At 32.1% G+C, this 65,095-nt stretch overlaps 1 protein-coding gene and 1 long non-coding RNA gene across 4 annotated transcripts; one reads left to right on the top strand and one right to left on the bottom strand.

Annotated features, from left to right (window-relative positions):
* Positions 1-4,759: 4,759 nt before the first annotated feature.
* Positions 4,760-25,260, bottom strand: LOC143244186 (CD63 antigen-like). The gene is made up of 7 exons (XM_076488421.1): positions 25,102-25,260; positions 18,112-18,300; positions 13,939-14,013; positions 12,221-12,304; positions 10,569-10,703; positions 7,659-7,742; positions 4,760-6,944 (listed from the first exon to the last, which is right to left on the bottom strand). Exons 1-7 carry the CDS (start codon positions 25,162-25,164, stop codon positions 6,891-6,893), a joined length of 684 nt encoding a protein of 227 aa, XP_076344536.1. The 5' UTR covers positions 25,165-25,260; the 3' UTR covers positions 4,760-6,890.
* Positions 25,261-29,395: 4,135 nt separating this feature from the next.
* Positions 29,396-34,511, top strand: LOC143244372 (uncharacterized). Of its 3 annotated transcripts, none has more exons than XR_013025079.1 (3): positions 29,396-29,503; positions 33,248-33,385; positions 33,580-34,511. It is a non-coding gene; the product is annotated as an uncharacterized LOC143244372 (long non-coding RNA). The 3 variants fall into 3 exon arrangements; XR_013025090.1 differs by lacking the exon at positions 29,396-29,503 and adding an exon at positions 31,252-31,504 and having other exon boundaries at positions 33,583-34,511; XR_013025045.1 differs by lacking the exon at positions 29,396-29,503 and adding an exon at positions 31,257-31,504.
* Positions 34,512-65,095: the final 30,584 nt, after the last annotated feature.

Genomic DNA, 65,095 nt, shown 5'->3' with positions numbered 1-65,095 from the left:
GATAAACTCAAGGAAGATTACTTTTGTAAACAAATACTGATAAACTCAAGGAAGATTACTTTTGTAAACAAATACTGATAAACTCAAGGAAGATTACTTTTGTAAACAAATACTGATAAACTCAAGGAAGATTACTTTTGTAAACAAATACTGATAAACTCAAGGAAGATTACTTTTGTAAACAAATACTGATAAACTCAAGGAAGATTACTTTTGTAAACAAATACTGATAAACTCAAGGAAGATTACTTTTGTAAACAAATACTGATAAACTCAAGGAAGATTACTTTTGTAAACAAATACTGATAAACTCAAGGAAGATTACTTTTGTGAACAAATACTGATAAACTCAAGGAAGATTACTTTTAAACTCAAGAAACAAATACTGATAAACTCAAGGAAGATTACTTTTGTAAACAAATACTGATAAACTCAAGGAAGATTACTTTTGTAAACAAATACTGATAAACTCAAGGAAGATTACTTTTGTAAACAAATACTGTAAACTCAAGGAAGATACTTTTGTAAACAAATACTGATAAACTCAAGGAAGATAACTTTTGTAAACAAATACTGATAAACTCAAGGAAGATTACTTTTGTAAACAAATACTGATAAACTCAAGGAAGATTACTTTTGTAAACAAATACTGATAAACTCAAGGAAGATTACTTTTGTAAACAAATACTGATAAACTCAAGGAAGATTACTTTTGTAAACAAATACTGATAAACTCAAGGAAGATTACTTTTGTAAACAAATACTGATAAACTCAAGGAAGATTACTTTTGTAAACAAATACTGATAAACTCAAGGAAGATTACTTTTGTAAACAAATACTGATAAACTCAAGGAAGATTACTTTTGTAAACAAATACTGATAAACTCAAGGAAGATTACTTTTGTAAACAAATACTGATAAACTCAAGGAAGATTACTTTTGTAAACAAATACTGATAAACTCAAGGAAGATTACTTTTGTAAACAAATACTGATAAACTCAAGGAAGATTACTTTTGTAAACAAATACTGATAAACTCAAGGAAGATTACTTTTGTAAACAAATACTGATAAACTCAAGGAAGATTACTTTTGTAAACAAATACTGATAAACTCAAGGAAGATTACTTTTGTAAACAAATACTGATAAACTCAAGGAAGATTACTTTTGTAAACAAATACTGATAAACTCAAGGAAGATTACTTTTGTAAACAAATACTGATAAACTCAAGGAAGATTACTTTTGTAAACAAATACTGATAAACTCAAGGAAGATTACTTTTGTAAACAAATACTGATAAACTCAAGGAAGATTACTTTTGTAAACAAATACTGATAAACTCAAGGAAGATTACTTTTGTAAACAAATACTGATAAACTCAAGGAAGATTACTTTTGTAAACAAATACTGTAAACAAATACTGATAAACTCAAGGAAGATTACTTTTGTAAACAAATACTGATAAACTCAAGGAAGATTACTTTTGTAAACAAATACTGATAAACTCAAGGAAGATAACTTTTGTGGAACTACTGATAAACTCAAGGAAGATTACTTTTGTAAACAAATACTGATAAACTCAAGGAAGATTACTTTTTTTGTAAACAAATACTGATAAACTCAAGGAAGATTACTTTTGTAAACAAATACTGATAAACTCAAGGAAGATTACTTTTGTAACAACAAATACTGATAAACTCAAGGAAGATTACTTTTGTAAACAAATACTGATAAACTCAAGGAAGATTACTTTTGTAAACAAATACTGATAAACTCAAGGAAGATTACTTTTGTAAACAAATACTGATAAACTCAAGGAAGATTACTTTTGTAAACAAATACTGTAAACAAATACTGATAAACTCAAGGAAGATTACTTTTGTAAACAAATACTGATAAACTCAAGGAAGATTACTTTTGTAAACAAATACTGATAAACTCAAGGAAGATTACTTTTGTAAACAAATACTGATAAACTCAAGGAAGATTACTTTGTAAACAAATACTGATAAACTCAAGGAAGATTACTTTTGTAAACAAATACTGATAAACTCAAGGAAGATTACTTTTGTAAACAAATACTGATAAACTCAAGGAAGATTACTTTTGTAAACAAATACTGATAAACTCAAGGAAGATTACTTTTGTAAACAAATACTGATAAACTCAAGGAAGATTACTTTTGTAAACAAATACTGATAAACTCAAGGAAGATTACTTTTGTAAACAAATACTGATAAACTCAAGGAAGATTACTTTTGTAAACAAATACTGATAAACTCAAGGAAGATTACTTTTGTAAACAAATACTGAACAAATAAACTCAAGGAAGATAACTTTTGTAAACAAATACTGATAAACTCAAGGAAGATTACTTTTGTAAACAAATACTGATAAACTCAAGGAAGATAACTTTTGTAAACAAATACTGATAAACTCAAGGAAGATTACTTTTTTGTAAACAAATACTGATAAACTCAAGGAAGATTACTTTTGTAAACAAATACTGATAAACTCAAGGAAGATTACTTTTGTAAACAAATACTGATAAACTCAAGGAAGATTACTTTTGTAAACAAATACTGATAAACTCAAGGAAGATTACTTTTGTAAACAAATACTGATAAACTCAAGGAAGATTACTTTTGTAAACAAATACTGATAAACTCAAGGAAGATTACTTTTGTAAACAAATACTGATAAACTCAAGGAAGATTACTTTTGTAAACAAATACTGATAAACTCAAGGAAGATTACTTTTGTAAACAAATACTGATAAACTCAAGGAAGATTACTTTTGTAAACAAATACTGATAAACTCAAGGAAGATTACTTTTGTAAACAAATACTGATAAACTCAAGGAAGATTACTTTTGTAAACAAATACTGATAAACTCAAGGAAGATTACTTTTGTAAACAAATACTGATAAACTCAAGGAAGATTACTTTTGTAAACAAATACTGATAAACTCAAGGAAGATTACTTTTGTAAACAAATACTGATAAACTCAAGGAAGATTACTTTTGTAAACAAATACTGATAAACTCAAGGAAGATTACTTTTGTAAACAAATACTGATAAACTCAAGGAAGATTACTTTTGTAAACAAATACTGATAAACTCAAGGAAGATTACTTTTGTAAACAAATACTGATAAACTCAAGGAAGATTACTTTTGTAAACAAATACTGATAAACTCAAGGAAGATTACTTTTGTAAACAAATACTGATAAACTCAAGGAAGATTACTTTTGTAAACAAATACTGATAAACTCAAGGAAGATTACTTTTGTAAACAAATACTGATAAACTCAAGGAAGATTACTTTTGTAAACAAATACTGATAAACTCAAGGAAGATTACTTTTGTAAACAAATACTGATAAACTCAAGGAAGATTACTTTTGTAAACAAATACTGATAAACTCAAGGAAGATTACTTTTGTAAACAAATACTGATAAACTCAAGGAAGATTACTCTTGTAAACAAATACTGATAAACTCAAGGAAGATTACTTTTGTAAACAAATACTGATAAACTCAAGGAAGATTACTTTTGTAAACAAATACTGATAAACTCAAGGAAGATTACTTTTGTAAACAAATACTGATAAACTCAAGGAAGATTACTTTTGTAAACAAATACTGATAAACTTAAGGAAGATTACTTTTGTAAACAAATACTGATAAACTCATTCTCAAGAACACAAAGTTTAACAGTTAAAAAGTTTTAGAATTCTAATCAACATTTGAATGTTGTAAAAACTCTATATCGTAGCACAATTATATTGAAGTGTGTGGAAAACTAAAAGACTTGATGTGTTGCTACGAGCAACAATAAAATCATAATTTTACTGTAATTTTCATGAACTTCTTAGAAGGTTTCTTTATACAGTGAAAATTTAAAACCATTCAGACACCTACACTTTTGTATAATTGTTGTTGCTTAAATTTTTAGGAAAGGTACCTTCAACCTCACTGTGTAATTTTAACTTTGCTCTTTCCCTAAATAACATTAGTCCTATTAAATTTACTATCATTTATACTGATTATCAAAGAATAATACCATCTTTCTTTGACATCTTGATCCTGTTGGAAACAATGTATCAGTTATTAGTTTATACACAAGACATTGTCTCAAACTGCTCTGATGCTGTTAAAGTGATATTATTTGTTGCCAGCTTAATCCTTTATTGTCCATCAAAGGGTATTGATGTGAATGATATATTGAAAAAGACATTTTATACAGTCTGATGGAATTCTGACAAGGCATCCATTTAAACCCCCAAGCTTTAATGAAATGTGGAATGTTCTACATAGAAAATATAGAAAGCTCTCCTGATTAAGGAGAAAAGTTATATGAATTATAATAGACGTTAACCTATGTAACTTTTATATATAACCCTCCTCCCATCTAATTTTGGAGTTGGCTGCTCTTGTATTTTGTATTAACCAAGAATGTTTACAATTGGGTGGCTTACTTTGATGGCAGCTCTAAAAGACAAGCAACTTAACAGTTTTGTTATTTTGTTCCTTGACTTATTTAACAGTTTCTTTTTAATTTTATCAATTAATATTTGACCATTACTTTCTTACATAGGCTGATTTTTTAGTATAAGGTTATTTGTTTCATTTTGACTAAATGTAATTATATTGAAATAATATATATTTTATTAAGTATAAACATTTAATTTTACAAACCTTCTTCACACATGTTTGTATATACGTTTTTCTCTTTTAATCATCTCATGCAGTATTTGTTTGTTGTACAATAGTTTATTATTTGAATTGTAAATACAACTCAGTACATTAATACTTGAAAAAGGTGGAAAGCAAAATATTGGGTATTTATGTATTAAAATAATTTTGAATTTTTAGTCTTTATTATCATGAGACTGTTTAATATATTGTAAGCATAGTTCACTAAAACCATTAAGTTAACCTTACAGGTAACAGGAACAAAACTGTAGAGGAAATAAACATTAAAAAAGTTGGATTATAACAATTTTAAACTTGTAGACATCAAAGTTCATAACATCTGAAATAAAACAGTTTAAACTCAAACAATCCTCTTTCCATAGTTCAGTAACAAATAAAACGACCACAATAAGTGCGGGCTTTATATTATACACTGTCCTCATCAACTTGACTGTGAGTAGAAGATATGAAAACAGAAATTCTTAATATCAAAATATATAAATTAAAGGATGAAATACTATAATCCTATAGCATACTACTGCATTAGGAAAACCAGTTGTTACTTGTACACGAATATTACTATAAAGAGATCCAACATCAAAATCTGTTAAGTAATTATACACCTAAAAACTGTTTTGACTTTACACTCATTACCTCAGTTATTATACTGAAAGTACTAATTCAAGAACTTAAACAGGGGTTCGATTCCTCTCAGTGGGTTAAGCAGATAGCCCGTTGTGGCTTTGCTATATGAAAAACAAACAAAACAAGAACTTAAAAGTGAAAGAAATGTAAAATATGGTGTATCAATCACACTGCATCAGCCATATCTAGTGCCAACAAGGCCTTTCATCTAATTATCTAGACTCAGTGGTCTGATTGGAACACAATCACCAAATACTAAGCCATAAGGCCTGCAAAAAATGACAGGTATTTCTTTAGTGATACAAGAGGCTGTGCCACCCCAAAGATACACATTTTTCTCAATAATGTAGATTATATTCTTGATATCTCGCATTATGCATATTTGAATAAAGAACAATTGAAATATGTGGAAAACTTATTAGAAAGTTTAACTGGCTACTAAAAGAAAAAATTACCTAAATCTTTGCCAAATGAAAAAATAATATTGATAGGTTCTTTAGAAAGTCAGGTAAATCTCAATGTTGAAACTTAAAAATTTGTAAATAACACAATTTATTTAAAAAAATTATTCTGAATTACAATTATTATGTTTTATTGAGAAGAATTTTGAATTATTCATTACAAGTTTCTGAAACAAGTAACAAAATAAATAACCAAAATCTGTGATAAGAAAACATCACTTTTCAATACAGTAAAACTTACTAGTAAATATACTGTATATATATTAACACACTGTGCTGTGAAGTTTTTTATTCAAGAAACATAGGCCACTTTATTGAAAATGTATATATATTTATACACATGAACATGTGCTTAATCAATGTGCAAGATATGGAGAAAAATCCTTGAGAAGAGAATCTCTGGTGATTTGTCAACACAAATAATTAAATCTATTCATAAAATCTTTAACCTCATATTATTTTTGAGAAATTAAATAAACTTTATCAGAATTATTTATTCTAGAAACTAAACTGAAAACTTTGTTGTAAGTTTATGAAACTATGATAGTTACTTACCACTGCTATATTAACTTCATTGTGACCATACCAAACTATTTTATACAACACTACCTTTGCAATGATTAAATCATGAAATAAGCAGATTATCTGTTCAGATTACTTAATTTTCTTGTGATGTTTTTTTAAATAATTTACTGAGTAGAATGACTGAACAAGTTGTTTGTACTAATTACTGGTTATGTTTCAAAAGTATTTTCTTGTTCTCTTAATGAAATTCAAATCAGGTTTTATTTACAACTTAGTTTCCTTATGTCAGCTTTGTCTGAACTTCAAATGTTTAATATTTTACAGTGATGATATAAGGTAACTAGCTGTGGTCTTGTACAAACAAATTCATTAGAACCTTTAAAAAAAATTAATACTTTTAGTTCCTATGTAATTATTTTTACTTTAAAAATTTAAATATTCCATGACCTAAAAATGTATATAAAAAACTTTAATTACAAAAAAACATCTATGAATGATTTAAGCTTAAGATGACTTTTTTCATGTAAAATCATGTCTTAATAAAAGCAAATAATAGATTTAACTTTTATTTTGATTGCATGCCAAGCAACATGCAAAGGTGATTCCAAGGAGCTGTAAACATAAAAAGGAAAGTTTTATTCAGACAAACTTCGAAAGAGAAAAATTAAGAAATAAACTTTAATCTTGAATTATAATAACTAGAAATCTCTGGTTGGAAGTTTATTTATCTGCCAGATTTAACTGTCTATATCAGAATTAACTTGAAACTATAACAACCTCAGTTTTATAAAGCATGTTACCTTTCCATCATAATAAAATATTTTTAACAGTTGCCAGGTCAAGAACTTTAAAACATAAATAAAGTTTCTAAGCTTGTGTAAATGTACTTAACAGGCTACTATGATGACTTCTAGCTATTTTATAACAAAACAGCCTATAAAATGTTAAACTAATTTGATGAACTTTCAGACAATTTTCAAGCAAGTAGTTGAAGTATTTTCTCATTAGTAAAATAAACTGTATTAACTAAACATCATAAGCTTTCTATGGAGGTTAAACAGATATGGAAAACATCCTTTTCCATTAATCACTGTTCAAAAATGATTAAGAACTTTTGTGATTTTACATTTGTGAATTATGAAGATAATTCACAATTCACAAATGTAAAAAATTTAATGAAAACATGTTTTCATCTACACCAATTAATTTGATGTCAAAGTTACATCAGCAGTAACTTCTTCAAGTCATTAAGTAACTTATTTAAACATGACAAAGCTACCTTTGAGGTGTTATTTGAAAATAAGTTGCATAATGTGCCTAACTGACCTGAATAAAAGCCATCCCAACTCCAACACTTCCCACGATATATATTTTATCTTGAAGAAAGTTTTCCAGAGCTTCAATACATCCCTAGAAAATAACACTGTTATTCAACAAGATGAGACATACAGTGCAATGGATCACATCCATCATTTCAGAACCTTTTCTATAGACAAACAAAACCAAAAATCTATTATTATAGTTCTTTACCTCTGTTCTGAAGAAATCTTCATAATTTACAAATGTAAAAAATTTAATAAAAAAAAAGTTTTTCATCTACACCTATACTTAGATAAGATATTCTCTGATATTTTAGACTTAATTGTTTGTTGATTTGTTACTACTAACCCTACATGCACAGATGTATCAAAGTGCATGTCATGACATTTTATGGAGCTACATTTAAAAGTTAATTAAATAAATGGCTATTAATGATGTCAATAAACTTGCTATCAAAACTTACATTTATAATTCAAATTTTAATACCATGCAAGTTATAATTTGATTTCAAAAGGAAATATTCCATTAAGTTCTCAAAATTCACTTCTTTCACAAGTGTAGGGTGATAAAATTAAATGAAACCACATTTTGATAATTATATTAACTTTGGTTTTAAGAATAAATAGTATGTAATAGTTTGTTACAACATGCAGTGATTCTGGAATTTAAAAAAAAAAAAGTAAATCTTTACATGAAAATCACCTTGTGCTAAGACTAGTCAGAGTTCGAGTCAGACTGACTAGCCTTTGGAAATTGTAAAATGTACATTTTTTTTTGCAAATATTTGGTATAACTTAATTTTTTATGCTATTTTTTTGACTCTAATAGTAACAAAATAAATGTATAGTAAAACGTTCAAAACCATAAAATAAATGAGAAATACTGTTTTTGTCCTCCTTTTAAGTGATCATTTTGTGGTATTCTTACCTTCACAGTTTCAACTGTTTTATTTAATTCCAAGTTTTATTAGTTACTAGAATCCACATCAGCAGTAATCCTCTCATCGAAACAATAAATTAAACAGTATGTTGTTAATAGGTTTTATTGCTTGCAATGCCTGATCTTTGTGAGTACAAACTGTAATTCTGCTAGGCCTCACTTTTTTTTTTTTCACTAAGTTACTTATTTAAATAAGAATTCGTGTATCTTCCAAGCATGCATTTTATAACATAATTTTATTAATATATATATATATATATATATACAATATTAAGCCCTAGAACAGTGAACAAAACCTACTATAATTGACTTTCGAACTAATATATACAAAGTTTAAAAAAATTCAGTTAGCTTCTTGAAGCTGAACTAAACTGTTTATATCTGTCTCCTAAAAAGAAATGAATACAATAAAATTGTATTACCTAAAAAATTACCTTTTATGGTGGTGCAAACATTTCTATAAAATATGCGGTATAGACAAATGCATTCAAACCTATGGTAACAAAGGGAGTTTCTCAGATGGGTGTCTCACATATATCCGTATCTCAGTAGCCTGACAGAGTTGGAGGTTTACATTTTATATATTCTAGGATGCCAGTGTGTAGTTTTGTGTTTCTAATTGGATGTAAGCCTCAGCCACTCATTTTTCATAATAGTGTTCAAGTTAAAGCAGAAAAGTAAAAGTTCAACATTTTAAAATATTTCCTTTGAAATGTTTAAGTTATTAAGGACATTTTGAATCTAAACTGATTGTTAATTGTAGTCATTTGGTCTCATGCTGTTAGGGTAATCGTCTGGAGCTGCCTAGCATGAAAAACATATAATATGTGTAACTGAACGTTTATAATAACAGAAACTACGGCTATGGGTAATTTCTTCAACCACAGTGGAAGAGGTCGCTCCATCAAATAAAGTAGTCCTGAAGGTATTAAAGATGAAATATTAGACTCCATCATATAAACTAGTCCTGAAGGTGTTAAAGATGAAATATTAGACTCCATCAAATAAAGTAGTCCTGAAGGTATTAAAGATGAAATATTAGACTCCATCAAATAAAGTAGTCCTGAAGGTATTAAAGATGAAATATTAGACTCCATCAAATAAAGTAGTCCTGAAGGTATTAAAGATGAAATATTAGACTCCATCAAATAAACTAGTCCTGAAGGTATTAAAGATGAAATATTAGACTCCATCAAATAAACTAGTCCTGAAGGTATTAAAGATGAAATATTAGACTCCATCAAATAAAGTAGTCCTGAAGGTATTAAAGATGAAATATTAGACTCCATCAAATAAAGTAGTCCTGAAGGTATTAAAGATGAAATATTAGACTCCATCAAATAAAGTAGTCCTGAAGGTATTAAAGATGAAATATTAGACTCCATCAAATAAACTAGTCCTGAAGGTATTAAAGATGAAATATTAGACTCCATCAAATAAAGTAGTCCTGAAGGTATTAAAGATGAAATATTAGACTCTATCAAATAAACTAGTCCTGAAGGTATTAAAGATGAAATATTAGACTCCATCAAATAAAGTAGTCCTGAAGGTATTAAAGATGAAATATTAGACTCCATCAAATAAACTAGTCCTAAAGGTATTAAAGATGAAATATTAGACTCCATCAAATAAACTAGTCCTGAAGGTATTAAAGATGAAATATAAGACTCCATCAAATAAACTAGTCCTGAAGGTATTAAAGATGAAATATTATACCAATAGAAATAATTTATAGTTTATCCTAAATCTTTTTAAAACAGGGAGGATGAAAATAAATTATAAAGTAACTTTTTATCCCAGATTTCTGATTTGAATGTGAAAAACAAAACAGGATCTTAATGACCCTTCTCCCACTTGTCAGAAGAAGGCTAAAGTAGTCTTTTGGGATGGCCATTCCAGATACGGATAGGCAACCAATAATGGTTGGTTTTAACTTACATTAAAATAGGATAATTACTACTTATCTTGCATACTTACTTGTTTATGCCAATTATTATTTGCAGTATTGCAGTCCTCAACTATGGTATCACAACAACTAGATGGAAGACTTCCATTATGATATTTATAAATGTTACTCCAGTCAGAAACATTCACAGCACCACAACATTTCAGCTACAGAGAAACAAAATTTGTAACCAATATAAAAGAAAAAAGTTATCATATTTTACTTGAAGCAGGATTAAATTTTCAGTTGAAAATTCAAATGAATTATGTCTTTTAATGCTGGAATTATTTATGTAACTTACATGCACAGGAACTAATAAAAAATTAAAGGATTACGTACATCTTACTACAAAGAATAAAATGGAAAATGTGATTTTTCATTGTTTTCTCTCATTTAAAATTTCAAAATATACTCAAAAGTAACTACATGACAATTATATGGTAAGAATAAGCTTTTCTTCTCACTTCAGGCATTACTTTTATTTCCTAATGCAATGATTTCAACAGCAAATTTAATGTTTTTCAATGTGTTAGCTTCTATTTAATGTTGCATTTCAATAATTTTAAATTATTTAGCAGGAAAGAACAAAATACAATGTTCCTTAACAGAATTTAGTGTCCATAATTACAAAAGGGCCATTATGAAGTATATATTAACATTAAAATGTAATAACTGTAGTAAGTTTTACTAATTTCCAGTTCTTGTTTTATAGATTAAACTGGAAGTGTCTGTGAGTTAGCACCAATAAAGACACAGATTCATGATATTATACACAGTATTGTGAAGTTAAGAAAATTCCCAGGTGACACACAAATAGAAATCACATACAATGAATCACTGCAAATAAGTGATCAATACATTGCCATGGGAAATAAGAGAGATTAGCAGATAAGTTGAGGAATGAACTAGTATTCTGTATATGATTTAAACAAACACTGTTTTTATGCCATCATAAGTATTAATGTACTGTTGAGATACTGTTCCAAGTTTTGTATAATGCTTCCAACAGTTCAACAATTCATTCATTGCTGCTTTATTTTTGTTTGTCTCCATATAAGCTCATAGTCTTACTGATACTGGAACATTTTTGCAATCCAACAGTTGTTGCAAGTATTGACCTATTTTGATCCTGTAACCATCTCTGGCAAAAACTGAATTAAAAAAACATTCCATAAATGGTTTCTGTTAATGGTTGATTTAGCACAGGATCAACAGGATTTATGATATTCCATATTAGAACGTGAAAAAAGGTTTTTTTTAAGACATCAAATTTATATGTACTGCAAAAAAATGTGAGATATCCAGTATACACAACTACAATGGTAATACATTTCCTTCTACTGACATTAAGAACATTAATTTCTCAGATAACAATATGTGAAAAGCATGTTTCAGCTGGTTAATTTAAGACAGATGCAGTATACTGTTTTTTCAGTAAGTTACTTAATCATTGTCTGAGTCAACTGTATGCAAAAATGACTCCCATAGTAAACCAAGCTAACCTGGTGAGAGAAAATATACTTCAAGTTCAAAAAAATAATACATGATATAAAGCCTGTATAAGAGTTAAACTTCTATTCTATTCATGCTTTATGTACTCTACATTACATTATTCTTTAGTGTATCACAATTAGTGTGCTAATAACAACAATGGATTACAAACACAAAAAATTTGAATTCATACATCTAGCTGAATCTTATCCCAACCACTTTTAGTTTCATTGGTGTTTAGGTCATTCTGCATGATTTCCTCGAATGTTTTCACTACCTGATAAAAGAAAAAGAGTCCATTTTCTATTTTAAGTAATTTTTGTTATAATATGACATAAATCAGTGATTAAATTTCATATTTACAAACATATAAACTGGGCATTGGCATACCCGATTTAAAAGTATAAATAATACCACAAATGCACGTCTTTATCAAAGTAGAAATAGAGTTTTATTTAACTTTAAGGGAAAGTGTGAAGTTTGTGTTCTTATCACATTGTTTCTAATACAAATAAAAACAAACGTACAATACAAATGAGATAAGGAGATCAAAAGAATTTATCTCGCATTTGATAAAATCTACACCTTCACAAACTACAAAACAAAAATTACAACAGTTGTATTGCACTATAAATATTGCATATTATACTTTACTCATTTGAATCTATACATTATTGTGTATAATGGAAGAATACAAAAAAGAAGAAACAATATATCTTAATTTGGTTTTCATTTATTAAGAGAAAATAGATATTATAAGATCAGTTATATCCTTACACCTACGATTAATTTTCATTAGAAATCTTTATAGACAGAAAGCTACTATCTTACATAAACTATTAATCTACATGCACAGTAAATACGTTTTATGAATTTGTTCTCTCAGAAACAACTGAAAGAAAAACCTTACACATTGGAGGTAACTATCTGAGATGCAACAAATTCTAGCTTTCAAGTACAACCACATGTGAATATAATAACGTTGTAAAACCTGCATTATAAACTCAAGAAAGGCTTTGAAGAGACTTTAAATGAAGCTTCTCTGGTAATTGTCTATTCCTATTACTTAAATTGTGAATAATTATATTCATTGATTCTTTAAACTATAAATGTACAGCTCTGTATGGTACTTATTATGAGTAACTAGAAACACCATTAGACACAGTTTGTGTTTTTTAGTTTACTCACTGGTTAAGTATTATTTTATGACAAGTTACAGCTTTGAATAACACACACTATATAAAACAAAATTTTTTCTCCACAGCTACATTTCCGACTGTTTGCTTCTAATAACATGCTATCATTTAGATAGTTGAAAAATTATCCAAAATAGTTATCAAAAGAACATATTTAATTATATTCACGAAAAATGTGTAAAGAATTTTCTTGCTTTTACTACAAATGTAGAGCAAATAACTGAATAATCTAATTACTTATACTAATGTAGCACTTTACAAAAAAAAACAATTATCAGTACACAATAATACAGGCTATTTCATGTTGTTGTTCAGAAGCAGAGGAGTCAACATTCAATAATTCAGTTCATCGCTTTTATGTTTCTAAGTACAGTTCTTCTGTATGTTTTTATTAAGGTATAAAGAAAGTACTTTTTTACAAAAGATTCTAAATATTTAGACCAAATAGAAAAAGAAAATCCCACTTACAAAATCTGAATAACATTAAATTTCAAGTTATCCTATCACTGAGAACCAGATCAGAAGTTCCTGCATTAATGGAAAGACATTAAAATTTCGAATTTATATTACAGCCGAGCAGTCCAACTCACGTAACTGGTCACCCTGTGTTGGGATCAATTTGTCTCTGAACACATTCAATATCACAAACAAGTTCTCAACTAATGCAATATAACATAAATGTTTCCTTTTTTTTTAAAGACAGATTTCTACTTACCTCTTTCCTGTACACATAGGCTGCTATACCAGCTGCTAGCTCCAAAGCAAATATGATGGTAAGTAAAACTGCAAACTATTAAAAAAATACATAACTGAATAGAAGGTTTAGGAATAATAGGGGATGTTATACAAATTTAATTAACATACTTGAAAACAAGGTAAGTTTAAGGGTTCACTTCTCACAAAAATGGTTTACACACGACTACATGTACAAGAATATATATACAAAACTGGCCAATCACAAGCACTAAAATGAACAACTAATTTTATTCATCACTCGAAACACTTAAGATGGAGTTTTGAAGTAGACACACATTGAAAACAGAAACTTTACTTTAACTAGCACAAATGTTATCTGTAAATATGCTCTCAGAGTAGCATGCATAGTAATATCATAGTTGACTAATTGCAACTCAAGTGGTCAAAATTTGACTATTTCTATATATGTCATATAAAACATTACAAAAAGTAGTCCACAAATAGTTTATCTTAGATTTCAACAGAAAAGCACAACTCATAGGCACTTATTAACACAAAATATCCATGATATGACTTTGAAAGCTATATTTCACTTTTTGTCACACTAGGTGTAGCAAGATAAGATAGAATCCATGTACATGTCAACCACTTGATTTTTGTTTGATCATTCTAATAGAATCAGTAGTCTAAGGTGATATATTGTTGAGGAAAATGTTTTTAAGGGAGCAGTTCAATTGTTTAGAAAGGGCAAATAAATTACAGTGTACCTGGATGTAATTTACAATTATGTTCAGTCCCATGATACTGGAGTTGCTCTGATTAATTAGTGATGTTTTTAACATGACATATATGCATGTTAAAAATATTTACTCTTTTTGTAAAATTAGTCTGACATTTAAAGAGTATAATGGTGATTTTTGTAGCCAGAAGAAATACAAAACTTCAACCTGATTGGGCATTTTAGAAATAAATTTAAAAAAAACATTCACTAACACACTGTAATCCTCTGCCAGTTACCTTGATGAATAAACTATATTCAGACTTTTACATTTTATTATATTGGAAAGACTATACTGTACAGAGTTCAGGCAACTTTTGTTAAAGGAAAATTACCCAACCAAATTAGGTATTAAATTAATAATAAATGATAATAAAGTGTTTGATTAAACAATACATTGACAACTAATTGATTGCATCCTTCTTTATAAGGTAACATTTTCTAATTTTTACACAAATAGTTGTATTTTGTATTAAAGACCAGTTTTAAAACAAAAGTAAAGCATACATATGCAGTGTATGATAGACAATGTAGACAAATAATGAAAACAATAATGCTATTGTTTCTTTCATACAGTACTAGTAGATGTTACTAGATAAAGAATTGTGTAAATTTATAAATATAGCATCCCATAGTTCATGCTGTATAACTAATAAATTTGCATTAATTGCTATATTTTGCTATTTGTGAAGCTAAATGTACAAGTCACTTTAAATCATAAATGTTACTTTTAGCTTCACAATGCATAAAAAACTAAATATGAAATAGGTTTAAAGCTAGTAGATGTGAAGAGAAAAACACCTTATCATTTTAATATCTTATAATTTCAATATAGGACAGATCAAGGCAGGTTTCAAGAACTTAAATAAGAAACCTCAAAATTTTAAGAACAAATAATTTAAATTAATATCATATCAAGTACTAGAAATTTCAACTCAAGGTCATATTTTAGGTATGTGAAAACCAAATTAAAAAACAAATTCCAAGTACATTTATTTCTAAAAGAATTTTATTAACTTTGAACATTAGCTTGACAAACAGAGAAATGACGTTTCTAAGACTAAAATTGCTAAAAACATTTTTGCATTCCACAATAAAAGAATGAATACTAAATAACTAGCAATAATTTATATTTATATATATATAAAATTAAACATCTAGAGATATTAATATGGGCAAACTAAGGAGAGGTTTAGCCACATTAAAAACCCATACATTTCCATTTTATAAAAATTAATTTTTGTATTTTTGTATCTTTTTTCTGCTGTGTAACATTTCTTAATTTCAAACAAATTATTCAAAATCTTGTTAAATAAAAATAACTAAAAAAATTATTTTCACAATTTTTAATTTTTGCACTTAAGAAGGAACTGAAATGATTCCCTTTTTTGTTTAGATCCCAATTTTCATTAACTCAAAATCACATGAAAATGTACCTTTATAATATAAGATTGGAAATTGTAATTCACATACGTGTTTCATGTACTTCCACTTTTGTAATTCACATACGTGTTTCATGTACTTCCACTTTTGTAATTCACATACGTGTTTCATGTACTTCCACTTTTGTAATTCACATACGTGTTTCATGTACTTCCACTTTTGTAATTCACATACGTGTTTCATGTACTTCCACTTTTGTAATTCACATACGTGTTTCATGTACTTCCACTTTTGTAATTCACATATGTACTTCCACTTTTGTAATTCACATACGTGTTTCATGTACTTCCACTTTTGTAATTCACATACGTGTTTCATGTACTTCCACTTTTGTAATTCACATACGTGTTTCATGTACTTCCACTTTCAATTACCTACTTTAAACAAACAACACCACTTCATCTCGCACTATGATAAACTTATCATGCTTGAGACAGGGAAAGAGTGAAAACTTTATCAAACAATCAACTGTCAAGAAAAGATTCCATTTCAAGATAATCTAGTACATTAAAGATATATATATATATATATATACACACACACACACCATATATATATATATAGTACAGAAAATTAAATATACCAAAAGAATTACCAAAACAATCTAACTATAGTGTGGCTGCTAAACACAAGAAAGGAAATTTATGTATGGTTAAACATCATAGTTTGAGACTGCATGTCAACAAATTCTCACACAAATAAACTTCACAGTACATAAGACTAAGTCACAATGATAACCATAAATAAATCCCAACAAGCTCTCTTAACCATTTCATTCAGCCCATGACAATTACCATTACATTTTTAAGTAGCAGCAAAAAACGTATTTCAGACCATAATTTAAAGGGTATTCTTTGAATTTTACAAAGTACATTAAACGAAAGAGGAACCAATATTTAAATATTAATATTTGTTCATGCACTGTGACAATTTAAAATTAAGTGTATAGAATAAAACATTTCCAAGTGAAGAGTTAAACTCTTGTGTCATTAATTTTCTTAGAGAGAAGTTGTATAGAAATATGCAGTTATAAGATGTGTGTGTCTATATAAATACTCTGATAGTAACTTGAACTATTTAACCAAAATTATAAGGTTTATTTTGTAAAAGAAGTTCACTAGTATTCTCTATGCTAAACTAAATTAAAATACAAAGTTATTCATGGCAGAATATTATGTTATTGGAAAAATTTTCCTGGATAACTTAAAATGTGAAAGACAAAATGTTTTAACATTAATACACCAATATGAAGTAAATATACTGTCTACAATGTGTGGTTTTACAACTGATTATTAAATACTTTTGTAATAAGTATCTGACCTAGCTATTACAGTAAATATTTACTGCAGACATGGAATAACTAAATAATTAAAATAATGTTACAAAAATTAATGATACACAAAATTCATGAAACTACATGTACAGATTTGCATAAACCCAATAACAAATTTGATGGCAAACACGTTTAAAGTGGAAAATCTCGTCAACTAAACTCAATAATAATAATTTCATAATTGTGACAAATAATTACTCAGACTATTTCAACTATATGGTACAACTTTGGCACACTACCATTTCTTGGAACCTTTTAATCAGTTATGTTGTAAATACATTGAAACCTTGTGTTTAACTCTCTTAACTTTTCAATGTGGGAACTTTCCACACAAAATTCTAAAAAAATAATTTTTCAAAATCATCTGTTTGAACTTGCATGTCTGGGTTATACCAGTTTTTGAAAATATATTTTGATAACTTTATGGATAACACTTGTTTGGACTAGACTGAGGCAAACTGCATCTATCTTGTTTCAATTGGTATTTTGAAATATGTTTTATATGGTTATAAAAATCCCTTTCTTCAATTTTTAAGATATTAACTGGTCAGAAAATTTACAAGAAACTTCTAATCACAAGAACGTGCATTATCTTCGCACTCTATAGCTACAGTTAACATTGCAAGTATTACACTCACTGTTATAAGCATCCAATAGCTCTCTTTCCAGGCACCATAACATCCTAGGAAAGCAAGGATAAAAATAATGGAACCAACCGTAATAAGCAGGGTAGATGAAGCTGTGTTCTCATCTTCCATGAAATCTGAATATTTTGTGATGTTTTTTAATGACAGTGCTCCGGCAATTATAAGACCAATGCCAGAAATCTAAAAGATAAAGTTGATATAATATTATACATAACTTGTAAAGGAAACCAGAACTGTTTTTCCAACAACAAAGCGGGATACAATTTACAAACAACTATTTATAAAATTAAGATTGTCTAGGAAGAGCAAATTCTGCCCTGATTGGAGCTTTATTTTTCCCTCTTTACAAACATTTTGTTTGTTAATTGATAAATGTTTAAACAAAATACAGCATTCTCCATGCTATCTGGTACTACGGTCTACACACTGGAAGTAGATTCGATATATAATCTCAATAAAGCCACATTCCCAGCATCATTAATTAAACAACTGCCAACCTTTCATGTTCCTGCTACAACCTTTCTATGTTTAGCTTTCAGTTGAGATACAAATAATTTCAGCTGTAATTTAGTAATGAAGGTCAAAATGTCACGATAGTCAGCAGTATAGTGAGAAAACAGAAACACTCTGAAAGCAGCTACAGGCATAATATTGTACTCGGCTTGCTGCACAGTATTTACTAAGGCAGTTATAAATGGATCTTGGATAAATTGCATGTCATTTGGAGACTTCCATGGTTCTTGTACTTAATTGTTAAGCTTGTGATGCCCTGATAGATTTCAGTCACCACTTCAAATCACTTAAACCCAATGCTTAAGGAGTGTGAGAAATGCCTTCCTTTTTAGCCAACACACATCCACAAAATATTAGTTCAGATTAAGAAAAACCAGATTTGGTAGGGTTTTCTTTTAACAAAAATGTCCCCCACTGGCTTTTGAGGGACCTGTTAAATTTCCTTGCCATGAAGTTATATAATATTCTTTAATGTGATATTGGAACAACAACACTCATCAATTATCTAGTCAGAAATCAGGAATTATTGTTAAGTATAAGATGAGGAATAAGAGAAAGGAAATTACCAAGATAACATACTTCAAACTTCAAAAGATAATGTTAAAGGCAATCTTCACAACCATGCTAATGTATGGAATGGAAATATTGGCATAGCTTCAACAGGAATTATGAAATTATTAGATTAACTATATTAAAAAGATTATGGAAAAGGAGAAAAATACACTGATACAGAATGTAGTAAAATAAAGAACATGTAATTCAACACATATATCAAAAAAGGAAAGGCAGCTAGTCATCATGACCTTCTACCAAATAGTGGAATTGACCATCACTTTATAACACCCTCATGGCTGTAAGAGCAAGCATATTTGGTGGGGCAAGGATTTAAACCTGCAACCACCAGCTTGCAAGTCAAGCATCCCAGCCAGTTGGCCATGTCGGGCCTACCAAAAGAGACAAGAAAATTTAATTATTTTATGTATATATGGATACATATGCAGCAAAGGTTATTTATAAAACCTATTACATTTTATCAGGTTAACGTGAAATTATCACATCTAGAATGAGATCTGACTTTGTGTATTATCATGCAAAATGGCATGATATAAAGTATGTTCCAAAATTGATTTGCTCAAAGAATGCAATGAATATTTTATAAAAAAAATGAACCATGTGTTGTGTGTCACAGGCAAATTTAAAAAAGTTATACAGCCATTATTTTTAAGTTACTATGGGCACTATGCTAATTAAACTGAAAATTAGCAAACAAATAATTTAATCAAAGTCACACATTTTGATGACATTTGGTCCAAATGTGTAAGCTTACATATATATATATATTGTTGTAAGCTATATCTTTGATATTTTAAAGAGAGCAGATCATTATTTTATCAGTATGCAAGATCTAGAAACTACGTGTAATAATTAGAAAGCAAAAAACAATATAAATACAAAAGTAAGTGAATTAATGAGTAATCAGCAAGTTACTGACTATCCACTTTCTATTGATTTATTAAAAATGAGTCGCTTCTATATGAAATGATAAGTTTTATCTCATGCCCATCTAAACCGTTTTTCTGAAAATTAGAAACTAAACTTTCAGTTCTCTCATAACTTTTAAGTCAACAGGTAGCTAGTTTCAAATATAATCGTGCAAAGATTATTATTCTCTTCAAATGTCCTACTTCTACACACACACGTTGAATTTAATACTTATTACACCTTGTCACTATTTAAAATTCACAGAATTTTATTTCTCTGTTCCTTAACTTCAGTTCAACTTTCAAGTTCATGAGAAGTATACAGTAATACCTAAATACAGGCTATGCCGAAAATTTATTATGCAAAATTAATTAATTAGTTTATATATATATATATACGTTTAACACTGGCCTATTCAAATAGTTCAGTTTCTAATGATTAACTAATTTGTTGGTAGTAGAACTCAAAGTGACGCGCATTTTTTTAACAATAACAGTTTCTAAAAAGGTTTAACCACTATCAATCAATCTGTGTTAGTATACTGTAGAGTTGTTTGTTTTAGTTAATGTAAATATTAAAATAACGTATCAACACGAGGGCCAAAGTTAGTTTTTTAGCAAACACTTTGTCCGACCCTTTTCCTAGGTCATATCCATGTGTAACACACTTAATATTTTTGCGTGGTGAACACTTCTTTAATACTACACGCTGCTATAGGCCTGCACACTCACGGTTTTCTAAACACTCGCGCACTTTACACTAACTTACTAATCACTATTTACTGTACACACCAAGACAGTGATGCATAAATAGAGATTCGTATAATCACCATATAGCAAACGTCTACAAATACACTAATTAGTGTACAATTGATAAGTACACTCATAATATATTAATATAATGAATATTGTAACATTTAGCTACACGTAGCTTATTTATTATAATTAAAGTTGTTGTTTAATAAGGTGAGACACTTTGATATTATCCATTATGTATGAGATATTCCATTATTTCTGTTGGAAGATAATTTTTTTTTGAAGTACTTTATTGTCGTACGTTGGAACCTGTGAGATTTGTAAGGCATATTTGATATTCACTTAGAAATTTGGATGATGTACGTCTTAGTACTCTGTACGGAACAGTTATTAATAATTTGTTTATAATAGTGTGTATTTTATTCAGTGTTTTATGATATATTGTACCAGGCTGTGCATGCATATTCCACTACTGGTTTGAAGATCTGATATATCTTATGTGGATTTTGAGAACGTTTATAGGTGGTGTGCTTTTGGTTTTACCTGACAGAGTCTTGACGTAATTAGCGTATTTCCATACTCTGCGTGGTACATCTATTATATATGTTTTTCCAGTTTAGTTTGGAATTATATATTATCCCCATGAATTTTGCTAATATGGCATTCTGGAGGCAAGTTTCCTATAGGCATTGTATTGGGGGATTGTTTGTTATTTTGGATGATTTTCTAGATAAAAGTAGTTTTTGATAGGTTTATTTTAATTATATATTTTCCGCTGTATTCTGTTTAGCTGTGGTCATATGTTAGTGGGCCTGGCATGGCCTAGCGCGTTAAGGCGTGCGCTTCGTAATCTGAGGGTCGCGGGTTCGCACCCGAGTCGCGCCAAACATACTCGCCCTCCCAGCCGTGGGGGCGTTATAATGTTACGGTCAATCCCACTATTCGTTGGTAAAAGAGTAGCCCAAGAGTTGGCGGTGGGTGGTGATGACTAGCTGCTTTCCCTCTAGTCTTACACTGCTAAATTAGGGACGGCTAGCACAGATAGCCCTCGAGTAGCTTTGTGCGAAATTCCAAAACAAACAAACATATGTTAGTTGCTGTTATTGCCGCTGTTGCTGAACTTTTCCAGATTGCAAATCATCTGCGAATTTTTATACGAATCCTTCATTTGGGTCATTTGGTATGTTACTAACATGCAAGATGAAAAGTATCGAAATAACTACCATCCTTGTGGAACTACAAAGTACTCCAAGTAGGTTCTCTCCACATTAATTATACATTTTCTATCTTCCAGAAAGTTGGACAACCAGCGACTACTTCCACATAGTAGCTCTAACTCATTCATATATACCAGTAGCGAATTAGCTCATTAACAACTCAAGTAACTGACCACTTCGTCGGTGCCAGTGGTACCCATAGTACTAGAGCATTGCTGCTTCCTCGCATTTTGCAGTTTACCACTTCAAATTGTTTAAACTCGTGTTCATAAAAATAAGTGAATGACTATTTTAATATAGTGCAATATACTAAACACTAAAGAAATTCAGGCCGAAAATAGAAATTGTTCAAGATGACTTTCTTTTCCAATCAGTCAAATCAGAAACAATGCTATTTTGGATTTATTGGTAATTTAAAATATAGAAATGATCAAGTGCGTGGACACTGGGTAAAATCTGGGTGCAATGTTTTGTTGCATATGAAAATGAGAAATAATGGCATTTTGATTACAATTTTTTTTTAAAGGCAACATTTGAAAGTATGCAACAAGAATTATTTCGATACATTGATCAGATGTGAAAAAGTTTTAAATATTCGAGGTAAATATATTGTTTATGAAAGAAAAAGGTACCTGCAAGTAAAAAAAATAGATTCGCTTACAAGAGTATACATAATAAAATTAAGGAAAGCACAATGAGTTTACAAAACTTAAATTGACCGATATGATAGCAGATTTAGAAGGTTTAGAAGATCATTGAAAGTTCGTTAAACAGAAAATTAAGACATCGAAAGGGTCTTTGAGAATTGGTTATCTGAAAATGTTAATATTAACAGTAAGGATTTATCTGAAAACGCTAAGGGTGAAGAAAATGTTAGAATGGAGATCGAACCCTTGAAGGATGATAAAGGAAGGCTTGTATCGGATGATTATGAGATGGTTGGATTATCAAATTTTGATTTTTCTCTGGTTTTTACTAACATAGATTTAAGCAGTATTCCACATCGGCCCGGCATGGCCAAGCACGTTAAGGCGTGCGACTCGTAATCCGAGGGTCGCGGGTTCGCATTCCCGTCGCGCCAAACATGCTCGCCCTTTCAGCCGTGGGGACGTTATAATGTGAGGTCAATCCCACTATTCGTTGGTAGGCCAAGAGTAGGCCAAGAGTTGGCGGTGGGTGGTGATGACTAGAGTGATAAAGAGTAGGCCAAGAGTTGGCGGTGGGTGGTGATGACTAGCTGCCTTCCCTCTAGTCTTACACTACTAAATTAGGGACGACTAGCACAGATAGCCCTCGAGTAGCTTTGTGCGAAATTCAAAACAAACAAACAAACCCTCGAGTAGCTTTGTGCGAAATTCAAAAATAAACAAATATTCCACATCTTGAACAATTGATAAATGGAAACGATATCGAAGAAAATGACTATATTCATTCTGTCTCTGTGTATTTTGTTATAACAAACTCACATTGGGCTATCTGCCGAGTCCACCAAGAGGAAATGAACCCCTGATTTCAACGTTGTAAAGCCGTAGACTTACCGTTGTACTAACGGGAGTCACATTAATTTTGAGCTGGTTAAGAAAAAATTGGGAAGTTTAAAGAATGATGAGGCTCTTGGGCCAGAAAATATTTTCCCAACGGTTATGAAAGAGATTAAAGACTGAATATGTGAGCCACTTGCTACTATTTGTTATACGTATTTGAATAGTGAGAAGATACCAGATGGTTGAAAGTTAGCTAATGTAACTCCTCTTTTCTAGGGAGTGATAAAAATTATCCCAGTAATTATAGACCCATTAGCCTTGCATCAGTTATGGAAAAAAATTTAGGAAAGTTTGATAAAATATGCCTTGCAAAGTCATTTAAGAAAGTTTAGAATTTATTTGGCTAGTCAAAATGGTTTCACCAAGGGAAAATCTTTTCTTACACATTTTTTGAAAAGGTTACTGCTTATCTAGATGAAATACAGCATAAAAAAACCTCACTTGTTGTTGCTTACTTGATCACCATTAACATTAGCAATTTAATGGGTACGAAGACAAAAGGCTTAGAGTCGCGAGGTTATAAGTTTTCACACCACCATAATTTTCATTTGTTCAGTATAAAATGACACAGAATTTACCTGAAGCTTAAACTAAAATACAGTCGTAATCTATCTATCTATCTATATATACTAATAATCAGATGCCTATCTATTACGCAGTCTGTTTGAAGTTTCCAAAATTTCTGATCGATCAGTCAATCTTCCTATCATTAGTCGTATGTACTGAACGATCAGTGTGAGTAAAAAATGTTAGTCGTATGTGGAGAACGATCACTCTGAGGAAAAAAAATTATAGAAACGAAAACTGTTTTCTTAATTTACAAAAAAAAAAAAACAACAACAAAAAACACAGAGGGGAAAAATCCCCTCGATGGAATGACAACAAAAAGAGTTATAAATGACCCACAAGACAATAATTATAATAATGACAGGAGGTGTAGGAGGCAAATTAAAAGCAGGAAACGAGAGAATGCGCGCCCTAGGCACACCTATTTCCATTAATAATCATGAAAAACTTTAGTTAGAGATCTAGAAGCTCGTGAGTTCTAAATTAAATTTTATGCCCTCTCACGTTTTTTACTGAGAGTAATTTCCGTAATTCTGATGTATTTCTATTGGAACAGATTAGAATGTGGGGAATCAACCCCAACTTCCTACGTCACTGATATTGCATATTAGTTATGATACAATTTACAACTGATTACATATTTCTATTTATTTATTCGTCATTCTTCTTAGGAATCTTACAACTGAATTGTTTCTACGGACATTTGCTGATTAGTCATAATATAATTAATTAAGTAACTGTCCAAATCCTGACCTTTACAATTACGACTGCACCAGTTCATTTCTCTTTCTTAGGGTAGGACTTCTATATCATAAATGTATAGTATTGCTATAAATAGTATTACACAAAGTTGTACACTGAGAAATGATAATAAATACGTTTGGAAAAGCATAAAATACTTACTACAAATAATAAATTAAAAGCAAACAGCAAATATTTCATCATTGACATGCCACAAAACGCCATTTTTCTAACTGATAAATATATTACACTACTACTTGTTAACCAGAGTCCTAGTTTAATAAGTAACACCGTAATAGTAGAAAGAACGCTGCTTTTTTAACCGTTTTTAACTTCTTTTTTTTTTATCTCAATCAAACCTCTTACGAACTCAAAACGTATACCTGTTGCCATGTCACCGTTACGCATGCGCAGTAGGTTTGCCGTTATCTCACAGTTTGTATTAATTTTTCTATGTTTACTTTTCTGGTTTACACAATCTGCATTTAATTTTAATTTATGTAATTATATAACATACTAGAGCTTTTACAATTTCAACCAATATTTTAAAACATATATTGTGACACTGGAATCACAGCCCTCACGACTCATTGTTATTATGCACACATATCTTTCGAAAAGTGCCTAGGATTAGCTTTTATAAATATTATGCCTGTGACAAGTTCTGTCGTATAATAAAATTACCAAACGTTCTTAGATAACGAGTAAAAAAGTTTGTTTATATAAGACATTAACGCTAGCTTTAATAACTAACTAAATTTGAACCGAATATGAAAACGACAGCAGGTAGTAAACAGCACCAACCATCAACGCGTAGATTACATTTGGCTTCACACAATGAACGCATGGGTTATAGTGTGGATTCCTCTGAAGTATCATCTAAAGTAAAAAGTGTTTCGAAGAAGAAAAGATCGACATGTTTTAATAGAGAATTAGTAAGTCAATTAAGTCGTTGTATTTTGTTGTTGTTGTTTTATTTCGCGCAAAGCGACATTAGGGCTATCTGTGCTAGCCTTCCCTAATTTAGCAGTGTAAGACTAGAGGGAAGGCAGCTAGTCATCACTACCCACCGCCAACTCTTGGGCTACTCTTTTACCAATGAATAGTGGAATTGATCGTCGCATTATAATCCCCCCACGGCTTGAAGGGCGAGCATGTTTGGTAAGACCGGGATTCGAACACGCGACCCTCGGATTACGTTTCCACATTTCTTGATCAATCAGCCTCAAACTGAATGACATGAGGAAATGGATATGGAACTCCTAAATCCAGTTTCATACTGATAGGATTCTTGAAAATATTTTCTTTTTTGCATGTATTAGTACCTTTAAATATTTTTATGGTACTTTAAACATGTACTACATTAAGGAAAAAAAATAAGTACAACTTCCTATCTTTTGCTACAAACGAATTTTTATTTCACACTTCCAACGGACAGTTACTTCAGCTAAAAATCAGGTAAAAAATTAATGCGGTGAAAAAATAAGTAGGCAATAATAAATATATATGTGTGTGTGTGAATTTGTACGTATATTGTTACGTATTATAATGGCCCAGCATGGCTAAGCGCGTTAAGGCGTTCGACTCGTAATCCGAGGGTTGCAGGTTCGAATTCCCGTCGCACCAAACATGCTCACCCTTTCAACCGTGGGGGCGTTATAACGTGACGGTCAGTCCCACTGTTCGTTGGTAAAGGAGTAGCCCAAGAGTTGGCGGTGGGTGGTGATGACTAGCTGCCTTCCCTCTTGTCTCACAATGCTAAATTAGGGACGGCTAGCGCAGATAGCCCTCGAGTAGCTTTGCGCGAAATTCAAAAAACAAATGTTACATATTACAATTTCATGTAGCCGGAAGTTTTAATTTCACAGTTATTTGAATTTTAATGTGTACTAAGTTTATGATATTTGCCAACAAGATCGATACACACAATTATTTTTTTAACATAAATATGTTTTAAGATAGAATAATACAATTGATAATAATGTTTATTACAAATATTGGTTTATATACAAGAATTTTACAAACAATACTGAGTATTACATCTGGTCTGGAACTGAATTCATTATCGACGTTCACGGAGAACGAATTAACTCCATGTCGATAAACCTGCACACTTCTCTTGACGGGAATGTTAGCTCGCACCATTCTTCACACGAGTTTTTTTCCCGACGACAATATCTAATGTTTTCGTAGAAACACTAACGTCTGGAGTAATTCACTGAAGTTGAACGGTTTGTAATGTTCGAAATGGTCAAATATCTGTTGTTTCGCGATTACTAAGTACACAATTATAGCTTCCGAAGCTTATAGTATTAATTTTGTATTAATTGTTAAAAATGGTCATATAAAATAGCAACCATAATATTGACTAATACACATAATAACATTAATAGTATTTGCATTTTCACTTTCTGCCCACCACGGTTATCAAATCCTGGTTTTTAGTAGTATAAGTCCGCAGACATACATATTTAATAAAAATTGCTGTCGAGATTTAAGCTATCAAACGATGTATTTAAAAGATAGGCCTGGCATGGCCTAGCGCGTTAAGGCGTGCGCTTCGTAATCTGAGGATCGCGGGTTCGCGCCCGAATCGCGCTAAACATGCTCGCCCTCCCAGCCGTGGGGGCGTTATAATGTGACGGTCAATCCCACTATTCGTTGGTAAAAGAGTAGCCCAAAAGTTGGCGGTGGGTGGTGATGACTAGTCTTACACTACTAAATTAGGGACGGCTAGCACAGATAGCCCTCGAGTAGTTTTGTGCGAAATTCCAAAACAAACAAACAAACAAACAAATAAAATTTAAAAGATATGTAAAAGATAAATAAATGTGTACACAATAAATACACTTACTAAGAACACTTTCATATTTGCATTGTCTGCTACACACACATACCTTACATCTGAAAATTCGCGTCATCATAACACGTGACTGAAACCTACGTGAAATGTTTCAATTACAAATAATTAAACCATGGTTGGAACATGTCATCTGGTTAAAATCATTGTTCGGAATATGAGTTCTCTACACTTCCTTTCTCTTTCTTTGTAATCGAGGTTGGACGTGAATCCGAGGGTTCATGGCTCACGACCCATTGCCACAAAATGCGCTCCATATTTTTTGAGCTTTGGGTGATCTCTAAGAATAAGAACAAGGGTCAAATCTTACTAGTTGACCAGGCAGGAATAACTTTATAAGCTATCGATTAAAAACTACAGAAGGCAAAGCGCAGGTAGCTTCTTTGTGTGAAATTCTGAATCAAACAAATTTGAATAAATTTATGTTTCGTTCTTTTTGACTCTCATGTTTAAACACAAATATTCTGATTCAAACTTGCTTACCAACTTTCAGCATCTTATGATGTTTTATGAATATAATGATTTATCAGTTGTCTGTTAAATTACGACTTGAACTTTATTTTGGTTTAAAGATGATTGTAATTTCATTGTCATTATTTTTGTTTTCATAAAAAAATATGTAAATATTCTTAAAGTATCTTCATATTTTATCAGTCTCAGCGCCATATTTCTTTTGTGACTTATTTTGCACCAACTTAAGTAAAATTCACTTGGAGAAGGAGTTTACGATAATCATTATTTAGCATGTTTATATTAAGTGGTGATATTCTGATAAGTTCATTACGTGCTATTTTGTAAACAGAAATAATTATCTAATCATTGATAGTATATGAAGCAAACTTGTCGCGTGTGTGTTCTACAAGTTATATCCTGCTCTTACTTTAATGTTTCTTTCATTAACAGTATTAGTTAGAATGTTTAGCATATTTGTGTTTGTTTTGCGCTGTTAACCAAACATGTATGTTTAGGACAAATCTATGAGTCCTAAGTTGTTAAATGTAATCTTATAATATTGTTGGGATTATGGCCCAAAATATTGTTAACAGCAAAAGTGTCCAGCATGCGAAACAATTGATTATGATCTTTATAAATTAATACAGTATATTCAATTAGCTATAATTATTACTGGGTTGATTTTATAGTTGCAACATGCGCAGTTAGTTTTATTTTATAGGTTTATGACGAATAGATTAAAGCAGATTTTAAAATGTATTGTGAATAAACATTTTAGCTTCTTGCTAAAAGAGACACGATTTTAATATTAATTATGTCAGATAAGGTGAGGTCTTGTACCAATTGCATTCTATTTTTCGGACAGGCTTAATTACTTCTAATAGCATAAAAAGATACCATTACAGTATGGAAGTGTGCTATGCATTTTCCACTCTTTTAGCTAATGTGAGTGTTTTAAGTTGCATTTTTCTTCTTATCCTTCTTTAAACACAGGTTACACAACTTTCGCTTTCACTAAAAACACATGGAGAGTTTGTTTATTGACATATTCAAGACCAAAGCCTGCCCTGAGATCAGGTTTTTCAACGGTTTAAGTATCACGCAAAACTCATTATGTTTTATAATTTTTTTCTTGTCATTTTCAGGTACCAAGATCATGCAATTAAAATTTTCCTCAAATGAACGTTAGTGTCTGATTTGGAATTTGTGGACTACTATTTAAAGGGAACTGTGGTCCAGCACTTATATAAAGTAAGTATTGTGAAATTTAAGCTTAAGTTGTATTTCATATTTTACTTTTATTTAATTATAATATGAAAAACATTTACATGAAATATTAAATAAATATATTAACAGAGGTATATCTCGTAAAGTCTTCACCCGGAGTTCAATATGTGTCACAGTCTCTAGCCCCCAACTGGCTAAGTCGTATGGCTGTGGACTTACAACACTAAAAAGCGGTTTCAATACTCGTGATAGGTACAGTACAGATAGTCCATTGTGGATAACTACAAACAAAACACTGTTTTTTATAGTCTACAGCGATGCTTAGGCCATTGCTCGTTTTGGAGGGGAGTTCCCAGTGAGTGGTGCAAACTGACCTCCCGATTATCTGCAGATTAGAGGTGTCAACATTTCCAGTTGCTTCATATTTCCAGAACAATGCATCAGCTGGGCGTATGACTTTGACAGTGACTATATAAAAGCAGCGAGTCCATGATTTTCATATTCCTTCTAAGGAATCACCGATTCAGTGAGACAACTTGATTTTCATTGGCGATTCCAATATTGGTTGAAAAAGGGGTAAATTGTTGGCTGTCCCAAATTTAAAACGTATGTATTTACATACAAATGGGAATTGTTAAGAGGCAAATTATAACTGGTGATTGAAAAACTTTTTCATAAAAATATTTTAACGCATCTATATATCACTCCTCTTAGAAGTACGGAATTTAACGTAAATTACCTATTATAATATATATATTACTGAAGTGAGGCCTAATCTCGTTACTTTCAATCTTATTTGTTTTCATAGTCATAATCTAATAAATCAAATCCACTTGCCTCGCCAACCTGTCACATTCTCTCTTTCGCAAATTGCCAACAGTTCTATGGCATTTTATATGGCTTATAACGAACAGGAATAAAAACAAAAATTTAACATATCAAATAGCGTGTTATACTGCACTATTTTCTGTGCTGAGAATTGTCTATTTCGCGCCCAGTTCAAAAATCTTACGTGAATCACAAGGGAAAGTGTAAATTATGTAGTACAGTCCTCACTGTAAATCAGTATTGTGTGATTTCTATGTGTTTAGATACATTGTTCCTTATAATGTTAAACTTATCTGTTTCAAATATAACAACTAAAGCAAATATTATTGCAACTAATCATACAGGGTGACCCGTAAGTCCCTATCCATCCATATATCTTATGCATCCTCATTCTCGCTGCATAATAAAATGCGACGCTATGTTGTGCGAGACATTTTCAAGTGTAAATGGGTTTACATCGGCCATATTTCTCTGAAAAAAAGAAACAAATTTATAATAGATGCGTAATTGAATATAACATAATAACATATGGATGGGTAGGGACTTACGGGCCACTCTGTACAGTGATTGCATTTGTGTTACTAACGGCATAACACTTTGTTAAATGAGCTAAAATATTACAGAAATTGTACTGTGTGGCAAACGGTGAATTTGTTTAATGGGAAATGTAGAGACTGTGGCTATTTGAAACCAGATTTTTATTTTTTAGTTTGGTGAAAATAAATAAAAAGAATGAACTTTATAACGTAAATAAACAACACTGACATTTGCGAGTTTAGAACGCTATCGAGACCAATAGCAACGTTCCAAAGTCAAGACCAAACGAGCTAATACGAAGACCTCAAATGTTCGCCTCGAGGCTAAGACAGGTTACTGAGACACTATTTCTGCTATAGACGAGTTGCAGTTACGTCACGCAATGACGTGATATAAACTCATGCTGCCATGATGGTAGGCTTAACGCCGCATGAGTGTGCCTCAGTTAGCTTTTTCTCATAACAGTTCTGAATTATTTTGACCATGGTGACTAAATGCGTAGTTGTTGGTTGTCAGAACAGACAAACCGAGATCCAGGAAAGAGCTTTCACCGTTTTCCGTCGGATCCTGAGCGTAGATCTAGATGGATCGCTGCAGTAAAGCGAGAATGTTGACAGCCCACCAGCGCGAGTCGTGTCTGCAGCGACCATTTCATTCTGAGTAAGTAACCACTATTTCTGCAGGACATAATAAATATATAGTTTAGATTACAAATATAGGAGGGCTCTGAAACCAGAAACGAAATAAATCGTTCTATAGTTGTATTGAGGCTGTACAAATATAATATAATATTATTTTACTTTTATAAAGAGGTGGAAAAGGGGGGCTGTATAAACAGTCATAAACAAAATAGTTCATGACAGGTCACAAAAAAACGATTATAAAATTATATTCTTGTATTATTTTTTAGCTTAACATGCATCACGACTTGTATTGTATAAAATTTACTTTTCATTTAAAAGAACGATACATAAACAACTCAGTTACTCTTGCCTCTTGGATTACAGTCTTCTTGTTTAATCAATAACAGTTAATGATTCACTTTTATTTAAATAAAACAAATTCAGGCTGCAAGTTATTTACATATAATATTATATACTGGTACTTGTGTATTTGTCAACTTATATATACTCTTCAAAAAAAGAAACGCAAAAGGCAAAGTTTGAGACATATTGTTAACAAGTTTATTCCGGGTAGTTCTGTATGACATGTGTGAAACTTTGCACATTCACTGCTGAACATCCAAAGTCTGCAAAGGCGAAGTCCACGCTCACTAGTTGAAGTTTAACGTCACTCAACGTCAATAACGAGTATGCCCCCCGTGAGCATCAATAACTGCTTGGCATCTCCTGCCCATGGAAGCGATGAGATGACGAATCACATCCTGTGGAATGACTGTCCACTCAGCCTGCAAAGCTGCTGCAAGCTGAGGTAGAATTTGCGGTTGAGGTTGTCGCCGTCGCAGACGTCGGTCCAACTCGTCCCAAAGATGTTCGATGGGGTTTAAATCTGGTGATCTGGAGGGCCAGGGAAGAACGTTGATGTTGTGGTGTCTCAAGAAGACAGTGGTGAGTCGGGCTGTGTGAGGACTGGCGTTGTCATGTTGAAAAACGTCGTTGACGTTCACCATGATGGGTTGCACATGGGGCCTAAGAATCTCGTCGACGGTTGCGTACGGTCTGATCGAAAATCCTACGCAGCCCTGGTATGGTTGAGGCAGTAGACGTCGCAATGGTGGTCCTATCCCGAAGGTGACGTAACCGGATGTAGCGATCTTGTGCGGGCGTGGTCACACGAGGTCTGCCAGATCGTGGACGGTCACGAGTTGATCCATGTTGTTGGTGACGATTCCATAGCCTCGTGATGGTGCTTGGGTGGACATTCACAGCTCTGGCAACATCTGATCGAGATTCGCCTGCTTCCAACAACCAATGGCGTTGTTGCGTTGTGCTTCAGTCAGTCTTGGCGTAACTGTATTGCGTGTCGGTGGCTTAACATTGAGCTATGGAAACGGAGAACCCGTCACTTTTATAGGGATTTTGCACACGTTGCACTTGCAAAACATGCAAATCTCTCAAACAAATTTATTGGACACGAATGCGATTTGGCGAAAAATCCGTTGTTTTCCTCCGTTTTCAAAGTGCAGAACTTTTATTGTCATTTTGGTCTGACAATCAGTGCCTTAACACGTGTAATATCACATACTCTGAGCTTGTAACGTTATTACATATATTTTTATTTTAACGTTATTACTTTTTATTTTAAAGAGAAATATATGTAACGTTATTACATATATTTCTCTTTAAAATAAAAAGTATCCCTTTTGCGTTTCTTTTTTTGAAGAGTATATATGAAAACAGCTAATCGTCACAAAATTATCTAATGTTTATTTTTGTATTACAGGTAAGAGTGATGACCCCCTTTACCCAGACTACGTTCTTTCACGGTTCCAATATGTGTCTTCTCCACAGAAGAAAAAGTTAAAAGTCGCTCTGGAAACATTCAACAGAAGATCAGCCTCCAAAAAGCAAAGATGATGTGGTCGGTTTTTAATTGTTAAACTTTTGTTAAAACCATAAAAAAATGTTTATTTCAGTAACCTATGATGTGTTTGATTTTTGAGTATTTTTTTATATAAATATGTCCTTTGTAACTTTATGTTTAGGTTTCTGATAATCATTTAATAAACATGAATATATATAAATCAATCACAAGTAGTTTTCATTTTGTTTCAGTAGTGTCCCAGAGTGAAACTGACCAGTCTCTGCTGTCCATGTCAGCTTCTGCTCCTGCTGAGTACTGTGTGGAAGCTGCTGTTAAAGAGGAAGGTGGACCTCAAATTCCAGACATAGCCAGAGAGATCTTCATACAGACTGATCTTAGTATGACTGATATTGAAGCTTTACAGACAGAGCGTCAGCAATTGAGAACTAAAAATATTGCTCTACGTGAAAAACTTGACAGTATTTCATTTGATCAAAATCTTTAGAAAAAGATGACAAAAAGGTAAGTGTTCTCACAGGTTTGAACTCATATGCAACTCTGATGTGTTTCTATCATATCTATTTATTTATGTTCACAAAAGTAAAATTGTCATATCCAGCCAGGTCTCAAAAGATTACAATTTCCACATTTATCACTTAATATTTAAATATTCAATAAGAGCAGTCTATGTAGTAAACTGAAATACCGTACAATGATAATTAACATAACAGGAAACACAAAACATTTCAAATTGATGGCACTGATTTTATCAATATAAAGATCCTGACTCAATCATTTTCCATAATCAGATAAATATATAGATCCATTCATATTGAAGATCGATCTGATATGACTAATGACAACATTTACACACGCGGTCACAGTTCTCAATGTATACATCCATACATACGGTCGACTGCGCTTTCTGGTGATGTTGCCTACCAATATGGCGTCAGCATTGAAATCACGTGATCAGTGACATCACATGCAAAACATCTAATGTTAACCAGCTCGTCATATAATCTAAACCTGTAACACCATATTCAGTCTTTGTCCAATCATTCAAACTATAATCTGTCGGAGTGTGTTAACTTGTACTCAATGATATTAACATTAATGTGTATCTGTTTAGCGATTACCTTTCATCATACGTTGGAAACTTCGAGACACGACAAAAGGTAGACCTTCACATTTAAGCAGTTTTTGTATCTACAGTTCAAAGATGTTCATTAAACGTTTAAAGTTTACAATGAAAAGAACAAACTGTAAATCATGAACTTTTTATTTCTAACTAACTTGCGTCCGGCATGGCCTAACGCGTTAAGGCGTGCGCTTCGTAATCTGAGGGTCGCGGGTTCGCGTCCGAGTCGCGCCAAACATGCTCGCCCTCCCAGCCGTGGGGGCGTCATAATGTGACGGTCAATCCCACTATTCATTGGTAAAAGAGTAACTCAAGAGTTAGGGGGTGGGTGGTGATGACTACCTGCCTTCCCTCTAGTCTTACACTGCAAAATTAGGGACGGCTAGCACAGATAGCCCTCGAGTAGCTTTGTGCGAAATTCAAACAAACAAAATCTACCGAACTCATCTTACTACAAGGTCTTGTGGTGAGAAATTTAAATCTCACTTTCATTTTTCATAATAAAGGTTTCTCGTTGTCAATTTTAGATACAAAATTCGGTAAATGTCGTAGGAAATTCATCAACGTTCTTGCTACATGTTATATGTTTCACAGGGGGCCAAAACTTATCAAAGTATTGCTTCTCTACACTTTAATTCTTTGGAATATTTTTTAGGATAATAGTGAATGGCTTTAATAAATTGAACACTAGTTGTTTAAATTTCCAATTAGTTTATTATTATTGTATATTCCCTGAATGTCCGACATATGGCAGTAAATGCTCAATAATTTTTTTTCTGACGTTAAATCGAAATAAACCGTTTAGTAACAAAATATAACAACAACAGATATATTAGTGACTTTTATTTTTTCTCCAGTGTTTCAAAAAACAACACTTGTTGTGCATATTTGATCATTTCCTGCAAGTATTTCTTGGTTAGATATTGACTTCTATATATTTTGATCTAATGAATAAATTAACTTCTTGATAAACCCTTACAGACTGAACCATGTAAAAAAGTGGTTGTCGAAAATTATTCTTGCAAGTGTATGGTCATGCAATTTATTAACTATGACATATTATTTATAACATATGTGAATATTTTTTGAACTTTTGATCTTCTTCAAACTTTCAGCCATTTTCTGACTTAAAGTATAACTGAAATTCCTTGCAAGCCATAGAATAAGGTTCGTTAATCGTAAGTTCTGATTCTAAGTTTTGAACAACCGGTTTCTCTTTTTACTCCAGTTGGTTGTCGTCAAGCTGAAAATTCTCTCAGATACAGTGTTAGAATGAAGAATGGAAAAACATATGCTCCAAAATTTGTTTAAGGTTTGGAGACAGAAAAGCTTTGAAGAAAGGAGCCCATTGTTGGTCCAAATATAACGACGTATAGATTGATTGTTTGAAATTAAGCAAAAAATTACACAATGTCCTATCCGTTCTCTTCCCACCAGGGGTATCAACACTCGATTTCTAGTGTTGTAGGTCTGAAAACATACCGCTATGCCACTGGTAGGCATACAACGACGTATCACTATCCTTTTGTTCTAGAGTGATTAAAAAAAAAAGATAATTCGATGAAAGGTAGATAACCATTCACTTATTTTGAAAGAGGCGAACGAGTTGCACAACCTCTATATTTTCAGACTTCTTTCAAATCTAAGTATCTTACGGCTTGAAGTTTTCTCTCCTCAAAGTCGACCCATTTCTCTAAGTAACTGATTACTGCATCAGGGGAATTTTTGAGCCATTTAGTTGGTTGTTCATTATCGCACTTCTGTATCATTTGCCGAGCCAAAAATTCATAAAAAATTCATTTTTTTCCCATCTAGCAGTTGCAAAATATTACTTATGACGGTGTAAAATTTAACAAGTATCACTCCATTTGATTGAAGTTTTTCGTCACTACTGGCTGAATATCGATGCAAATGTTCATTACAAATCCTAGACAGGATTTTCCAAAATTATCATAAAAACTTTTTAAAAGTAGGTGGCTCACTGTCGGTTTAAAAAATAAGCTTTAATAGGCTCAAAGTAAGATAACAATTTTTTTACTGCTGACAATAAAGAGAATCATTGGGTGGGTACATGATGCAACAATTAAGACCAGTAGGTCTCCAAGCGGTTGAAAAATTGCTTTAGTTCTGAGGTTTCCTTACTGGAAGAGCTGCACTCGTACATTTTCATGATGACTTTTGTATATTATACAGGGTGTTCGGAAAGTCACTGTGCACTTATATGTTTATTAACAGACATGTTTCAATATAGAATACAGGAGGTAAATATGAATGACAATTATAAACAATGTTGAAAGTGATCCCCGTTGGCATCAATACAGGCTTGGATCCTTCTTATTTTGTTTCTAAACACCGCTATCAGTTGCTGGCTTGAAATAGACTGAATAGACATATGATTACAAAACAGCACAGTGACTTTCGGAACACCCTGTATTTTAGACAGTTACACATATTGTGTATTCTATGCAGATTACAACCAGCTTTGACGAGATGCTGATTACGACTTTGCAATGCGGTGAAGGCACTATTTTATCCCCATAATTTACATTGGTATTATATAAATACGGCCCGGCATGGCCTGGCGCGTTAAGGCGTGCGCTTCGTAGTCTGAGGGTCGCGGGTTCGCGCCCGAGTCGCGCCAAACATGCTCGCCCTCCCAGCCGTGGGGGCGTTATAGTGTGACGGTCAATCCCACTATTCGTTGGTACAAGAGTAGCCCAAGAGTTGGCGGTAGGTGGTGATGACTAGCTGCCTTCCCTCTAGTCTTACACTATTAAATTAGGGACGGCTCGGTGCAGTGGGCTAACAACCTACTCACTTAAATACCTGTTCATGAAACCGCAAGTGATTGCGGCCCTATGTTCCTTGACGGAACCGAGTGGTAGATGAATGAATGATTATTTTAATACATTGGTATCTACTCCATAAGCTACCAGTTGCTTGATCGACAATACGTTTTTTTCTGACGTTTGCGTGAAATGCTGCAAACACTGTGTTTGAATCCTCAAAACCAAAGACAATAACCATAATAGGAACGTCCTCATTCCTTGTAAAGTATTTAAATATTTTAGAACTAACGGGAAGGATTTGTATTCACTTTGTTGGAAGCATCAGTACAAAAAAACAAACAAACAAAAACATGACTACCACTCAAGAATTTAGGTTCAAGCTTCTTAGACTGTGGAGGTAAAACGTTTGTGATGATGGCTGACATCATTGTCCGTCCACAATAAAACTTATCAGCAATTTGGAATCTCTAAACAAATCCTCATATAGTTGACTTGTAAGTATGTGAATGATAGACGGCGTGGTAGAAGTAAAATGCTTCAGAGACAGCCACTTTATTTTCGTCTTGTGAACCATTTTTACTAAAAAAAGTTCTGACTGTGCGTGAGGTTACCGACGCCTTCAAATTTTCAATGGGTGCTTTGGACTTTGAGTGTCGCTTTACATCATTTTTATTATCAGGATTTATTTTAAATGAATGATTGCACTGCGCAACAAAGATTTTGCTTCTTGAACACTGTTGGGTGTTCCTTATAGATTTTTGGCCGCTGATCACGAAAATTACATCCAAATTTGCCCATCACGTACCGTTTCATCGAAATCTTCAGTTTCACCAGGACATTGCTACAATGGAAAAACGATATCAGGGCAACTGGAATCCGTCAATGCTTGCTGACTACTGTTGGACACCGCAAAGTGATGCATCGGACATTGAATACAAACGAAAATCAGGAGCAAGACATTTTTAATTATGTTGAACTCAATAGCGGAAACATAAACGCAACATACGTTAACATACAATAACATACGTTATTGCCGGTAAACAGTTAAATGTCTATTTCTCAGAGTTCCTACGTGATGAAGCAAAACCAAAACTATATTTGTGCATACCCACCAGGTACCTGTCACAATCAGCAAAAACTTTTCAGGAAGCAAAACTTTTTTAAAAAAATTGTTGTGCAGTGTTGTTGGATATATTTCATCTTACAATAAACTGATCTCTACCAGACTGAATCCAATCGAAAGATTTTGCTCAGTCCGTGTTGAAAGTCACTAGAAGGTTTTTTCGGAGGGGTCTCTGAATGAGCCATTTTTCCTAAGGTTAAAGTAATAAATAATAATATTATTATTACAATAATTTTGAAAAATGTGATTGTAAATAATTATTACAAAACCATTGGCCCGGCATGGCCAGGTGGGTTAAGGCGTTCGACTCGTAATCTGAGGGTCGCGGGTTCGCATCCCCGTCGCGCCAAACATGCTCGTCCTTTCAGCCGTGGGGGCGTTATAATGTGACGTTCAATCCCACTATTCGTTGGTAAAAGAGTAGCCCAAGAGTTGGCTGATGACTAGCTGCCTTCCTTCTAGTCTTACACTGCAAAATTAGGGACGGCTAGCACAGATAGCCCTCGAGTAGCTTTGTGCGAAATTCAAAAACAAACAAACATATTTTGAATAAAAATCTGGACATCTGGCGACCCTAACTTAAGCACAAAACTAGATAACAAGCTTTCTGTGCGCTACCCACCATGGGTATTGAAAACTGGTTTCTAACGTTGTAAGCCGAAGATTATGCAATTGGGAGAAATAAAGTTTTTTTATCTGTGTTGAAAAACACAATAATAATTTGTTGTAGTGCCACCTTCTGAACTAAAAAAATTAAGCTCTATAATATTATTCATAATTTTCTGAATATCCAAGGTGTGCTTGTATGTGTTTTTCTTACAGCAAAGCCACATTAGACTATCTGCTGTGTCCACCGAAATGAATTGAACTCCTAATTTTTAGCGTTTTAAATCCGAATATCCAACGAGTAAGTAAACGTAATAAATATTTAACAATATATAATTATAGATTTACTGGACTTCAACGCGAGTCTTTCTCATGATAGAATAAAGTGATAACCATTAATAGCCTTTATAATAATATATTATTAAATAATTAAAATTCTAATTTTAACTATTATGTCATTCTACTTGTTTCTAACATTGTATTATCTAAACACGATGAATTTACAATTCAAAAAAGCAATAAAAATCCCTAGTTAAATGGGATTTGAACGTGGGACTAATCACTCAGTTAATCTGAGATTTACTAATAAAGAAACGTTATCAATTAGTGCATGGCGAAGTGGTTTTTATATGTACGTTGATTGTATGTTTGTTTTGAATTTCGCGCAAAGCTGCACGAGGGTTATCTGCTAGCGTCTCTAATTTAGCAGTTTAAGACTAGAGGGAAGGCAGCTAGTTATCAACACCCACCACCAACTCTTGGGCTACTCTTTTACCAACAAATAGTGGAATGGACCGTCACATTATAATGCCTCACGGCTGAAAGGGCGAACATGTTTGGTGTGACGGGATATGCACGTTGAAAAGTTAGCTATTTCGGTATGAAATTAAATTATTTTATATATTTTCATACCTTTAGGATTATTATTCTTATTGAATTTTCAACTTCTTAGCAGTTGTCGTGTTTCCTTTTTTAGCTTCTAAAGAAAGTTTAACACAACGCATTTCTTTTTGTAGCTAGCTCATTGCGTTTGATGCAAGGCTTAGTTGGATTAGAAGTGGTTATGCCGGTTAGACACACAAGGGCCCGGCATGGCCGAGCGCGTAAGGCGTGCAACTCGTAATCTGAGGGTCGCGGTTCGTGCCCGCGTCGCGCTAAACATGCTCGCCCTCCTAGCCGTGGGGGTGTATAATGTTACGGTCAATCCCACTATTCGTTGGTAAAAGAGTAGCCCAAGAGTTGGCGGTGGGTGGTGATGACTAGCTGCCTTCCCTCTAGTCTTACACTGCTAAATTAGGGACGGCTAGCACAGATAGCCCTCGAGTAGCTTTGTGCGAAATTCCAAAACAAACAAGACACACAAGATATTGTTTTCTTTGCATTATATTAAAAAAAATATTTTTATGAATCATTTATCTTGCTAGAAACTTTACAGAGCTTAAACAGTAACATGTAAAGTATAGATATCACCTCCATAAAGCAAGAGCCGATTAATTAACATTTTTTAAATCAAAATACTTTAAAGAGAGAAATAAAGAAAACAGTTATATAAAATTAAGTAATTTCATGTTTTCGAAACATTTTGTTTCTATGACAATAGTTGAAGCAGACAGCTGGTGCTGAGTATGGGTACCTGTCTCATCATGGTAATTGAAGCAGACAGTTGGTGCTGAGTATGGGTACCTGTCTCATCATGGTAATTGAAGCAGACAGTTGGTGCTGAGTATGGGTACCTGTCTCATCATGGTAATTGAAGCAGACAGTTGGTGCTGAGTATGGGTACCTGTCTCATCATGGTAATTGAATCAGACAGTTGGTGCTGAGTATGGGTACCTGTCTCATCATGGTAATTGAAGCAGACAGCTGGTGCTGAGTATGGGTACCTGTCTCATCATGGTAATTGAAGCAGACAGTTGGTGCTGAGTATGGGTACCTGTCTCATCATGGTAATTGAAGCAGACAGTTGGTGCTGAGTATGGGTACCTGTCTCATCATGGTAATTGAAGCAGACAGTTGGTGCTGAGTATGGGTACCTGTCTCATCATGGTAATTGAAGCAGACAGCTGGTGCTGAGTATGGGTACCTGTCTCATCATGGTAATTGAAGCAGACAGCTGGTGCTGAGTATGGGTACCTGTCTCATCATGGTAATTGAAGCAGACAGCTGGTGCTGAGTATGGGTACCTGTCTCATCATGGTAATTGAAGCAGACAGTTGGTGCTGAGTATGGGTACCTGTCTCATCATGGTAATTGAAGCAGACAGTTGGTGCTGAGTATGGGTACCTGTCTCATCATGGTAATTGAAGCAGACAGCTGGTGCTGAGTATGGGTACCTGTCTCATCATGGTAATTGATACGTGTCGAGATACAGAAGTTTTATCAATGGTTCGTTACAAAGTTTGACAGTTTTGTCTATAATCTATTATCTATGTTACTAACACCGTGTTATTTAAGTGCTTTATTTTGCCTTTTCAAGTTCTTAGGCCTTATCAACTGAATGGCAGATAGCAAAAAGTGTAAAATGTAAAACATAAAAGAAACTAATATCCATCTATTTTGCTATTTTAATTTGTTATATTACTTTTTATGTAATATTTTTGATAAAAAACACGTTTGTTTGTTTTGAATGCTGAGCAAAATTACACGATGGCTATCAATGATATCTATTCCTAATTTAGCAGTTAAAGACTAAAGTTAGTCATAACTACCCACAGCTAACTCTTGGGCTGCTCTTTTACCAATGAATAGGGGTATTACCCGTAATATTATAATTCCTCACAGCGGAAAGGGCGAACATGTTTGTGAGACGGAATTCAAATCCAAACTCAATACTTAGTTTCTTTTATTGAATCATTAATGTTTAGTACAAACGCATTATTAGAAATTCTTATTTTGTTCTGTACAAATGTTGTGTAATGTTTATTGAAAGATTGCCAAATTTCGTGAAGATACATTAATCTTAACGGACAATATATCGATACAATCGTATCATGGCTTCACAATCTTAAGTAAATATTTACTGTGACAATGTGTGAAAAAAAGAATTAGTTTCAAAGATACATGTATGAAATACCTCAAGGAATTCGGTAAAAGTATAGGCTGAAGCAAAATGTTTATACTTTAGAATATACATATTAATACAGTTATCCTAAGATGAGAACCTAACAGACAAAATGTAAATAAGTATGAAAATAACTTTGTATCAGAATCAGAATCAGAATAATTGTACAGTAATAAGTCACTTGGTCAAATAATATACAAACAAAATGACAGAGAAAAACAAACTTGAAACTGATAAATGTTGAAATAAAAACGTAAAACAAAGGATCGGTTAAAACTTTATTGTTTATTGTATCAATTATTAAGATGTTCACACATACAAATCACAAAGGCCAACCTCCGCTGCTATTGGTTTGTTTGTAGTTACGCGCAAAACTATGCCCACCATTAGCTGTTGTTGTTGTTTTGAATTAAGCACAAACTACACACTGGGCTATCTGTGCTCTGCCCACCACGGGTATCGAAATCCGGTTTTTAGTGTTGTAAGTCCACAAACATACCAATGAGCCATTGCGAATTGGGGGAGAGGCAATTACTTGACGGAACGAACTGGTTCCTTAATTATAATTTCTTTCTTTTTCATATTTATAAAAACTTTTACCAGTGTTGCACGTGCTTATCTACGACAACAACAAAAGTTAGCTCCTAAAACTATCAATTCTATTGATAACTGTGTCAAACATCCTTCTAGAACAATTTTTGGTTGGTATACAAATGCAAAGCAAAACATCTGATTTCAGTTACGACAACCAAAATAAAATAGAATAATATGATAATAACAGTGGGTTGAGAGTGAGGTAAAAAATTACGACTAGACAAGAAGGCTGGAAAGTTTTTTCTACACCATCTGGAATATTCGGATGAAATTCACCATTTTCCGAAGTTCCCTCTTAGCAGCATGAATATCCTCCATCAGAGGGTTAAATGAAGACTGGTAAAAATATTGTTTTAAACAATATTACTTTGACATGTGATTATAATAAGGTACTATTCAGATGTCTAAACTTTGCTGTGACAAATAATCTTTCTGAAGGGTATGGTTAGATGTTTCCTCTCAATGAATATTTTCACAAGTTTATTTATCTCGTTGATGTTAAATAAATAGCTGGTGAGGTTATCCTGACAGAAACTGTTTTCCATGGTACACACAAATATGATAATACTAATAACTCTGTAAATGTTCAAGATAAAACTACTGATACTTATTGTATTGAATTATGCTTTGTTTGATCTACCCAGATATTTTCCTTCTAAACCTAATAAGTTACTGGAAGACAGATTTGATAAATTATTATAATACATTTTGGATGGTTTTAAAGCATACCAAGTTAAATGTTAACTATTAAAATATAAAATGATTGATATAAAATCCCCTCTGTGGTAATAAAGTGATAGAAGTAAAGATTTTGTTGTAATAAAAAACGGTATCAACCAAAACATATGTAACGTGACTCCAGCAGAAAACATGAGTTCAGTGAGAATAAATTTAATAAGTAAACTTTTGCCAACAGAACATTAAGCTCTCACATACATAAGTTGCTGAATTATATATACATATATGAACTACCTAAGGAAAACTGACCAAACATTTCTTATGCCCAACTGTCCCAAATTACAACTTACTACTTATATTGTAATCCTGACTAAGTGAAAATGATACATCACAATCTTTAAACTGGAGTTCCAGTACACCTTAATATCACTAACCAACTGGAGTTTCAGTACACCTTAATATCACTAACCAACTGGAGTTCCAGTACACCTTAATATCACTATCCAACTGGAGTTCCAGTACACCTTAATATCACTAACCAACTGGAGTTCCAGTACACCTTAATATCACTAACCAACTGGAGTTTCAGTACACCTTAATACCACTAACCAACTGGAGTTACAGTACACCTTAATATCACTAACCAACTGGAGTTCCAGTACACCTTAATATCACTAACCAACTGGAGTTTCAGTACACCTTAATATCACTAACCAACTGGAGTTCCAGTACACCTTAATATCACTAACCAACTGGAGTTCCAGTACACCTTAATATCACTAACCAACTGGAGTTCCAGTACACCTTAATATCACTAACCAACTGGAGTTCCAGTACACCTTAATATCACTAACCAACTGGAGTTCCAGGACATCTTAATATCACTAACCAACTGGAGTTTCAGTACACCTTAATATCACTAACCAACTGGAGTTCCAGTACACCTTAATATCACTAACCAACTGGAGTTCCAGTACACCTTAATATCACTAACCAACTGGAGTTTCAGTACACCTTAATATCACTAACCAACTGGAGTTCCAGTACACCTTAATATCACTAACCAACTGGAGTTCCAGTACACCTTAATATCACTAACCAACTGGAGTTTCAGTACACCTTAATATCACTAACCAACTGGAGTTCCAGTACACCTTAATATCACTAACCAACTGGAGTTTCAGTACACCTTAATATCACTAACCAACTGGAGTTCCAGTACACCTTAATATCACTAACCAACTGGAGTTCCAGTACACCTTAATATCACTAACCAACTGGAGTTCCAGTACACCTTAATATCACTAACCAACTGGAGTTTCAGTACACCTTAATATCACTAACCAACTGGAGTTCCAGCACACCTTAATATCACTAACCAACTGGAGTTTCAGTACACCTTAATATCACTAACCAACTGGAGTTCCAGTGCACCTTAATATCACTAACCAAATGGGGTTCCAGTACACTTTAAAATCACTAACCAACTGGAGTTCCAGTACACCTTAATATCACTAACCAACTGGAGTTCCAGTACACCTTAATATCACTAACCAACTGGAGTTCCAGTACACCTTAATATCACTAACCAACTGGAGTTCCAGTACACCTTAATATCACTAAACCAACTGGAGTTCCAGTACACCTTAATATCACTAACCAACTGGAGTTCCAGTACACCTTAATATCACTAACCAACAGGAGTTCCAGTACACCTTAATATCACTAACCTGTTTATTGTAAAGTTAAAAACGAGATAACTCATTAATAACACTACTTAACAAGTTTACCCTGAGGATATGTATCCTTCTGTGCCTCTGAATGAGTGTATTCAATTTATAATGACCTTTTGATTTCTCTTCAGTACATCAGAGAACATTGTGTTCTAATTAATAGCTTCATTATAAGTTTAGTTACTAATTAAGTATTATTTTATTACAAGTAACGGTTTTCATGGTAAGGAAGATTACTTTTGTAAACAAATACTGATAAACTCAAGGAAGATTACTTTTGTAAACAAATACTGATAAACTCAAGGAAGATTACTTTTGTAAACAAATACTGATAAACTCAAGGAAGATTACTTTTGTAAACAAATACTGATAAACTCAAGGAAGATTACTTTTGTAAACAAATACTGATAAACTCAAGGAAGATTACTTTTGTAAACAAATACTGATAAACTCAAGGAAGATTACTTTTGTAAACAAATACTGATAAACTCAAGGAAGATTACTTTTGTAAACAAATACTGATAAACTCAAGGAAGATTACTTTTGTAAACAAATACTGATAAACTCAAGGAAGATTACTTTTGTAAACAAATACTGATAAACTCAAGGAAGATTACTTTTGTAAACAAATACTGATAAACTCAAGGAAGATTACTTTTGTAAACAAATACTGATAAACTCAAGGAAGATTACTTTTGTAAACAAATACTGATAAACTCAAGGAAGATTACTTTTGTAAACAAATACTGATAAACTCAAGGAAGATTACTTTTGTAAACAAATACTGATAAACTCAAGGAAGATTACTTTTGTAAACAAATACTGATAAACTCAAGGAAGATTACTTTTGTAAACAAATACTGATAAACTCAAGGAAGATTACTTTTGTAAACAAATACTGATAAACTCAAGGAAGATTACTTTTGTAAACAAATACTGATAAACTCAAGGAAGATCTTTTGTAAACAAATACTGATAAACTCAAGGAAGATTACTTTTGTAAACAAATACTGATAAACTCAAGGAAGATTACTTTTGTAAACAAATACTGATAAACTCAAGGAAGATTACTTTTGTAAACAAATACTGATAAACTCAAGGAAGATTACTTTTGTAAACAAATACTGATAAACTCAAGGAAGATTACTTTTGTAAACAAATACTGATAAACTCAAGGAAGATTACTTTTGTAAACAAATACTGATAAACTCAAGGAAGATTACTTTTGTAAACAAATACTGATAAACTCAAGGAAGATTACTTTTGTAAACAAATACTGATAAACTCAAGGAAGATTACTTTTGTAAACAAATACTGATAAACTCAAGGAAGATTACTTTTGTAAACAAATACTGATAAACTCAAGGAAGATTACTTTTGTAAACAAATACTGATAAACTCAAGGAAGATTACTTTTGTAAACAAATACTGATAAACTCAAGGAAGATTACTTTTGTAAACAAATACTGATAAACTCAAGGAAGATTACTTTTGTAAACAAATACTGATAAACTCAAGGAAGATTACTTTTGTAAACAAATACTGATAAACTCAAGGAAGATTACTTTTGTAAACAAATACTGATAAACTCAAGGAAGATTACTTTTGTAAACAAATACTGATAAACTCAAGGAAGATTACTTTTGTAAACAAATACTGATAAACTCAAGGAAGATTACTTTTGTAAACAAATGCTGATAAACTCAAGGAAGATTACTTTTGTAAACAAATATAAACTCAAGGAAGATTACTTTTGTAAACAAATACTGATAAACTCAAGGAAGATTACTTTTGTAAACAAATGCTGATAAACTCAAGGAAGATTACTTTTGTAAACAAATGCTGATAAACTCAAGGAAGATTACTTTTGTAAACAAATGCTGATAAACTCAAGGAAGATTACTTTTGTAAACAAATGCTGATAAACTCAAGGAAGATTACTTTTGTAAACAAATGCTGATAAACTCAAGGAAGATTACTTTTGTAAACAAATGCTGATAAACTCAAGGAAGATTACTTTTGTAAACAAATGCTGATAAACTCAAGGAAGATTACTTTTGTAAACAAATGCTGATAAACTCAAGGAAGATTACTTTTGTAAACAAATGCTGATAAACTCAAGGAAGATTACTTTTGTAAACAAATGCTGATAAACTCAAGGAAGATTACTTTTGTAAACAAATGCTGATAAACTCAAGGAAGATTACTTTTGTAAACAAATGCTGATAAACTCAAGGAAGATTACTTTTGTAAACAAATGCTGATAAACTCAAGGAAGATTACTTTTGTAAACAAATACTGATAAACTCAAGGAAGATTACTTTTGTAAACAAATGCTGATAAACTCAAGGAAGATTACTTTTGTAAACAAATACTGATAAACTCAAGGAAGATTACTTTTGTAAACAAATACTGATAAACTCAAGGAAGATTACTTTTGTAAACAAATACTGATAAACTCAAGGAAGATTACTTTTGTAAACAAATACTGATAAACTCAAGGAAGATTACTTTTGTAAACAAATCAAGGAAGATAAACTCAAGGAAGATTACTTTTGTAAACAAATACTGATAAACTCAAGGAAGATTACTTTTGTAAACAAATACTGATAAACTCAAGGAAGATTACTTTTGTAAACAAATACTGATAAACTCAAGGAAGATTACTTTTGTAAACAAATACTGATAAACTCAAGGAAGATTACTTTTGTAAACAAATACTGATAAACTCAAGGAAGATTACTTTTGTAAACAAATACTGATAAACTCAAGGAAGATTACTTTTGTAAACAAATACTGATAAACTCAAGGAAGATTACTTTTGTAAACAAATACTGATAAACTCAAGGAAGATTACTTTTGTAAACAAATACTGATAAACTCAAGGAAGATTACTTTTGTAAACAAATACTGATAAACTCAAGGAAGATTACTTTTGTAAACAAATACTGATAAACTCAAGGAAGATTACTTTTGTAAACAAATACTGATAAACTCAAGGAAGATTACTTTTGTAAACAAATACTGATAAACTCAAGGAAGATTACTTTTGTAAACAAATACTGATAAACTCAAGGAAGATTACTTTTGTAAACAAATACTGATAAACTCAAGGAAGATTACTTTTGTAAACAAATACTGATAAACTCAAGGAAGATTACTTTTGTAAACAAATACTGATAAACTCAAGGAAGATTACTTTTGTAAACAAATACTGATAAACTGATAAACTCAAGGAAGATTACTTTTGTAAACAAATACTGATAAACTCAAGGAAGATTACTTTTGTAAACAAATACTGATAAACTCAAGGAAGATTACTTTTGTAAACAAATACTGATAAACTCAAGGAAGATTACTTTTGTAAACAAATACTGATAAACTCAAGGAAGATTACTTTTGTAAACAAATACTGATAAACTCAAGGAAGATTACTTTTGTAAACAAATACTGATAAACTCAAGGAAGATTACTTTTGTAAACAAATACTGATAAACTCAAGGAAGATTACTTTTGTAAACAAATACTGATAAACTCAAGGAAGATTACTTTTGTAAACAAATACTGATAAACTCAAGGAAGATTACTTTTGTAAACAAATGCTGATAAACTCAAGGAAGATTACTTTTGTAAACAAATATAAACTGATAAACTCAAGGAAGATTACTTTTGTAAACAAATGCTGATAAACTCAAGGAAGATTACTTTTGTAAACAAATACTGATAAACTCAAGGAAGATTACTTTTGTAAACAAATGCTGATAAACTCAAGGAAGATTACTTTTGTAAACAAATACTGATAAACTCAAGGAAGATTACTTTTGTAAACAAATGCTGATAAACTCAAGGAAGATTACTTTTGTAAACAAATGCTGATAAACTCAAGGAAGATTACTTTTGTAAACAAATGCTGATAAACTCAAGGAAGATTACTTTTGTAAACAAATGCTGATAAACTCAAGGAAGATTACTTTTGTAAACAAATGCTGATAAACTCAAGGAAGATTACTTTTGTAAACAAATGCTGATAAACTCAAGGAAGATTACTTTTGTAAACAAATGCTGATAAACTCAAGGAAGATTACTTTTGTAAACAAATGCTGATAAACTCAAGGAAGATTACTTTTGTAAACAAATGCTGATAAACTCAAGGAAGATTACTTTTGTAAACAAATGCTGATAAACTCAAGGAAGATTACTTTTGTAAACAAATACTGATAAACTCAAGGAAGATTACTTTTGTAAACAAATACTGATAAACTCAAGGAAGATTACTTTTGTAAACAAATACTGATAAACTCAAGGAAGATGCTGACTTTTGTAAACAAATACTGATAAACTCAAGGAAGATTACTTTTGTAAACAAATACTGATAAACTCAAGGAAGATTACTTTTGTAAACAAATACTGATAAACTCAAGGAAGATTACTTTTGTAAACAAATACTGATAAACTCAAGGAAGATTACTTTTGTAAACAAATACTGATAAACTCAAGGAAGATTACTTTTGTAAACAAATACTGATAAACTCAAGGAAGATTACTTTTGTAAACAAATACTGATAAACTCAAGGAAGATTACTTTTGTAAACAAATACTGATAAACTCAAGGAAGATTACTTTTGTAAACAAATACTGATAAACTCAAGGAAGATTACTTTTGTAAACAAATACTGATAAACTCAAGGAAGATTACTTTTAAACAAATACTGTAAACAAATACTGATAAACTCAAGGAAGATTACTTTTGTAAACAAATACTGATAAACTCAAGGAAGATTACTTTTGTAAACAAATACTGATAAACTCAAGGAAGATTACTTTTGTAAACAAATACTGATAAACTCAAGGAAGATTACTTTTGTAAACAAATACTGATAAACTCAAGGAAGATTACTTTTGTAAACAAATACTGATAAACTCAAGGAAGATTACTTTTGTAAACAAATACTGATAAACTCAAGGAAGATTACTTTTGTAAACAAATACTGATAAACTCAAGGAAGATTACTTTTGTAAACAAATACTGATAAACTCAAGGAAGATTACTTTTGTAAACAAATACTGATAAACTCAAGGAAGATTACTTTTGTAAACAAATTACTTTTGTAAACAAATACTGATAAACTCAAGGAAGATTACTTTTGTAAACAAATACTGATAAACTCAAGGAAGATTACTTTTGTAAACAAATACTGATAAACTCAAGGAAGATTACTTTTGTAAACAAATACTGATAAACTCAAGGAAGATTACTTTACTTTGTAAACAAATACTGATAAACTCAAGGAAGATTACTTTTGTAAACAAATACTGATAAACTCAAGGAAGATTACTTTTGTAAACAAATACTGATAAACTCAAGGAAGATTACTTTTGTAAACAAATACTGATAAACTCAAGGAAGATTACTTTTGTAAACAAATACTGATAAACTCAAGGAAGATTACTTTTGTAAACAAATACTGATAAACTCAAGGAAGATTACTTTTGTAAACAAATGCTGATAAACTCAAGGAAGATTACTTTTGTAAACAAATGCTGATAAACTCAAGGAAGATTACTTTTGTAAACAAATGCTGATAAACTCAAGGAAGATTACTTTTGTAAACAAATGCTGATAAACTCAAGGAAGATTACTTTTGTAAACAAATGCTGATAAACTCAAGGAAGATTACTTTTGTAAACAAATGCTGATAAACTCAAGGAAGATTACTTTTGTAAACAAATACTGATAAACTCAAGGAAGATTACTTTTGGAAGATTACTTTTGTAAACAAATGCTGATAAACTCAAGGAAGATTACTTTTGTAAACAAATGCTGATAAACTCAAGGAAGATTACTTTTGTAAACAAATGCTGATAAACTCAAGGAAGATTACTTTTGTAAACAAATGCTGATAAACTCAAGGAAGATTACTTTTGTAAACAAATGCTGATAAACTCAAGGAAGATTACTTTTGTAAACAAATGCTGATAAACTCAAGGAAGATTACTTTTGTAAACAAATGCTGATAAACTCAAGGAAGATTACTTTTGTAAACAAATGCTGATAAACTCAAGGAAGATTACTTTTGTAAACAAATGCTGATAAACTCAAGGAAGATTACTTTTGTAAACAAATGCTGATAAACTCAAGGAAGATTACTTTTGTAAACAAATGCTGATAAACTCAAGGAAGATTACTTTTGTAAACAAATGCTGATAAACTCAAGGAAGATTACTTTTGTAAACAAATGCTGATAAACTCAAGGAAGATTACTTTTGTAAACAAATACTGATAAACTCAAGGAAGATTACTTTTGTAAACAAATACTGATAAACTCAAGGAAGATTACTTTTGTAAACAAATGCTGATAAACTCAAGGAAGATTACTTTTGTAAACAAATACTGATAAACTCAAGGAAGATTACTTTTGTAAACAAATACTGATAAACTCAAGGAAGATTACTTTTGTAAACAAATACTGATAAACTCAAGGAAGATTACTTTTGTAAACAAATACTGATAAACTCAAGGAAGATTACTTTTGTAAACAAATACTGATAAACTCAAGGAAGATTACTTTTGTAAACAAATACTGATAAACTCAAGGAAGATTACTTTTGTAAACAAATGCTGATAAACTCAAGGAAGATTACTTTTTGTAAACAAATACTGATAAACTCAAGGAAGATTACTTTTGTAAACAAATGCTGATAAACTCAAGGAAGATTACTTTTGTAAACAAATGCTGATAAACTCAAGGAAGATTACTTTTTGTAAACAAATACTGATAAACTCAAGGAAGATTACTTTTGTAAACAAATGCTGATAAACTCAAGGAAGATTACTTTTGTAAACAAATACTGATAAACTCAAGGAAGATTACTTTTGTAAACAAATGCTGATAAACTCAAGGAAGATTACTTTTGTAAACAAATGCTGATAAACTCAAGGAAGATTACTTTTGTAAACAAATGCTGATAAACTCAAGGAAGATTACTTTTGTAAACAAATGCTGATAAACTCAAGGAAGATTACTTTTGTAAACAAATGCTGATAAACTCAAGGAAGATTACTTTTGTAAACAAATGCTGATAAACTCAAGGAAGATTACTTTTGTAAACAAATGCTGATAAACTCAAGGAAGATTACTTTTGTAAACAAATGCTGATAAACTCAAGGAAGATTACTTTTGTAAACAAATGCTGATAAACTCAAAGGAAGATTACTTTTGTAAACAAATGCTGATAAACTCAAGGAAGATTACTTTTGTAAACAAATGCTGATAAACTCAAGGAAGATTACTTTTGTAAACAAATGCTGATAAACTCAAGGAAGATTACTTTTGTAAACAAATGCTGATAAACTCAAGGAAGATTACTTTTGTAAACAAATGCTGAAAAATTATATTGAAATGTGTGGAAAACTAAAAGACTTGATGTGTTGCTTCGAGCAACAATAAAATCATAATTTTACTGTAATTTTCATGAACTTCTTAGAAGGTTTCTTTATACAGTGAAAATTTAAAACCATCCAGACACCTACACTTTTGTATAATTGTTATTGCTTAAATTTTTAGGAAAGGTACCTTCAACCTCACTGTGTAATTTTAACTTTGCTCTTTCCCTAAATAACATTAGTCCTATTAAATTTACTATCATTCATACTGATTATCAAACAATAATACCATCTTTCTTTGACATCTTGATCCTGTTGGAAATAATGTATCACACCATTTAACAAGTGTAGCTTTCTGTAGCCTTGGGTGAATTTCCAAAATGAACAAACTTTGGAAAATCAAGAGTTCTGTTATTTTAGACATTTTGATTCATTTTTCTTTTGTTTCATTGTTTTTTTATGGAATTACAATTAAAATGTTCGACATTTTAGTTTATGCACAAGACACTGTCTCTCACTGGTATGATGCTGTTAAAGTGATATTATTTGTGGCCAGTTTAAATGCTTGACAGAACTTGCAACACAAGGAGAAATTAGTTTCTAGATGTTATTTTAAACATAGAAACTTATCTTTTTAACTACAAATATTTAAACAGTTTGGTTCTATTGGCAATTTGATAACTACCATTTCTTAAAAACAAATGTATACACAGATGAGAGATGTACTTGTTTGAATATGCAAGTCTATAATAGAAACAAAAATGGCTAAATGCTAAAATATGGAAAGATATTAAAGTAGTAGTTCACTCTACTTTAAATGCAAGCAGACATTTAATACAATCTGATGTACTATCTATAACAGAACCATTAAACTCAAATCTTGAAATGTGGCAATATTTCAAATAGGAAACGTAGAGAAGCTTTTCTAATTAAATATAAAAAAACTTCTAATGTACTTTCTATCTCTCTGCTTTGCGTTAAACATTAATTCTTGATTTGACCTTTTAATAATTTACATTAGCCAAGAACTTTTACAATTAGGTGATTTGTCATGATAGTAGCCCAAAAGGGCAAGCAAGTATGGTGATCTAAATTCAACCTAAGACTGACCTAATGCTAGCAGAACACCCAAACAACCAGCTCTTTTCAGGTTAGGCTATATAATTCTATATTATATATATATATTGAAGTACAAAGTTAATATAAGATCATTAATGAATGATATATCTGATAAACATAGAATTATATATATATATAATTTTATATTTATTATATATACATTTTTTTTAAGTAGAAAGTTAATATAAGACGATTAGTAAATGATACGTGTGATAAACTGTATATTTTATTTAATTGCTTAACTAGTTAACAGTTTTATATGTTTAGTTTTTTATTTTACCAGTCAATTATTGATCACAATTTTCTCACACAGGCTGATTTTGGTAAAAAGTAATTTATTTATTTTTTCATTTTGACTAGCTTTTATAATACTGGAAAAATTAAATATAGATGTTGTATATTTTTATGAAATTTTCTTTAACATTTAATTTTACAAAATGTTTCAGTACATTTCATATACGAGGTCTGTTCAAAAAATACGCGGACTGTTTGAATTGCGCGGCTTCAGTTGGTTCCAGGGGAATCCGCTTGGTGTCGCTAGGTTCGCAGAGATCATCTGATTACGACGCCATTTTTCGATTGCAGATATCTTCATTTGTGTATTAGCTACGCGGTTTTAAGTGAAGTGCGATTTTTTCGTTTGGCGGATTTCAGAATGAATGACCTGAAGGAGCAACGACTTGCTGTGAAATTTTGTGTTAAACTTGGAAAATCTGCGACTGAAACTTTTGCTATGCTTAACACGGCTTACGGTGATGTTGCTATGAAGCGTACGGCATGTTTCAAGTGGCATGAACGTTTTAAGGATGGTTGACAGTTCATTGAAGATGATGAGCGTCTTGGACGTCCTTCCACGTCAACTGACGACCCACACGTCGACAAAATCAACGCCCTGGAGTGGGCAAATCGACATCTGACTGTCAGGGAGCTTGCTGAAGAGTGTGGGATATCAGTTGGATCTTGTTACGAGATTTTGACCGAAAAATTGAAGATGCACCGCGTTGCTGCGAAATTTGTGCCTCAGAACTCGTGAGTTTTTGGCCAAACACTCGATCACTGTTCTTCCCCACCCCCCTACTCACCTGACCTTGCTCCTTGCGATTTGTTTTTGTTCCTCAAACTCAAAAGACCCTTGAAAAGAAGAAGATTTGAGACGATTCCCGAGATTAAGGCAAATGCGGCGAAGGAGCTGGAGGACATTACAAAAGAAGCGTACCAGGACTGTTTCAACAAGTGGAAACACCGTTGGGATAAGTGTGTGCGTTGGGGAGGAGAGTACTTTGAAGGGGTCCCAGACCTGTAACTTCTAAATAAAGTACATTTTGTTTTATGACGTCAGTCCGCGTATTTTGTGAACAGCCCTCGTATACTATTTCTGAGTTAGTTCTCTATCTGTAATGTCATTTTTGACTTCATACATTGTCACATAATTTCCACTGTCTCGTACAGTATTTTAATACTGGCATTGTGGTTTTTGTTATAATATAATTTAAATTATGGATACAACTCAGTACATTAATACATGAGAAAGGTTGAAGCTACAACATTGGGTATTAAAGGAATTTTCTAGAGTTTTGTGGCTATAATTATCGTAAGACTAACTGCTTACAATTTTCTAAGAACAATGTACTAAAACGTTGAAGTTAACCCTACAGGTAACAGGAACAAAACTACACTGAGAAAACAAGCCTTAAAAAACTGGTTTATGATGATACTAATTCTAAAATTGTAGACATTTTAAATTTGCTCTGAAATTTAATGGCTTTGAATATATCACGTTTGAAACATCCATAAGAAAATGGCTTAAACTCAGACAATCCTATATACACAGTGTTTCATAATTACCAAGAACCAAATTTGCCATAATGGGTACAAACGTGACCATAAATAAAACCATTAAACAAAAATTGAGTCATGGAACTAAGAAGCGAATTATCTATTTTGACTAATTAAACATCTTCTTCCCATATATTTCATTGAGTATAATGATTGAACAAAGTGTTCAATACTCAAGTGTTATAAGTACACCTGCTCTAACTACCTGTTATGTTATGTTCCAAAGGTACTTCCAATTCTCTCTGAACAATATTAAAATCAGGTTTTAAATAGTGCTGTCTGTTCGTATAACTACTTTGCAGGGTATAGATGGATCTTCACCGGAATTGTTTTGGAGGTTAAGTAGGTCCACGTGGGGGTAAATACAAATTTTCTGTTTTAAATTTTAATTTTACTGTTTTTATGGGCGTTTTTTTATAATCACATATAAGGGGGGGGGAAACTTTTCATGTTATAAGATGGCCTTTCTTTAATCATGAATTCACATAACTTCTGTCCTGCTAGTTAAGTAATAACTTCCCCAAACAAATAAATTAGTAGGTCACTAGAACCCAAATCTTTACGCTATCTTTACAAATCGCCCTACAGATGGCAACATGTATATCTGAAGGACTAAGTCCTATAAAATAGAAATATTTGTTTTTAAACCAAAGCTACATAACGCTGTTATCTGTTTATGCAACGCGGAGACTCGAACACTATGTTATAGAGTTTTTGATCTGTTAGCTTACCGATGACCTACCGAAAAGCATATGAAATGAATAGCATGCATACACGAACCAAGCAATAATGAATTGTCAAAGCCCGGCATGGCCAGGTGGTTAAGGAACTCGACTCGTATTCCGAGGGTCGAGGTTCGAATCCCTGTCACATTAAACATGTTCGCTCTTTTAGCCGTGGGGGCGTTATAAGTGACGGTCAATCTCACTATTCGTTGGTAAAAGAGTATCCCAAGAGTTGGCGGTGCGTAGGAAATTCTAAAACTAAACCAATGTATTGTTAACAGTATTGTTATTATAAAAACAAAAGTTAGTGTTATGTTTTAATGTGGTATTTATAGCTTTAAGATGTCATTATTGTTCACGTTTGTTGAAAGTTATGCAATTTGTTTTCATTTTTAAATTATATTTTAAAACCAGCACGCTTTTAAGCAACAGTTCCCTCTCGTGTATCTCACAACGGCTGGTATGGGTGATAACACTTATTGATTCGCAGAGAACAACTTTTGTTAATCTGAAGATGACCTAGGAAGGTCGAAACTGTTTGTCAATAAAAGTGCTAATACCCACACCAGCCGTTAACATTTTTATTTCAAGTGGGTTTCTCGTCATCAAAAATTCCCTCTAGAGTATTATTCACGGTAATAGGTTGCATGATATATTGAAAAACAAAATTATAGGTTGCATGATATATTGAAAAACAAAATTATTTCGTTTATGAAACGTACTTAAGATTTGATAAGCCAAAATACAACATACACTGAACACTTTTTTGCACTGATTTTCACCCTTAATTTCGAGTTATGTCTTACTCGCTAATTTCTCTTGTGATGGAAGAAATGAGTATATTGTACACATACAGGATTTTATAAAGTTGATTTAAAAGAATAAATACATATGAAGAAGAAAAGTCATTGGTAAAGCTCGTGGTGAAGATCAAAATAAATAGTATAGTTTATCGTAACAGCTTTTCTTGTGATGTTTTGTTACGTGCGTGACCTAGTGGTTAGCTTGCAGTAGGTGTTTTATAAGAGTGACAGTCAAATCTCAGTACTGATGAAAGCGTCTCAAGAGTTGCTGTTAGGTGCTACTGAGTAGGTGCATTCCCTCTAGTCTATCAGTTCAATTCAAAGTAAGGACATCTAGCACAGATAACCATTTCTGTAGCTTTGGGGGAATTTCCGAAATGAACAGACTTTGGAAAATTAAAAGAGTTCTGTCGTTTTAGACATTTTAATTCATTTTTCTTTCGTTTCGTTTTTTTTTTTTCATGGAATTACAATTAAAATGTTCGACATTTTAGGTCGCAAACAGTAAGTAACATCTGATACAAAGTTCTTCATGCCACCATGGTTAAAATCAGCTGGGCTTTTTGAGTCATATGATTGACTTCAATATGATTTTCATGAGTCATATGATTGACTTCAATATGATTTTCATGAGTCATATGATTGACTTCAATATGATCTTCATGAGTCATATGATTGACTTCAATATGGTCTTTATGAGTCACATGATTGACTTCAATATGATCTTCATCGTCAATTGCATTCTTCAAAATCTAATCAATAGATGCTTCAAAAAATTCAGTATTCGTAATAAAGTTTATACTATTTGTATTCACAAGAGTGATACTTGGGCCTTCGTAATGCAATTAGAACTAGAAATCCTGGTATATATGTATAAGTCATAGTATATATATATATATACAGATAGAAGTCCTGGTTATCTGTTATTTGGAAGTTGAACTATTGCAACCGTTTATTTTATTCATATTTGATTTTGTTGTAAACAGAAAGTAATAGTTTTGTTGTACATAGGAAGATGAGAATGTAACACCTTTTTAGCAACGATTTTTACGTGTATTTTTCACTTCCTTAACCTTTTGACTGCCAAGTATTTCAGCTGTTACAATACAACTCTAATACTTCTTCATTTTGTAAGTTTTTTCGTGACGCCATTTTGGATTGAAATTGAAACAATTTGTAAGTAGGTCAACTGCGTGTATGGTGCTGACATCTAGCGTTGAAGTTAGGTATTATTGATAACGAATTAACTCGTTAGTAGCACTGTGTTACCGATCGGCTTGGACGAATTATCTCGTCTACGGCACTGAACAGGCTAAGGTTATCGCTATTGACATGTATTATTGATATAGTTGTAATTAGTTGAATACAGTGATGAGAACATAATACAAGTTTAACTTGCTCGTATTTTAAGTAAAATAATTTATTTTGTCTACAGATGATCACAGAGATATTATCAGTATACTAGATGTTATTACAGAGAAATAATTCATGTAATAACAGTGAATAATAAATCGCAAATTATAGAACTTTCAAAACAAATTCTGTCCATCCACTTAATGAGTTTTACCATATTTTACGAACCGTCAAGATGTTTGGAAGTAAACGTCTTTGCTAAAACTAATTACTATTGTTTTCATAATTTAATAAATATTGTGCCCTTTGAAAAATTACAAATAATGTGAGCTTATAAGCAATCAAAAGAAAACGAAATAGAGAAAGTAGAACACATTTTCTCGATTTTATTAACAAAAAGTCAATAATTTCAAAATAAAAGGAATCTAGAGGGCACTCAGTAAAAGAAGAGAATTTTAATTGAATAAAATAAGATTTTATGAAACAGAACCACAGCGTTGGAAAAGTAGTGACACATCGTGCATAAAAAATTGTCATTGTGAATAAACGAATGAAGAAACCGTTATTATAAAATAGATGTTTGTTTTGAATTTCACGCAAAGCTACACGAGGGCTATCTGCGCTAACCGTCCCTAATTTAGCAGTGTAAGACTAAATAGAAGGTAACTAGTCATCACCACCCAACGCCAACTTTTGGACTACTCTTTTACCAACGAATAGTGGGATTGACCGTAACATTATAACGCCCCCACGGCTGAAAGGACGAGCATGTTTGGTGCAACCAGGATTCGAACCCGCGACCCTCGGAATACGAGTCGAGTTCCTTGACCACCTGGCCATGCCGTGCTTTGACAATTCATTATTACTTGGTTCGTGTATGCATGTTAAACGCCTTAACCCACCTGGACATGCCAGGCCTTTCAAATACATAGAATTAACGTTGTACGTCTGGGGACTTATAATTATTGAAATCCTTCGACACAAAATACTATTTCACATTCATAATTACCCCACAATAGAAATATAGACTTCCAGATACAAATGTATAAATATTCAAAAATAATACGTCTGTTTTTTATCGCAACATAAAAAACGCACAGTGATTAGTTTTTACTATTTCTTCAAATGAATCTCTTTTTTAATTTTTTACATTAATGTCCAACAAGTAATTTCAGTAGCGACATCACCCACAATATTTCTCCCACGCCCTCTGTATTTTGACTGGAAAACTGATATGCTCTTTAATCACTCATGTTAATAGTTCGTAATCAGTCAAAGAGAAAAAGTACTATTAAAATGGATGTTAAGAACATACTGAATATTGTAAAATGTGTACAACACTAGTTACTCAGTATTGTCATCATATGCAAGTAAAACATTATTCAACACCTTTTAATTATAATGAAAACTGAATTGAGACAATGCACACTTGTAAAAAAGAACTTTCTAAACTGCTTCTCAGTGAACAGCGTAATTCTAAGGGTTTACGACCCTGAAATCTTGCGAGCGGTTCCCAACTGTGGACACAGCAGATACTGTAACAAACAAGCGTCTCTTAAGTTTAATTTGTTTTCCATTAAAGGTTTTTACGCCACTCACCAATTTCGTGAAATTGTTTGCTCTATCATTAAGCCATTGAACAGTATTTTTCATTAAATGTGTAGACTAATGATGGTTTCTTTGACTATAAATACTTTTATTATTACGTATTAAATACAAATGAACAATGTAGAAGGTAACCTGGTATAAAGTATATGTAGTAAACAATTCAAAGTTAGGCGTTTCATAGTTTGAGATAATTAAAACAAGGTTAGTAGGTGTTTGTAAACTTATTTCAGTTAATATCAAACATTCATTACTTAGTTGGTCCTCCATGTACTCTAGTAACCTATGCAAGGCGACGTGGCATGTTGCTGATAAGGTTATTGATGTAATCTACCGTGATTTTATCCCAACTTGCCATCAAAAGACGCTGCTACTCAGCTACCACAGCTGGTTTAGTGTCTGGTTAGCAATTTTCCAGTTCATTTCTGCTCAACAGTTCCCAGTGGGATTGCAACCTGGAGACTTTGCTGGCTATGACAATTTTGTTACGTCCTCCTTCTCGAACTAATCCTGTACAATTATGGCCAGTGGCATTGCCATCTTGGAACACAAAATTGCCAAACTTTGTTCTAGCATATGACAGAAATACTGTCTCCGTGTAATGCTCGTAAGATACGACATTAATGTTTCTTTAGAGGATATGAAGAGCAGTTTTCCACTTTGGTGATTAGCTGCCCAAAGATGTATCTCACCACTTCTTGTTTGTTCCCAGTCAAAAGACAGTCTTCCATTATCTGTTCTTTATGAAAACGACAAACACGAATCCAATTTAAGAACTAGGAAACAGGACTCATCTGAAAAGATGGCATGTTACCAGTGTTCTAACTGTAAGTTGGCATTCTTATTTGCCCAAGTAACACGGTTTGGAGATAGCTCTTCTTGCAAAATAACCTTGTTCGGTCAGTTTCCTAGTCACTGTTCTTCTGAATACCCTCTAATAAATGCGTTCACGCCATTCCTGTCATAAGATGTTACAATACTTCTTTCAATCTCTGAAATGTAACCTGATCAAAACACGATCATCTCAGTCAGTGTTTGTTTTTCGGCGTCCACCAGAATACTCTCCTGAAAAAAACGTTTCCTGTAGCCTGATGACGTTTCAGGATTCTGAATACAGTACAATGGAGGTACCACAATGTTCTGGTAATGTCCATTTTATTCATACTATTTATGGACAAGCAACTATTTGACGCTCTAAACGTTCTGACATATGACAAGACATGAATCTTTAAGAAGTACAGATAAACCGTCTGAACAAAGCGTTGATCTGTTTAGAAAAAAAATGTTATTGTAAAAGCACACCTTTTATAAAAAACAGACGTGTATGTGTTTTAACCAACGTGTATGTGTTTTAACCGACGTGTATGTGTTTTGACAGATAAATGTCACAATAAATTATACAAACCAGAATGACAACTCGTACATGTTTGTCCAATCATACACCATCTTCTCCGTTACTAATCGGACATGTAATTAATAACTACATTATGCATATAGACAATAACATCAATATATAGAACAGTATGCAAACATTTTACTCAAAATTGTATACCGGGTTTCGATACCCGTGGTGGGCAGAGCACAGATAGCCCATTGTGTAGCTTTGTGCTTAATTCAAAACAACAACAGCAAAAGTGTATAAATTACTAAATAAAATATAACTATCACAAAAAAGTAGTAAATACGTCAGTTAGGGAGACTTAAACCACCAATTTGTGGCTAACATTTGTCTGTATCAAATGAGGTATTGTGGGGTCAAGACGTAATTTGAATGTTTTGATTGAACAGTTCTACTTTAGAGCAATACTATTTTTTTGCTTGCAGTGAAACATTAAACTAATTTGTTTTCCATACAAACAAATTTTGACACGACGATCTAAAACATAAAGTTCTCGTTATAAAGTAACCTGGATGATAGGATGTATCATAGGAACGCGTGGAACTTGTCATGAGATATTAAATTACTCAGTGAATGTAGAGAACAGTCTGGTTGGTGAACTTTAGGAATGTTATCCATGTAAAACTGTACAAGAAATTTTGCTGTTTAATTTTCTTTGTGATGTCATTTGACATTATATTGCCTGTTTTGCTATAGTACAAGAACTCTGTGATTTTTTTACAGTTGCAATTTAACCCTTGTAATAAGATTTTATTGCCATCTAACGGGTGATTTATTTCAGAAATGCCATAACTTTTATTGTAAATAACTTCTCCTTTTTCGATAGATTGTCTGAGCTCATCTGTAGATAAAGTAAATTACAAAGGCCTGCGAGTTTAAACTTCATACGAATTGTTCTGATTTTAATAACGGATTTTCCACAATTCAGCTACGCAGTTTTCTAAAATAATATTTTTTGTTTTCTAGCACGTAAGAATTTGTTACAAAAAAATGTTCATTTTTCTAAATGACGTAAGGATTTGTTTACAAATCAGAAGGAAAAAACTATTTTTTAGATCGACTTTACAACATATTTACAACCAATACATAGGCCCGGCATGGCCAAGCGTGTTAAGGCGTGCTACTCGTAATCTGAGGGTCGCGGGTTCGCATCCTTGTCGCGCCAAACATGCTCGCCCTTTTAGCCGTGGGAGCGTTATAAAGTACGGTCTATCCCACTATTCGTTGGTAAAAGAGTAGCCTAAGAGTTGGCGGTGGGTGATGATGACTAGTTGCCTTCCTTCTAGTTTTACACTGCTAAATTAGGGACGGCTAGCACTCAAATAGCTTTGTGCAAAATTCAAAAACAAACAACCACTACAACAGATGTTACGTATTATTATTTATTTCGGACGAGTTTCCGATTTATTACGTTGTGTATTGGGTATTATTATCTCAAATAACCAGAAATTTGAATATGAGCTTAGTTGCTAATTAAATGTTAATATTTATTAAATTTATGTTATTTGCGAACAAGATTGATACACACAACTTTCTAACACAAATATATTTTAGTATACAAACATAAAAACAACACAATTTATGACAAAGGTTATCACTAATAGTTATTACAAATGATGGTTTTTATACAACAGTTTTGCAAGCTCACAGACAATAATGAAACTTATATCCAATCTAGAACTAAATATTTTGTCGACGATCCAGGTCCACGACGAGCAAATTAATTCTGAGTTGACATTGTTGCACCTCGCTTAAGCTAACAACGTCTTTTCTTGGCTAGCCTCAAACCGGATACAAGCTAAATTCTTCCAGCTAAGATATTTAATGTCCTTGTACAAATAATAACGTCTAAAGTAATTTTCCAAGCTGAATAATTTGTAATGTTCGAAATGTATGTATAACAGTCCTGGTCAAATTCTGTACTTTTCCGATTAGTAGATGTTAATCACAATTATAGCTTTCTAGGCCTATAGAATACTGACTGTAGCTGTCCAAATATTATTTCTTTCTCTGGGCGCGTCGATTTTTATATACCAATCACGCGAGGCACTAGAATTTTCTAGAATGTTAGGGCACACCCGCATTTTCGTAACACAAGCATTGTTGATTTTTACACTGAAGAACGTTCTAAAAATTTCGAGAACAGGAGGGACTTGCATGAGACATAGTCAACAATATATGTCACATGCAAAAATAAAACTATAATGAAACAAGCGTAGGTGCTAAAATAAACGTATAACGGTAAATCCGTTAGAGTATGTATGATTAATTTACACAACTTGTTGCTGTAGCGACAAATAAAAATATTGAATAAGATATAATGTCAAAGCGCACGCACAAACAAATCCAGAAATGGCATGTCAAATTGCCTATTAACCGTTTATATACTAGCGGTGAGTTTCTCATGGATTCTACAACGATTAATAAAACTCTCATGTCGCAATTTGTCTAGAGCAATGTATCCCAAACTTTTTCGGTTCACGGCGCCCTTTGTGCCTCATCAATTTTTTTCACGGCACCCCTAGGCAAAAAGAAAAAACATAACAGTTCCGTTAATTAAGTAGTTAGGTCCAAGCAATTTAATATTTAATAAGTATTTATGTCCTAACAACTTAGTAGTCGTTTGATAGAATAGCACACGTAAATTGAAAAAAAAAACATTTTTTTATTTCATTTTTAAATAACCACAATTTCTAATAGGATGTTTGCACCTGTTGGACACTGCACAGCTTCTAAAACATTGGAATCTGATTGGACAGCGCCACCTTCATTCCTGTTCCACATTGATTTTTGCGCAGTACTTGCTTTTTATTACAGCAACCGCCGAAAATCCAGCTTCGCAGAGATATGACGTCGCAAATGGAATTAGGATGCGCTGAGCTTTATCACTTAGCAAAGGATATTCATATTTTACTGATATCCAAAACTCAATTAATTCCATGCTGCCAATTTTTTTTTTTCTAAAGTCTTATCACTAGACAGCTTCAGTAAGATTTTCTTCTTCTGCAGAAGTAAGTTTAGATGTGGTCTTAGCCTTGAATGGGTCTTGGATCCATGCAAACTTCTCCATATCTTCTGGAAAGTAATTTTTAAACCAGTCATTGAGTTGTGTTAGGTGCTCCTCAAAAATCATTGTTACCATGAATTCTGGAGCCAAAACTTTTAGATATAATACACACTGTGGACACTGTTCATGACTGACATCTACCGGAGTAAAACCAAAATCTAGATAACTGTCGTCATGTTTCCGTTTTTTCTCAACTTTGCCAACATCCTTTTCTTCACTCCCAAACTTCTTATTAATGTTCAAACCTCCTTCTATTTTTATGCACAAGGACTAGAAATCAACAAAATAATTCACTGAACTTTACTTGGCCTCGCAGACACTTGATCACAACACCTTCAGTTATTTCGATTACTGACGGACCCGGAGAGTTGACAAGTATTTATATACAAAAGCTAAGAAACGAGAAAGTTTGAGAAGTTACTGGCGTAGCCGAAAGTACACTTAAATAAATATATATCTCAAACATTTGAAAGGAATGTAGCGTGATCTAATGTCAAAACTGTAAATTACTTCGAACTAGTAGTTGAGGCGGTGTCCGACAGATGTCAATATCGCTGTGTTTCCCTAGAAAATTTAAAATATCCAGCAGCGCACAGTTCGGGAACTGGTCTAGAAAAATCTCTTGCCAGTGGTGTCAACATTCTAAGCAAAACAAAGTGTTGTCCGATTTCAATGAATATTACTTATGTATGTAATAGTACATATAATGTTTTGTTTTGGATTTCAAAACAATAAATCCGCCAGAGTTTTG

This window comes from Tachypleus tridentatus, chromosome 1 (assembly GCF_004210375.1).
Source record: "Tachypleus tridentatus isolate NWPU-2018 chromosome 1, ASM421037v1, whole genome shotgun sequence".
In the NCBI taxonomy this organism is placed as follows: Eukaryota; Metazoa; Arthropoda; class Merostomata; order Xiphosura; family Limulidae; genus Tachypleus; species Tachypleus tridentatus.
The sequence above is the reverse complement of the archived record's forward strand: the minus strand, read 5'-3'. Positions and strand labels throughout refer to the sequence as shown.

Coding starts and splice junctions, on each gene's coding strand:
- LOC143244186 (XM_076488421.1), bottom strand. CDS start 25,164: ATGGCGTTTTGTGGCATGTCAATGATGAAATATTTGCTGTTTGCTTTT. Junction 18,301..25,101: donor CTTTTAATTTATTATTTGTA/GTAAGTATTTTA, acceptor TTTATCTTTTAG/ATTTCTGGCATTGGTCTTAT. Junction 6,945..7,658: donor TTGGGATGGCTTTTATTCAG/GTCAGTTAGGCA, acceptor TTATGTTTACAG/CTCCTTGGAATCACCTTTGC.